A 72,089-nucleotide genomic window follows, 5' to 3' on the forward strand; every position below is an offset into this window, starting at 1 on the left:
TATTTGGTTGAGTTGGATTGTCGAATGGTATCAAAGCTAAGTGAGGTGGTCTCTGAAAAATAACACAAGGCTAGAAATCTCTGGACCGAAGAAGGTGGGATTGTAGTAAAGTTAGATTTTGTGTACCTCGATGGGTCTAGGAATCCTTGACTGGTGAATGGCAATATATACGGTAAAGACTATAGGTGTGTGCCCTCGCTTAGGCCTAGGAATCCTCAACCGTTGAATGGCGGGATATACAGTAAATCCTGAAGGGTGGAGTCCCGATTAGACCTAGGAATCCTTGACCGGTGAATGGAGGGATATACAATAAATCTTGGACATTGGAGTCTCGATTAGGCCTAGGAATCCTCAACCAATTAATGGCGGGATACATGGTAAAACCTAGAGACTAGGAGGCATCCAAATTCCTCACGATGTAGGTGGAGAGATCTGAAGGCATCCTTGCTTGTTTAAAGCCTAGTGATACAGTGGTTATTGTGGTAAAGCCTAGTTGTATTAATGAGCGTTTGGGCCTAATGATCTAGTGGGGATTGTAGTAAAGCCTGAGGAGCACTGGTTGGTTTGGTTGTGAGTGTTGGTTTTGTTGTGAGTCTTGCATTCATGCTTGGAATATGGCACAAGGGTGATTGGATGAAAGAAATATTTGGTTCAACCCAATCTATGGTTGGGTAGTACGTGGAAGTCCCTTACCTGGTTTCATTTTGCATATGTTAATAAGAGCTCTTTTCCTCTTTTGTTCTATGTGTAAATGTACTTGTTATTATGCAGCTTTAATAGTTTTTATATCGTTGATATATCTCTAGTTATTTGCTGGTTATAAGCATGTTTTATGACAGTGATGATGTATGGCTCTCATCATGTTTTTATTAGTAAATGAATGAATGATGAATGTATGACCTAATAGATGATAATGCAGTTATTGTGAGAAGACATCAATTTGTCTTGACGAATTTAAGATAAGTATCAGACCCCCATGTTCAGATGTGTATCTATGACCTGTAGATTTCATGTTCATGATATGTTTGACGAAATTTTTGTCATGGTAGGCCTTGTTAGGCCAAGTTCTTGTCTAAGACTTGTATGCAAGGTTTTTTCCTTATGTCATTCATTGTTCTGGAAAGTTTCATTAAGTTCTAGGTAGAGGTTTGGATCCTAGCCTGAAAAAGTGGCTTAAATATCGCGGTCCCAGGCACAAAACTAGGTGAAAAATATTGCAGTAATTCCCTTATAGGAATCACGCATGTGACTGGAGGGTTTTAGTCAAAATCAAGCAGTGTTGTGGCAATGTCTGGGAGATCAAGGCATTGAAAAAAGAGGTTTAATTTTGGGTTTGGGCACCTGGAAGGGCAGTTTAGCCCTTGGGGGTCCTATAACACCTAACTGGGAATTCATTAAGAGTTTTGGTTTGTCAATTCCACTTCCTTAAGGTGATCTAGGAGGTTGAATCATATCATAGTAACTCTTCATCACATGTTTACCCTAGTAGCCCAGTAACTTGGATAAATGTGGGAGGAGGGTGTTACAAAGTGGTATCAGAGCATGGTTCAACACTTGGACTGGATGGGCGGAATGTGTTTTTCATGCATAAATGTAAGTTGCATATGTGTTATTTATGTTTGTGGACTATGTGCTTGTTGCATATGTATGGTGGTGGTCATTGTTGGTGTTGTGTCACCATGTGGAAGTTGATGATGTTGTTGTTGGGATGCATTTGTCATGTATACATGTCAGTGTCTATATGTTGTTATGCATGCATTGGCATGGTTATAGTTGTCATGCATGAGGTCATTGTAGGAATTTTAGGTCATCATGATGTTGTTGGTATGTTATGATGCTGATGTATTGGTTGAGATAGAGCAAGAGATGTAGATCATCAAAGTGAAGTTACAACACTAGACTTCGGGGTGAGAGTAGATCGTCATATAGGTTTGTATGTTTTTCATGCAGGTATGTGGTTAATTGTTGCTATAAGAAATATGGTTACTTATATGCTTGTCATTCTATTGTTATTGTGGTTACATGTAAGATAAATGCTAGTTGATTAGTGTAGTCATATGCACATGTGTCAGATAGTCATGAAGGATAATAACTTGTTGTTATATGCATTGTGGTCATATGCACGATGGTTGTGGTCATTGCTTCGAAGGTCTTGATGTTATTATGTCTTGTGCTAATTTGGATTGACCTATGTAGATGATTATGGTTATGACATTCAAGTATGAGTTAATATATTGTGATAATATGTCATACTAATCTAGACTGATTGTGCATATGTGATTGTTATGCATGAATGACAATTGTTTATGAGCTTATGATGTGAAAATGTTAGTTAGTTACTGTTATGGATATCATGACTTTATTTAAGTTTGAGTTGATATGTTGTGAAGTTATATCGTGCTAATCTAGATTGATTGTGTAGACAAGATAGCCTCCTCTGAGATATATTTAGGTATGAGTTTGCTTATGTCGTATACTTGGTGCTTCAATGCTTGGTTATGTCATCTATTTGGTGTTTGAGTGTTTGGTGTCTATTATGTCGTCTATTTGTTGTTTGACTGTTTGATTAATTGTATTATATGAGTATGTGTCTATAATATTTCATGAAGAAATTATTTTCTTTTAAGATGGTTGTACTAACACATATGTGTTGAGGCAATTGATATGTACTTGAGTGTAAGTAGGTGATAGTTGTAGCATTATGTATTATGACTGATGAATGTGAGTTTATTGTTGATTATGACATGGTTCTTAGACTTGCTAAAGGGTGATTTAAAATTTATAGATATGTTGTCTTGATCTTTGGAACATGTGGCTGACATGTGTCTTTAATTACAAGGAAGTGTGTTTGGCACAACGAGGTAAGATAACTAGTATATTGTTATATTTATTTATGCGTTGATAGTTATGTGTTTATGGCAGTATGATGCAAGGGATTGCATGGCAAGAGAACGCCATGAAATACTTAAGAAGGCTCGGGTTGAGCTTTCCTTTGGAAGCACTAAGAACCATGGGGATCAATTCATGGTGTTTGATGCCAGTCATGCGGTTTTGGTCTTTTGTGATTTGTTCTGCTTGATTTGTGGTGTTGTCGATTCTAGAGACAGCCTCTTGATTGTTGAGAGACCAGTGCCTAGAACATCTAGATCTGGTGGGTATCTGATAGTTCTTCAAAGAATAGAGACATCACTTATAACATTTCTTACCAAGAGAATTTAGTTGGTTCAATCATCAAAGAAAGACATAATCCGTGATTTCTTTGTACATTCATAAATGCAAGAAACATAGTGGCATAAATGATAAATCAAAGGATGCCAAACCACTCAAGGAATTAGAGATCAATTACTTTAGTATGAATGTGAAAGCATAAAAAAGAGAAGAAGTAACCCATCTTGTAGAGCTTGAAATATAGAGAATTCCAGACTCTCTACATTCAGAAAGACACGATGAATATGAAAAAGGAATGGATGCAAATATTCATGGAGCGCAATTAAAGATTTAGTTTCCAAAAGACTTATACACACACTTTTATCAACATCTTAACTCAAATGTATCTGTAAGAAAGCAGGAAACATATCTGGCAACTACATAATGTGGAATCTGAGAGGAACATGAACATTATGAAATTACAACAGAAAGAAGACATATTGTAATCCTTGAATGAAGGAATCACCATTGATTTTCATTAATAATCTGAGTAATACATTCATCAAAGAAGCAAAAACATTCCCAGAAATAACATAGAGTTTTTCTTTCCAAAATTCTGAACCTTTCTTCATTCCTAGAGATCATATATATATAGGCCCTTTTAAACATAGGCCGTTAAAGAAATATTCTTTCTTGATCTCACACATCATCACAAAACATGCTTCACACTTTTATTGTGTGCACGGGCACAACTATCCAAACTGATACATAATGTCATTAACAAAATATACTAAAAGCATAAAGTAAAAACAATTTGAAAGTAGAATAAAATGTCATTGCTGGCATGATCTGAGTGGTCCTCAAGAACTACAAGATGATGAAGATGCTTGATGGGAAGCCCTTGGAACATGAGAATGAACCATCTGAAGTAGTGGGGGGTTGGAAAATTGTTCGTATCGCTTCCAAATGACTAGAGGAGGAGAAGGAATAGAGTTGAATTGTCAATAGTTGAGTCGGAGATGGATCACCCCTGAATAGTTAAATTTGCGGTGAAAGGTACTTTTAACCAGCTCAAGAAGGTGAAACTCTTTCTTAAGGAAATTCATTATAGTTATTCATTTGAGAATCAACGTCTTCTCGGGTGCTTCTCCAATCTTACTTTTGATCTCAATCATTTTATGGATATATAGCTCTAGTGACAACAACTCTCCATTTGGAGCCCACAAATTAGGTAACCCAACTTCAAGAAGCTTGTTGAACTCCTCATCGAAAGATTCCACATCTTTTTGTAGCCTCGTAAGACTCAATTATGCTCTAGCTCTAGCTTCTTCCTTTGAAATTACTTTAGAAATATCTACCACTGCACCCATTCTATTAGTTATATCCAGTGGCATTAGCTCATCATTTGACCTCTCAGTTAGAAAATGAATGTATTTCTTAGCATACTGAGAGTTGGTAATGCTTGCTTGTTTTCCATTGAGGAGAGAAGGATCACATTCTGCACTGTGATTCTTTTGGTCTTGTATCAAGGCTATCTATTCCCATCTAAATTTGATCTCGTAAATGATCTTATCCCATATCAACTGCCTAGTCTCAATGGGAGCCGTGTTTCCTTTGAGATGAGCCCTTAGTTCTTTGTTTTCTTGAGTGGCACTCTTTAGATCTCTAGTGAACTTGTCTGCATTGGCAATCGGAACTTGGAGCAGCTTCTCTTTCTAAGCTACTTGAGCTATGGAAGCATCTAAGTCACTCTGAGCCTTCATTAACTCCCTTTCATATAGTAGTAGCTCATTCAAGGCTTGAGTGAGGCGATCGGTGGGGTTTCGAGGGTTTTCAGGCACTACTATCATGCAGTCATGAGAAGCTATTCTATTTTGTAAATCAGTCACTGTCTTCTCCAAGGCAGTAACTCTATTCTTGTTCTTCGTCAGCTCCTGCATTAGGGCCTTGACGTCTTGCCTTTTTATGAACATGTCCCCCTTGCATGTTAGATGTCCCTGATGTGTCAACAATCCTCTTTTGTGTTTTCTAAGTGCTGACTACAGATTCGGTCTCCATTTCTGTATTAAGAGGCCAGCAATCAAAGTTAGCTTTCCATTCAACCTCGGGCTTAGGATCATGTATATAAGTTGAGGTTTTCATCTTTTCCCTTCTTCGAGCAAGGATGCCTCGGGGATCGTAATTCCAAATTTGTCCCTTTTCAAACTCCATGGTGTTACAGATCCATTTGGGCACATCAAATCCCAACATCCAGATCATTATTTTAGGGCTCATCAAACCCTAAATTCAGTTGTTTCATGCCCTAAAAAATTCAACCCTTTGAATGTCTCCTTCCTAGACAGTTTTGTGACTTGAAGACATCCAGAAATTGCCTCTAAAGGGACTAGCGCAGGTAAGCCCTTATGAAGGTGCGTTGCAGAGTAGTTAGGTCCACTACCAGGGTGCTCTACAGAGCACTTAGGCTTCCTTTCATTTGTGCTGGGCGAGAATGAGAAAAATTCACATAGGGTTTGGGGAATATTCTTATCTTTTGGAGTCATCTAGAAGTTTCCCTGTCTTATCAACTCCTATGAGATTGAAAATGGATGAGGAATGAGTTAAGGAGCATCCTATCCTCTCATCCCTTCCTCCATGGAACTAATTCTAGGTATGGAAGGCCATTCAATGTCACCATTAATGACAAAATCCCCTTAATCTTCCTATAAATTGACCACTCTTCTAAGTGATTAGTGGCTGGATTATGTTGAATTGTCAGGAGATAATGCTGCTATGAGACTTGAATTTGGAGAAGATGATGTGATGCCACAAGTTTGTCTTGCTTTTAATGTGATTTGGATGGGATCCAAGCTGGAGGAATGACTTTGAATCAGACACTGATGGTTGTAATTCCTTCTTCTCTCAAATACAGTGTTTGAACCTTTTTCCATATGTTGTGTTCTTTCATTATGCTTATATGTATGAACTGATTTTGATTCATTTCATCTATATTCAATGGATTATATGCTTTGATCGGTTTTTTGTCTTCTGTTGTGTTTACAAGGTACTTCTCAAGCAGATTAAGTATGGGAAGGAGCGACGGAATCTATACAAGGGAGACGAGAGGAAAGCGTAACTACAGGCAGGCCTTCTATCTTCTCATCTTATCTATTGTTTATAGGAAAAGTCTAAAACACTTTAAAATGTTGTTCTAGGCACAACTACTTGTCTAGTGAATTAGTGTTTATCTGTAGATGCTAAATACTCCAAAACAAACTAGCGACCATACTGGGGAATAATCCTCTTTCCTAGTAGCTTATCCACCTCCTAAGGCATCCTTGTAGACTTTATTTGTGTTCATTGATTTTAATTCAGCTGTTTACGTTGAAAAATTGGTCAAAACTATGTCAAATTGCCTCTTGAAATGGCTTACTGTCACCAACACAGGCTTGTGAGGGACACAGTGCCCTGCAGAGCATTCATGGCTTAGGGACAATGCTCTAAAGTGCACTGACTCCCACTCTGGGTTGTGCTAATCCTCCTAGGATCAATTTCCCACCTTTGGAAAGAGTTTTTTGCCAAATTTTCTCTGTTTGACTGTTTTTTGATTGATCAATGAATGTTATGTCTCATAAAAGAGTTTTTATCTCCTGGTCTAGCCCAACTTTGATAGGATTGATTAATGTTTCTTCATTTTTTGTTTGTCATTATTGATCAATAGTCAAATTTAGGATATAATTGATTAATCTTCATTCGAAAGAAAGTGTCGTAAAGTCTTCTCTTCCTTCGAATTTGAACTATCGTAAAAGTCTTCATTCATATGAAAGATTGATTGATTGTATGTGCATATTTCCTTTTTGTTCATATTCACATGAAGGGAATCGAAAATAAATACATGTATGTTGCATTGAAAAAGTTTGAGTGTGCTAATAGGAATAGTGTAGGGAAATTTCATTTAGTTTGTGCTCTTTGCTCTTTGATAAAAAGAAATCTGATTGCTCTATCCCTAAGTAGCTAGGATTTTCATCGCTAAATTGAATGGAAAGAATGCTTATCATGATAGTTGCATTCCTAGGAATTTTAGAATACATCACGTGGTGAACTTCAAAGGCAAATTCCTAAACAAGATCAACTTAAAATTAACATCAATTTACCTAATGGAGCATTGTCATTAACGAGAACATTTAGTGGTTCTAGGCTAGAGACGTGTTCCAGCGTCATAAGACAAAGCAGCTACCGCTAACTTGTTTGCAATACATCCCGAGTGTGATACCTCATTCCACGTACGTGAGTATATCGTAGCTCGTCCACGTTCCTTCAGGTATATATGGCAGTGTTACAGTACGTAAAGTATATGGGAATGCTCTCATTGTGTGGTTTTGCATTAGACATCGCTTATACGGACTGGGTCTCCATGTACCTTCGTGTATATATGGGAGGAAAACTCTAGGTTGCTATCCATCCTTAAGTAACTGAGTCAGCTGCCTTGTAAACTGTGATACACCGAACACAACATTCAGGGAGATTACCTGCTCGTACTTCTTGGTTCACTAGGAGGTATTCTGCAGTTCACAGTTGCTTGGTAAACCTTTTGCCTAGTATACCCCTTTTTGTTTATTTCTTTTTTGATAATAAAATTAATCAGCAATCATGGAGGAACATCAACCCTTAACCTGTCGTTCGCGGAGAACAGCGAGCGAACCGCCTTTGTCTCCCGAAGTGACACCAATTCGGACAAAGTGGTCTCGCTTAATTGAGTCTAGTACATCAAGAACTCCTAGTTCTTCATCTAAATTATCTGAATCATCTATTTTGGTAAGTACTGAGACTCTAATTACTCCAACTATTTCTGGCCCATTGGTTTTTGAAGAAGAAGTTTCACAATTACCTGAGGACATTAGCACTGATCCTAGTGAAACAGTAACCAACGTTGTTCAACAACAAGTTGATCCTCAACTTGAAGTTGCTCAACAAGAAAGTACTTTTATACTTGAGTTAATTCAACCATAAGTTAATCCAGAATATATGCCAATTCAAATAGAAGTTACATCTGAACCTGAAGTTGTTTAGGAACCTCTTTCTGAGACTATTGTTCATTTACCCGAACATCTGGACTTTGAATTTGAACATTCAAAAGTTCTTACTTTACCAGAAGATGATCAACTAGTTAGCCCTCAGACATTAGTAACTATTGAAACTTCAACTTTAACAACACCAGAAATTTTTTACGGACTTGATGGTGAAGTTATTCCACCAGGTTTAATTGCTATAGAGGAGGAATTGGAAGAAGATTCCACACCTAGAACCCTGTTTCACTTTGGAATTGGGCTTTATCTTTACCCTCATACTCCTGATTTTCCGCTCCATTTGATCCTGCTTCTTTTCAAGTACCCTTCGATTCTTTAGGACAACTTTTGGGTCAGTTAACTATGGTTGAACAACCGTCAACATCTCAGACTGTATCATCTGATGCAACTACAGTAGAATATTCTGTTGCAACCTCTTCGATGTTTTCTACCACACCTGAGTCGAACCTGTATGATGAATTGTCTGTCCCGGTTGGTTACCAATCATTGTCTGGAACCCACTCCGGGGTTGCTTCTACAGCATGGTCATCACCCATGTCCTCAACCGAAATTTTACCTGGTTCTTCTCTAATGGGAACTCAATAGTTTGATCCTGCATATCAGTATCAAGCTGGGCAATCAGGTCAACAAAGACCTATGTATCCATTAAATACTGGATTTCCACCATATGGAGAGCAATATGCTTATTCACCGTATCCTCCTTATTCTGGAGGACTACCATATGGTAATATCCCGCAGTATTCAGGTCAACTTGGAATTAGAGTTTGTCAATGGAAACCAACAATGCTAGTTCAACTGAGGCTTGTGTATCCAACACAACCAATGCAAACTGTGTCAGCTATTCCTACTACGCTTGTTGTTACTACTGTACCACAGTCATAAACTGTTGTATCTCAACTAGTACAAACTGATCCTTCTACCTTGCAACCACAAGTTTCAAGTCAAGAAGTTCAAGTTCTTCAGGTTGTTGTACAACAACCACTTGTTTTCGGGGTTTAGAAACAACCTCAAGTTAGTATACCCTTATCTGGACTGACCCAGGCTTACACTGGTATAGTTTATTCACAACTTAGCCAACCTTTCATTGGTGGACAACAACAATCATTAAATCAACAAAAGTTGTACCAACAAAAACAACAGTTGATTTAACAACCGTGGCAGCCTCAATTTCAACAACCCCAACTCCAGCAATTCCAACCCCAGTTTGGACTTGTTCCACAGGCTCAACTTGGTTTTGGTCAATTTGAAGCTTACCAAGGTCCTGGTCAACAAGGCTTTGTAGGTTATGGACAACCACACATTTAACCTGGTTATCAACAACCACCTTATGTTGGTTTTGTTCAACAACAACCATACCAAGGTTACCAAATGCAGATGCCCTATGTCGGTATGCAAAGACCTATTGCTCGGGTAATTCCATGATATTCTTGGTATGCTCAACCTAACTTCAATCGACAGTTGCCGTTTGTAGCAACTTTAGAATTACCAGATTTAAATTGGATCACTAATGATCCAATCTTATATGCACCTTGGTGGTCGATAATTCCACATAAGTTACCATCTGACATTTCGAAATTTAACGGAAATCATGGAGAAGACCCATCAAATCATGTCATGACCTTTCATTTGTGGTGTTCATCAAACTCCTTAAATGATGATTCGGTTAGACTTCGTCTTTTCCAAAGAACACTTACTCGTCCAACTACTAAATGGTACATTGAGTTACCAAGAGATTCTTTCGATAATTTCACCACTTTAGCCACTACATTTTTGACCCACTTCCAGTTACCCATCAGATACGAGATTGGAATGGAACTCCTAACCAAATTTAAACAGACTACTGCTACCCATATATCAGATCATATTCATGAGTGGCAGCGTTGTTGTCGAATGGTTAAGACATATGTTCCTGATCAGCTTTTAGCTGAGTGGTTCATAAAATCCTTGCTGCCATCAATCACCGAGGATGTGGAAAAAGGTGGAGTTGTCACAGAAGAGCAAGTTATTGCTCGTGCCTAATACTTGGATTTGATTTACACACAATCTAGCACTCTTTATGATAAAATTCCAAATGCACCTCGACCATCTTTCACTGTTCCCCCACCTCCACAATCGAGTAAGGACTCTCATGCCGATGATGGTGTGATCGATTCTTAGAGCACACAAATAGCAGGAAGGCCATCTGGTCAAACTCTTGCTCTTTCCAATAAAACTACCAATGCATCAGAAAATACTCTTACCTCCGAGATTAATGACGTGTCATCTGAAAAAGGCAAAAATCCAAAGCAACCAGGGAGCAAGAAAAACAGGAAAAACAAAAAGAAACAAGATAATTCCCCTCTAGAGAAATCATCTGATTCCTCTACTTCGGCAAGGAAACCTCGTTATCCATGTCTGATTTGTAATGATGAGCATTTTACAAGAGATTGTCCACACCACTCTGAGGTCTCTAAACTTTTAAAGACTTCAAACACATCGGCAGTGTTGACTGATCCATTTCCAACCTTGGCTTCCACATCCCAAGTACTCATGTTATCCATCACAAAGCCACAAAATGAAGTTTTGGTGTCAACAAGAAACAAAGATTATAAAAATCCATCATCATCGTTGAATAATTAGGCCATTGATCAACCTAATCCTTCAACTTCAACTTCATTGGAAAATGTTCCACCCATTGTACCTGAATTGACAATAAAACCACCAAAGGGAGTTGTGCACAAATCGACATTTAACCCTCAAGCTCGAGAAACTCAAAATTATGACATAGTGGAAGATCTTGCTCAATCACCTTCTGCTATGTCGACATTCGAGGTGTTGCAAAATTGTCCCTCCTAGAAGCAGGCTTTATTATCAGCAATAGGTGGAATAGATCCTACCGATTCAAATCTTGTGGTTTTTAACCATGCGGGATTGTTAAATTGGCAACTAGGGCCAAACTCCATGTGGGTAGGCTTATTTATGGTAGCTGATATTTTTATTGGATCCCTCTCGTCGAGAGGTGTAGGATTGATCCAAAGATCATCCGATTCCGATAAGTATTTATGGAGATATGAATTTATTTTGTTTATGTAATTATAGTCAAGCCGACCAGCTCTTATGTAGGCTCTAGAAGCCCAGCCGACGTGTCTATTCATCATCCTCGTTGTGGTATAAATAGATGAGGATTTGATATCATTTACACACATCCTCTTCATGTGTGGTCTCCTCCTCACCACGTCTTGGGTTTTTGGTGAAGGAGAGACACACAAGAAGATACGTTGGATGATGCCCTAGCTTATACGTGGATGATGCCCTAGCTTATACGTGGATGATGCCCTAGCTTATACGCAGATGCTCTAGCTTATACGCTGTAATGGAGACACCTAGCTGATCCAGGTGGATATTGGTGGCCACCTGCCAAGTCCACTTGGACCCCCACCATTGTCTTTCTCAGCATTTTCAGTTTCCTTAATTGTAGCACAACTTACTATTTTTAGCAGTTTTTCGGGTCTTGAACTTCCGGAACCGTTTTGAGGCCCTAAACGACGTTTTTTGGGGAATCTAGGGGCAACATGGGTCCATGGAATGGACCGATGTTTCCTGTTCCAACAATGATAGTGCTCGGATAGATCTTTCTAATGAGCTATTGTACGCGTCAAACGGAGATCATATGCCAAAGTTACGACCCCGGGAAGTTGATGTACCAACTTACCCCCAAACGGGGCCCATAGTTTGGCGTTTCATCTCCTAGGGTTAGGTTTTGGAATGTTAAGGGTTTTCCATTGTTTCTCAACAATAAATAGGCCTTCGAGCCTCATTGTAACAGAGTTCAGAGGCATGTAGCCACCACATCTCTTCTCAGAGATAAGCTACCATCGCCCTAGCTGGTTTATTTCCATTTCTGGTTGTAAGCATATTTCAGTATTTTCCATTAATGAAATGAAGTATTATTTCCGCTGCATCTTTGTGTATATGGTTATCTCTGTAATTTGTTGCGTTCCTGTTTAAATCCGGATCAGTGGTATCAGAGCGGTCTGCTTTTTCTCTGTTTTTCTTTGCATGTCCCCAACAAGGTCGGGATATAAGGAGTTAGGGCTTGAACTGGTTGAACCTTTGCAAGACCAGCCTCGCAAATCCCGACGGCCTCCCATGGCGGACGAGAAGAAAGACGAGGGGGCAGGAGATCCCATCAAAATCTTGCTCGAAGAAGCCCTCGAGCGACAATGGAACGCGATGATGGACAGCTTTGCCTAGATCCTTCAACGGCTACCCAGAAGCAATGCATCGGCTTCCAGCAGCTACTCTGGAAACGCCACACCCTTTAAGGTACAAGTTAATTTTGAAATCCCCATATTCGAGGGTCAGATAGACGCAAATGCCGTAGATAAATGGTTAAATCTGCTAGAGGGTTATTTTTCTGTTCATGAATTTTCGAGTCGGGAAAAGATTGTTTTTGCTCTTCTCAAAGCAGCCCCCCACGTCAAGGACTGGTGGGAAACCTACTGCGAGCAGAAGGATGAAAGTACTGGCTCACTATTTTCAGCCGCACCCACCTGGGATTCGTTCCGGGATGCCATCAAGGAGCAGTACTACCCTGTCGGAAGCTATGAGGATGAATACATAAAGTGGACCACGCTGCGGCAGGGAAGGGACCAAGACGTGCCGGAGTTCACCAATCTTTTCCATACCCTTCGCACAAAGTTGGGTATCAAGGATTCTGAGCAACATTTGATACTCAAATACCGTGGCTGCCTGCACAAGTACATCCAGGAAGAAATGCAATTCCTAAACATCCCCTCGCTCGGCACAGCATACCGATATGCCGTCAAGGTCGAGCAGAAGTTTAAACAAAAGAAGCGAGACTTTGGATCTGCGAATCCAAAGCAGGGGAAAGGTGCCCCTAAACCACAGAACAAAGGACAAAGCCAAGGCGGGACAGCCCAAGACAACCAGCCGAAGCCGCAAGCAAAGAACGGCGCCGCGAAGCCGAGAAAGGACACTGGAAAATGGTGCGAGTTCCATAAGAGCTCCACTCACAACACAAGTGAGTGTCGGGCCAAGCAGTCACTGGTGGCTGAGCTAAAGGTTTCAGAATCAGATGCATGTTCCGACTCTGAGTCAGAACCCGATAAGGGGTATGAAAAAGGGAAGCAGATCATTGACGCGGATCCCAGCGCCACTGTTGCTACCGCAAAGATCCAGAAAAATGAACCCGAAGATCCAGAGGAGGAGGAGCGTCTCTTCCACTCCCAGATGTGGGTAAAGGGCTCCCCGATACAGTTCATTGTTGATAGCGGGAGTCAAAAGAACCTCATTTTGGCAGAGGTCGTGAAGCGGTTGGGCTTACCGACCACAGCACATCCACAACCATACACCATTGGGTGGCTTCACCAAGGACGAGATCTTCGCGTAAGCCAGCAGTGTCGCCTTCCATACAACATCAAGCCCTTCACGGATGAGGTATTGTGTGACATTGCTCCCCTTGAAGTTTGTAATGTATTATTAGGACAACCATACTTGTGGAAGCGACATGCTGTGTATGAATCAAGACCCCGTGCTGTTATTATTACATTGGGAAATAAGTTGTTCAGGATACCAGAGGTAGCACCACCTGCCGCCATCTCTTTGATTACTGCAAAACAATGCAGTAAGATCATTTCCAAAACCAGGAAATTTGTTTTCTTGATGATACGCCCTCAAGGAAAGAAGAAGACAGTGGCCGCGGCCTCGAAACGGGGACCCTCTGCACGACAACTACAGATGGACAAGGTTGTGGAGGAGTACGAGGACATCTTCACCTCCCTGGCAGGGGTTCCTCTGCACTGTCAAGTCAAGCACTCCATCGATCTGACCCCAGGTGCGCCGCTACCCAATGGACCAATTTATCGGCGCTCCGTTCTGGAGAACGATGAAATCAAGAGGCAGATTCAGGAGCTCCTGCAGAAAGGTCACATCCGTCCGATTTCATCGCCCTGTGGGAGCCCGATCGTGTTGGTACAGAAGAAGGATGGGACGTGGAGACTCTGTATTGACTATCGGGCGCTGAACAAGATCACTGTCCGTAATAGGTACCCGATCCCGCGGATTGATGACCTCCTAGACCAACTAAAGGGGGCGAAATATTTCAGCAAGATCGATCTAAAGTCAGGATATCACCAGGTACCAATCGAACCCTCCGATGTGTGGAAGACTGCCTTCAAATCCAAGGAGGGCCTCTTCGAATGGTTGGTCATGCCTTTCGGGTTGACGAATGCTCCTGCAACCTTTATGAGGCTAATGGATGACATCTTGCGGCCATTCACCAACTCCTTTGTAGTAGTATACTTGGATGATATTCTGATCTTCAGCCAGAGTTGGGAAGAGCACCTCCACCACATCCGACAGGTTCTCCAAACACTGCGGCAACACAAGCTATGTGCCAATTTGGAGAAATGCACTTTTGGCATGACCCAGGTTCAGTATCTGGGATACATCATTGATGAACATGGGGTACATGTCGATCCGGCCAAGATCCAAGTCATTCGGGATTGGCCCTCTCCAACCACTCTAACAGAGCTCTGCAGCTTTCTAGGTCTTGCCAACTTCTACCGCAGGTTTGTGTTGGGGTTTTCTCATATTTCTTGGCCCTTGAGTCAAGTCACCAAGGGCCGGGCGAAAGCAAAATTCTTTTGGTCTGAATCTCAACAGAAGGCATTCAGGGAATTGAAGGATCGCCTCTGCACAGCACCAGTTCTCGCGTTACCAGATTTACAACAACCATTTGAGGTCGAGACAGATGCCTCTAACTATGCTATTGGGGCAGTCCTTACTCAACATGGACATCCAGTGGCATATCACAGTGAAACACTTTCAGACACAGTCCGGAAGTACCCCACTTATGATAAAGAGATGTATTCCATTGTACAGGCCTGCCGACAATGGAAGCATTACATTTTGGGGAAGGAAACGGTCATCCACACAGACCACCGACCTCTGCAGTTCATACAGACCCAAGGGAAATTGCAGAATGATCGCCATCAGAAGTGGTCTACATACCTGCAACAGTTTCACTTGAATATCAAGTATAAAAAGGGCAGCACCAATAATGTTGCAGATTGCCTCAGTCGGCCACCGATCATGGTGCTAACCACCATGCTCAACTCTTGTGGGCACGAGACTGCTGATTGGCCACTTCTCTACAAAAGCGACCCAGAATTCGGCCACACATACCAGACACTCTTGGAGGGTCGGCATGTTGCAGATTTTCACCTCCAGGACGCCCTATTATGCCACCTCGGGCACCTTTGTGTTCCTTCAAGCGAGCGTGCCAAGATGATTTGGGAAGCACACTACAGTCGGGCTGCTGGGCATTTCGGGGTCGAGAAAACAGTGGCAGTACTGCAAAATTATTTCTATTGTCCGAATCTTCGACAGGATGTTGGGAAGTACATCCAATCATGTACTGCCTGTGCCATTGCCAAACCGACCATTAAGAAGCACGGCCTCTATACCCCGTTGCCTACCCCTAGTCGACCTTGGGAATCCATCTCCATGGATTACATGTCAGGCCTTCCTTCCACTAAGCATGGAAATGACTGTGTTTTTGTGGTCGTCGACAGGTTCTCGAAGATGGCCATTATGATGGCCTGCAAGAAGAATATCACAGCAGAAGCCACTGCTAAACTCTTCTTTGAACGAGTGTGGGTACACTTTGGGATCCCACAGTCTATCATCTCAGATTGGGACAGTCGGTTTCTCAGCACATTTTGGTCCAGTCTCTGGTCAATGCTGGACACCAAACTCACGAAGTCCACAGCCTTCCATCCTCAAACTGATGGCCAGACAGAGGTTGTCAACAGGATGATTGTGCACATTCTGCGCATGTATAACTCAAAGCATCCACGCACATGGGACGAGAGCATCCCCTATGTTCAGCATAGCTACAACCGAGCTCTTCACAGCTCCACTGGCCATAGCCCTTTTCAGGTGGGTTTGGGATTCCAGCCACTATGCCCCATTGATGTGGCCATGCCCCTTGCAGCTACTCACATGAATTCAGCTCATGTCCAGTCCGAAACAGATAAGGCCACCAGCTTCATTGAGCGCATCCAACATATTCGCCAGCAGGTCCATGACATTCTTGAGAAATCAAATGCCAAGTACAAGCAGCGACATGATCAACACCGGGTGCCACACAAGTTTCAGGTGGGCGACAAAGTCTGGTTGCATTTGCAAAAGGAACGCCTTACTGGAGCCTATCAGAAATTGAGACCACTCCGATATGGTCCTTACACCATTACTAAGGCTATGGGAGACAATGCATTTGAGCTCAGCATTCCCCCATTCCTTGGCCTGCACCCAGTGTTCAATGTGGACCGCCTTCGGCCATACTTTCCACCATTGCTAGACACATCCGACATTGCAGAACAGCTCAAACCCACAGAATTAAATCCAGAGTGCATGGAACAAGCTGCAACTGATCGGATCATGGACACACAGATCAAGAACACTCGCCAATAGAATATCCAACTGTATCGAGTTGTCAAAGCAGGCCAACTCCTTCAGCAGGGAAAGTGGCTCACCAGGGAACAAGTTCAGCAGAAGTTTCCTCATCTCATGGAGGAGCTCAACGCAATGGGGACCATTGCTTCCTAAGGGGGGAGGAATGATCTAGGTGGATATTGGTGGCCACCTGCCAAGTCCACTTGGACCCCCACCATTGTCTTTCTCAGCATTTTCAGTTTCCTTAATTGTAGCACAACTTACTATTTTTAGCAGTTTTTCGGGTCCTGAACTTCCGGAGCCGTTTTGAGGCCCTAAACGACGTTTTTTGGGGAATCCAGGGGCAACATGGGTCCATGGAATGGACCGATGTTGCCCATTCCAACAATGATAGTGCTCGGATAGATCTTTCTAATGAGCTATTGTACGCGTCAAACGGAGATCATATGCCAAAGTTACGACCCCGGGAAGTTGATGTACCAACTTACCCCTAAACGGGACCCATAGTTTGGCGTTTCATCTCCTAGGGTTAGGTTTTGGAATGTTAAGGGTTTTCCATTGTTTCTCAACAATAAATAGGCCTTCGAGCCTCATTGTAACAGAGTTCAGAGACATGTAGCCACCACATCTCTTCTCAGAGATAAGCTACCATCGCCCTAGCTGGTTTATTTCCATTTCTGGTTGTAAGCATATTTCAGTATTTTCCATTAATGAAATGAAGTATTATTTCCGCTGCATCTTTGTGTATATGGTTATCTCTGTAATTTGTTGCGTTCCTGTTTAAATCCGGATCACTAGCCGCAGTAAGAGAAGGAATTCATACGATGTAATGGGATACGCTGAAATCATATGCAGCAATATATATACGCACAACACCTCACTCGTTGTCATGAAAACACTTTCCACGCAGTCATGAAGATGCAGTCTATACGCAATCAATAGAGACTCTCACTCACTATCATGACGACTCTTATACGCACCAGCTGCAGGTATAACGAGGAACCACTGACAAGACATATAGCCGCAGGAGAACGCAGTCATGAAAAGGAGCCGTAGTCATCTTTGCATGGTAAAGGGTTTGACTGCACTGCTCAGGTGCTTGAGGAACAACAGCCTCAGCATATAAAGATGTAACTTGGTGCTCTCATTCCATACGCAGTCACAGTGAGGAGAACTCAAATTAATGAACTACTGAAAGTCTCGGTATACTGAAAGGGAGTAGTGATGGATCTACTCTCTCGGATCAACGAAGGTCATGTTGAATGTTATCTCTATTTCATATATATTACTGTCTCAGCATAACCAGATTAATGAAGTATGTTTCGGTGATGACATTGATTCTCGACATCCCTGAAAAAGGATATATACCATATAAATAGTCTCCATTGTATTCGGATCTAGTGATCTCAACATGAATATGATCTCAGAAGCAGTCACAATGACAAGGATCACAAGAAGTAGTAACATGATTATTACAGTGAAAGAAGCAGTACAGTGAAGTGTTGTCGTGGTCTTTATGGTGCAGAGATCCTAAGGGCAACCATAGCGTAACAATGATACACTAAATGATATTGCGACAACAATGAAGTTCTTGGTGATGCCATGATGTTAGAGGAGCAGCAAGATGGTGATCTCAGCAGTGCTCAAGAAAGAGACTCATAATCCGCAGCTTCAGAAGGCCTGAATCCGCAGTCTGTTGACCCTATACGCAGCAAGAAAGAGACTCATAATCCGCAGCATCAGAAGGCCTGAATCCACAATCTGTTGACCCTATACGCATTCAGAGTATAAGGAGGTTTGGAAGGACAGTGTTTCGGTTGCTATAGATAAAAGAAGCATGGTGACAGCACATTGATAAGGGTTGTTCCTTAGGACTGTTTCAAGGTTGATAAGTCACTGTCATCAGATCACCATATGTTATTAGTTGCTGACTGTTTGAGGATCATAGGCCTATCTTGCTGCTGGGCTAGGCCGCAGGCCATAACGAGCAGCATAGGTTGTTCTATCAGTCTTGGACTGCGTGGCCTACTACAGACTTGAAGGCCTTCACTATTGATGAGAAGGATAACTGCTGAAGCAGTGTCAGTTAGTACAGCAAGAAGATCACAGTGTTCTGGAAATTATATTGAGTCAAGGTTTGACTTTGTTCGACTCAGTTTGATGAGCTTCCTATTGATGCCACCTGGATGGAAGATTCTGTCTAGTTTGACCAGCATTAGCTTCTCTGGTCAAGGGTTTTCTACTGCTGTCATAAATATCAGATTTATGTATTTGTACTATCTCTCTCTCTGCTGAACTTTGAAGATAAAAGAAGATTTGATCAAGGGGTTTCCCCACACATTGTGGGGTTTGTCCCTGGCTTGCGCCATATCTTGTGTCCTCTTGTCTTGGCTTGTCTTCTGCATATTATATTTATGTTCTATCTGCAGTTTATCGTAATGCTAATGTGATTGCTAACTGTGAAAATTTAAATAAATTGCTCTAGCATGATACGCTGAAACCATACGCAACAATATATATATGCATAGCACCTCACTCGCTGTCATGAAAACACTTTCCATGCAGTCATGAAGACGCAGTCTATACGCAGTCAATAGAGACTCTCACTCACTGTCATGACGACTCTTATACGCACCAGCTGTAGGTATAACGAGGAACCACTGACAAGACATATAGCCGCAGGAGAACGCAGTCATGAAAAGGAGCCATAGTCATCTCCGCATGGTAAAGGGTTTGACTGCACAGCTCAGGTGCTTGAGGAACAACAGCCTCAACATATAAAGATGTAACTCGGTGCTCTCATTCCATACGCAGTCACAGTGAGGAGAACTCGAATTAATGAATTACTGAAAGTCTCGGTATACTGAAAGGGAGCAGTGATGGATCTACTCTCTCGGATCAACGAAGGTCATGTTGAATGTTATCTCTATTTCATATATATTACTGTCTGAGCATAACCAGATTAATGAAGTATGTTTCGGTGATGACATTGATTCTCGGCATCCCTGAAAAAGGATATATACCATATAAATAGTCTCCATCGTATTCGGATCTAGTGATCTCGACATGAATATGATCTCAGAAGCAGCCACAATGAAAAGGATCACAAGAAGTAGTAACATGATTATTACAGTGAAAGAAGCAGTACAGTGAAGTGTTGTCATGGTCTTTATGGTGCAGAGATCCTAAGGGCAACCATAGCGTAACAATGATACACTAAATGATATTGTGACAACAATGAAGTTCTTGGTGATGCCATGATGTTAGAGGAGCAGCAAGATGGTGATCTCAGCAGTTCTCAAGAAAGAGACTCATAATCCGCAGCTTCAGAAGGCCTGAATCCACAGTCTGTTGACCCTATACGCAGCAAGAAAGAGACTCATAATCCGCAGCTTCAGAAGGCCTGAATCCGCAGTCTGTGGACCCTATACTCATTCACAGTATAAGGAGGTCTGGAAGGACAATGTTTCGGTTGCTATAGATAAAAGAAGCATGGTGACAGCACATTGATAAGGGCTGTTCCTTAGGACTGTTTCAAGGTTGATAAGTCACTGTCATCAGATCACCATATGTTATTAGTTGCTGACTATTTGAGGATCATAGGCCTATCTTGCTGCTGGGCTAGGCCGCAGACCATAGTGAGCAGCATAGGTTGTTCTATCAGTCTTGGACTGCGTGGCCTACTACAGACTTGAAGGCCTTCATTATTGATGAGAAGGATAACTGCTGAAGCAGTGTCAGTTAGTACAACAAGAAGATCACAGTGTTCTGGAAATTATATTGATTCAAGGTTTGACTATGTTCGACTCAGTTTGATGAGCTTCCTATTGATGCCACCTGGATGGAAGATTCTGTCTAGTTTTACCAGCATTAGCTTCTCTGGTCAAGGGTTTTCTACTGCTGTCATAAATATCAGATTTATGTATTTGTACTATCTCTCTCTCTACTGAACTTTGAAGATAAAAGAAGATTTGATCAAGGGGTTTCCCCACACATTGTGGGGTTTGTCCCTGGCTTGCGCCATATCTTGTGTCCTCTTGTCTTGGCTTGTCTTCTGCATATTATATTTATGTTCTATCTGCAGTTTATCGTAATGCTAATGTGATTGCTAACTGTGAAAATTTAAATAAATTGCTCTAGCATAGAACATACCTAAACTTAACAGGGATATACACCACAGATACCAGCGCAGTTAGCTTTTCTAATCCAAGTGAAATCTCTCAATAAGAATGTTCATAGAACTATTATTGATGAGGGGGCATCTACTTACATTATGTCCATGAGCTGCTGGAAAACACTTGGTTCACCGCCGTTTTCATGATCACCAACTACGTTGAAAGCTTTTGATGGACGAACATATACTCCATGTGGGATTTTGAGTAACCTGCAAATTGAACTAGGGGGCAAAACAGTTACTGTTGAAGTTGAGGTAGTTGACGGATCCCTCGATTACAACATTTTAATGGGAAGGCCTTGGGTATATGCTATGTCTGCTGTGGTTTCCACATACTTTTGTCCTATTGCATTCTCTTTTAAGGGTGGAATCACAGTCATTGATCAACTAGCCTTCTTTGCCAATAGTTCACAGGCTATGGGAAGCATTCTATTGGTACACGGACCCTTGCTGTCACTTCAAAGTGTTGGAGTAGGTCTCTTTAAAGATCCTTCCCTAATGGGTACTTTTACCCTACCGTCACCATCTGATTTAATGGAAGTGGCAAGAGTAGAGACTTGCAACATGATTTCCTCCACCTCATTTGATTTAAGGAGGATTACCAACAAAGTTGAAGTTGATAGTAATATTGAGGTTATGCCATTAAGCCCCATTGAATCATCAGAGCAAACTTTTATCTCTTTTTCGAGCTCTGTTAAAAATGAAAAAGGAACCCCCTTGGAGTCCTCTTTAAGCTCTTTTTAGACTCTAAATATGAAAAGATTGTCGAGCGCTTGTCCTTTCCAACTCATTAATGGATCGGAAACGATATTTCTCTTGTATTATTTTACACTTTTTTGGGCTTGAGAGATTAACTTACGAAAAATAAATTGTGGAGTTTTCTTTTTGTACCTTTTCAAACTCTCTAAACATGAAAAGGACCAAGTTATCTTTGTCGTTAAACTTGTTAAAAACATCAAATAGTGACAAACTTGTCCATCTAGACAAGATCGAGTTTCACCTTCGCTAGACTCGTTAAAACATCAAATAGCGATGGATTTGCCTAAAGGGTGAAGTTATACAACAAGAATATGTTATCCTCCTCAAGCCTGATAAAAATAAGGAGGTACTGGTCAACAATGACTGGGGAAAATGGAAAAAGGGGAAAACCACTTTATGGTAGCAGGTCGCTCTTGAAAATGACACTTTCACTCCATCACCATGACTATTTGGGTTGGGTTATTAGCTTGATGGTTATCACACCGTTGGTCTATCATACCATCCATCGCTTTATTTTGGGTCAATGCTACCAATTCACTTTAGTGTCACCAACATGTTCAAGAGAAGTGATCCAGTCAAAATCCATCTTTTGCAATACCATAAACCTTCATTTTCATGACTGCCATTCTTGAACTTTGTGACGTCAGTCAAATTCCATCTCTAAAATCACTACACTTGTTTCGTGTCATTGATGTGGGATACATCAAGGCCCTCCTGTGATGAGTCTCTTCTTGTCGACATCAACTCAATATCTAAGAAGTTGACTTAGAAACACCCATTCAGTACCTTGAGGCTTGCATGCATCAATGGCAGGTTTCTCGCTTTCGGCTATAGGCATACATCAATGGCCTTTGACCAAAAGAATTTGTATGGTGTTCGACATAAAATCATCCATTCACACCATGCAGAATGTACTACAGTACCTTGAGGATCATTATCATTATCGGTGATTTCTCTCGCATCTGTTAACAGCTTACATCATTGGCTGGTAATCAGATGGTGTCTTCCCATGTTCGACTTCAGATCACATATTCACATGGTTAGACTCGTACTTGAGTGAATGGTTGAATGAGATTGAAGACCTTGGATCTAGTTTCATCCATCCGGGCTGCGATATCAGGAGTACTAAATCATATGTACAATGGCTTTACATTGATAGTCATTCCAATCATGGGTCTATATCTGTAGATGACTGTTTATGTACATGTAATGAAAGTTTATAAGCTGAGCATGGGTATGCCTTCCCTCAGCAATTCATGTAAAATCAAATATCATGATATATGTATTGTAATTGATGCAAGTCACCTTCCACTTCGATACCTCCTCATCACATCGTAAATCATTTCATTCGACATTAGCATTTTTCCGACTTCATGCTTTAGGGGGCAGTTGTTACAGATTCATTTGGGCACATCAAATCCCAACATCTATATCAGTGTTTTAGGCTTCATCAAACCCTGAATCCAATTGTTTCATGCCCTAAACAAGTCAACCCTTTGAATGCCTCCTTCCCAGATAGTTTCATGACTTGAAGACATCCAGAAATTGCCTCTAGAGGGAGCAGCACAGGTAAGCCCTTATGAAGGTGCATTGCATAGCAATTAAGTCCACTGCTAGGGTGCTCTGCAGAGCACTTAGGCTTCCTTTCACCTGTGTTAGGTGAGAATGAGCAAAATTCACATAGGGTTTGGGGAATATTCTTATCTTTTGGAGTCATCTAGAAGTTTCCCTATCTTATCAACTCCTGTGAGCTCGAAAATGGATGAGGAATGAGTTAAGGAGCATCCTATCCTCTCATGCCTTCCTCCATGGGACTAATTCTAAGTATGGAAGGCCATTCAATGTCACCATTAATGACAAAAACTCCTTCATCTTCCTATAAATTGACCACTCATCTAAGTGATGAGGGGCTAGATTATGTTGAATTGTAAGGAGATAATGCTGCTATGAGACTTGACATTGGAGCAAATGATGTAATTCCACAAGCTTGTCTTGCTTTTGATGTGATGTTGATGGGATCCAAGCTGGAGGAATGAATTTGAGTTAGACACTAATGGTTGTAATTCCTTCTTCTATCTAATAAAGTGTTTGAACCTTTTTCCATATGTTGTGTTCTTTCATAATGCTTATATGTATGAACTGCTTCTGATTCCTTTCATTTACATTCAATAGATCGTATGATTTGATCGGTTTTTTGTCTTCTATTGTGTTTAAAAGGTACTTCTCAAGCGGATTAAGTATGGGAAGGAGTGACGGAATCGATACAAGGGAGACGAGAGGAAAGAGGAACTACAGGTAGGCCTTCTATCTTCTCATCTTATCTATTATTTATAGGAAAAGTCTAAAACCCTTTAAACTATTGTTCTAGGCACAACTACTTGTCTAGTGAATTAGTGTTTATCTCTAGATGCTAAATTATCCAAAACACATGGCTTCGAGTAGGGCCTCAACTATTTTGAAGGCGTGTTTGGTACTTATCACAAAAGGGCCTACTGACTATCCCATTTTTAAAATGTATCCTTTCTTTACCGGTACAAAGTGGAGTAGGTCTACACCGAGGACTTGTCTAATGAACTTGAGGGTGAAGATCCTCATAGGCAAAAATATTGGTAGATGATATGGAGGGAGTTCATATCCATAAACCTGAATTTTTGTGTGATCTTCATAGAGGTACCAGTCTCCAATGGAAGCTTCCTCGTTGAGTTGGAGGAGCTCGTTTTGCTCTGGGAAGATTCTGGAGGTGTCACCCCATGGATGATTTGGTAAGCAGTGGCCATGAAAGACGAAATGAAATGAGAGTACCCACCTAAACTATGTCTCTTTCTCACTTAGATATTCTAGTCGAAGACTGAATTTCGCTCTTTATTAGGGGCAAACACATCCAGGTGAAGGCATTGAAACTCTTTGATGTGAGCGTATAGGAAAAAGCAGAACAACAATGAGTTGTAGTGGAAATAAGAGGAGACCTTGAAACAGCTGAGTTGGAAGAAAATGGTCATTGAAAGATATCCTGGGATATTGAGTTAACACCCAGGTTGCTTCATTTTATGTAAACATTCCAAAGTGGCCCTGTTTATTTTCAGGGCAATCTATTCACCCATTAGAAAAGCAATTATGGCTAAAACAGGTTGGATCGATGCTCGAAAGAGAGTAAATCGGATTCAAATATTTGAGGGCAGGTTTTTGACCTCTAGAGCGAGGATTTCCCCATGAATGATTGCTGCTCTCCGGCTGGGAGCTTTGCTAAATGGCTAGCGAGGGCAGCATCTGTGAAGGTGTGCATAGTGAAGTACTTAGGGAAATTCAAAGCTCCTTGGATTAAGAGGGGAGTTATCTCGAGGATTAAAACTCCTTAAGTAGAAACAAAGTGTTTCTTACCCTTTTTATAGGAGTTGGATAACCAAGTTACAAACTCAGGGAGGTGGTCAACTAGAGGAGGAATTTGGTAATACAGTCCAGAGTTAACAACCCTAAAAGGGTCCTCATTCCTTACATGGTCAGAAAACATCTCATAGCGGAGATCTGCGGGCGAGAAGGGATAGACATGGTCAGCTATTTGGATTTTGGTGTTCGTAAAGGCCCAACACCATTGATTTTGACCTCATGGGTGTTGGGAGTTACACGTGTCATGTACTTCATTCTTTTGGGTGAAACAAAAGTAAAAAACAAGGAGGTCGATGTGTCGGGTTACTTGGATCCCACGAGGAGGATTGAAAATGACTTTGGAATGTGTCCTTAACCTTTGGGAGTGTGCAGAGAGGTGAATCCTAGAATGTGGTCCAAGCAGAATGTTCTTTGACTAGGACTGAAAGATCGTTGTCGGGCAATAATTTTAGGGTTTTAGTGATTTATGCAACGTACAGGGATAATTTCCCAGGTGGCAGAGGACAGGCTCAGGCGGAGGGAGACACGTGACGATCGGGGATTGGTCTAGTGTGACGGAGGAAGGGCTTAGGGGATGTGGATGGACTATCCATAACCTTTACTACCTACCTTTTACCTGATACCTTCAGCATTGCCAAGCCAATGAGAGAAGGCTGCTTAGCGGGTGGTCCCCACCTCGTTAGGGCGGGCTACACTGTGGATCAGACACACTCTTTGTTAGGCGCCGGAATGGATCACTGTCATTGGATGGGCATTGAAATTTCAACACCGGGGGTCTGCTCCTTGGTTAACCTTATTGCATGTATGCCACCAGAGTCGATGTTATCAATCACCATATTCATATGGAGGGTGACTTGAGCTCTGAGCTAAACACTTTATAATCATGAATTGAACCTTTAAAACATTAGCTTGAATACTTTAAAATATTTTAATTTCATTGGAAAGCCTCCTTTCCTTTGGACCCGATATATGGTATCTTGAGATATAAGCATTGGGGAACAGGTTTCTTTCACCGCCTTATAGATCTTGCATATCAGCTCCATCCTCAGAAGGAACTTTTGCGTGAGATGGAGATAACATTGGCTCCAACTAGGGATAGTGCATTGGATTTCAATGCGTTGAGAACCCGCAATCTGGTAATTTCTTTTTGGGTATGGAGCCTTTTTTAAAAAAAAATTATGAAAGAGAATATTCAAAAACTTGAAACATCAAAAAGTATTTACATGTACACACCGGTATTTACAATGTGTCTAGAGGAGTACCTTTAATTTTGGAAATAGAGTTTAAGGAACTAACCATTTACTGGTAGTTCCAGTGATTCTCCTTCCAAGTTTTTGAGAAGATAGGTGTTATTTCCTTTTACTTCAGAGTTTTTGAAAGGACTGAGCCACAACTAATCAAATTTCATGTGATTGCCTTTATCCTCTCTTCTAACATCCCATCGTAGGACCAAATCACTTGACTGTAAAGGTCTGTATTTGACATTCTTGTTGAACAAAGACTTCATTTTCAGATGATAATTGGCCAATCTTGCCCCTACCTATTCTCTGCTCTCATTGAGTTCAACCAAATGATTTATCCTTCGAGTCATAGCATTTGGTTCCTCTTCTGCTTCCTGCGATAACTTTGTGATTGGCATTTCCAACTGGATTGGGAATATTGTTGACTTTCCATATACCAGCTCGAAGGGTGATTTTCTAGTGGAACGTTTAGGAGTTACTCTGTTAGCCCAGAGAGCGAATTTCAGCTGAGTATCCTAGTTTCTTTGATTTTTTGTAATGGTTTTCTTCAACACTCTTACCACTTTTTTATTAGAGGACTCAGCTAACCCATTCCCTTAAGGGTAGTAGGTAGTGGAATGCCCAATTATGATATTAAACTTAAGAAAAAAATTGATAAATTTAGTGGACTTAAAAACCTGGGCATTCTCTGTTATGATCTTTGTATGGTAACCAAAATGAGACAAGATGTTCTCCTCCAAAAACTTAATCACCACAAAATCAGTAGCATTTCGAGCTGGGATGGTCTCCACCCACTTTGTGAAATAGTCAGTGGCGGTTAATATCCATTTATGTTGACCACTGGAGGGCGGGTTTATCTCTCCTATGAAATCCAGCCCCCATTGTCTAAAAGGCTCTTCCACATGTACTGGGATCAAAGGGAGAGGAGCTAGATTTTTCTTTTTAGCGAAAACTTGGCATTTTTGACATGCCCAGTGATCCAGGTGGATATTGGCGACCACCTACCAATTCCACTTGGACCCCCACCATTGCTTCTTTCAGCTTTTCAGTTTCCTTAATTGTAGCACAATTTACTATTTTTAGTAGTTTTTTGGGTCCTAAACTTTTGGAGCCGTTTTGAGGCCCTAAACGATGTTTTTTTGGAAATCTACCACCAGCGGTTTGTTATGTAAAATAATATTTTCTGTAGTAGTTCTCAGAGAGATCTTTCCAACGGGTTATCATGCGCGTCAAACAGAGATAATTTTACCAAGTCACGACCCCGGGAAGTTGGTTGTCCAATTCACCCCAACGGGGCCCATAAACTCTTGGTGTTACATCTCCTCAGGTTAGGGTTTTGGTTGTTTAGGGTTTGCTCTTATTGTTCAATAATAAAAGGCCCTTGAGCCTCATTGTAAGGTAGTTTGGAGGCATGTAGCCACCACATCTCTTCTTAGAGATAAGCTACCATCGCCCTAGCTGGTTTACTTCCATTTCTGTTTGTTAGCATATTTTAGTATTTTACATTAATGAAATGAAGTATTATTTCTGCTGCATCTCTGTGTTTATGGTTATCTCTATAATTTGTTGTGTTCCTGTTTAAATGCAGATCAATGGTATTAGAGCGGTCTGCTTTTTTTCTCTGTTTTTCTTTGCATTTCCCCAACGAGGTCGAGATATAAGGAGTTAGGGCTTGAACTAGTCGAACCTTTGCAAGACCAGCCTTGCAAATCTTGATGACCTCCCATGGTGGATGAAAAGAAATATCAGGGGGCAGGAAATCCTATCAAAATCTCACGCGAAGAAGCCCTCGAGTGACAAAGGAATGCGATGATGGAGAACTTTTCTCAGATCCTTTAGCGGCTACCCAGGGGTGACGCATTGGATTCCAACAGCCACTCTGGAAATGCGACACTGTTTAAGGTACAAGTTAATTTTGAAATCCCCATATTTGAGGTTCAGATAGACGTAGATGCCCTTGATAAGTGGTTAAATCTGCTAGAGGGTTATTTTTATATTCATGATTTTGCGAGTTGGGAAAAGATTTTTTTCGCTCTTCTCAAAGCAGCCCCCCACGTTAAGGACTAGTGGGAAACCTACTGCGAGCAATACTACCCTGTTGGAAGCTATGAGGATCAATACATAAAGTGGACCACGCTACAACAGGGAAGGGACCAAGACGTGCCAGAGTTTACCAATATTTTCCATACCCTTCGCACAAAGTTGGGTATCAAGGATTCAGAGTAGCATTTGGTACTCAAATATCGTGGCTACCTGCACAAGTACATCTAGGAAGAAATAGAATTCCTGAACATCTCCTCACTCGACATGGCATACCAATATGCTGTCAAGGTCGAGCAAAAGTTTAAACAGAAGAAGTGAGACTTTGGATCTGCGAATCTGAAGCAAGGGAAAGTTGCCCCCAAATCGCAGAACAAAGGACAAAGCCAAGGCAGGGCAGCCCAAGATAGCCCACCAAAGTTGCAAGCAAAGAATAGCACCGTGAAATCAAAAAAGGACATGGGAAAGTGGTGTGAGTTCCATAAGAGCTCCACTCACAACACAAGTGAGTGTTGGGCCAAGTAGTCACTAGTGGCTGAGCTAAAGGTTTCAGAATTAGATGCATGTTCCGACTCTGAGTTAGAACCCGACAAGGGGAATGACAAAGGGAAGCAGATTATCGATGTGGAGCCCAACGCCACCGCTGCCACCACGAAGATCCAGAAGGAGGAACCCGAATATCTAGAGGAGGAGGAGCATCTCTTCCACTTCTAGATGTGGGTAAAGGGCTCCCTGCAATAGTTCATTGTCGATAGTGGGAGCCAAAAGAACCTCAATTTGGCAGAGGTTGTGAAGCGGCTGGGCTTACCAACCATAGCACATCCACAACCATACACCATCGGGTGGCTTCACCAAGGACAGGATCTTCGCGTGAGCCAGCAGTGTCACCTTCCATACAACATCAAGCCCTTCACGGATGAGGTATTGTGTGACATTACTCCCCTTGAAGTTTGTGATGTATTATTAGGACAACCATACTTGTGGAAGAGACATGTTGTGTATGAATCAAGGCCCCGTGTTGTTATTGTTACTTTGGGAAATAAGTTGTACAGGATACCGGAGGTAGCACCGCCTACCGCCATCTCTTTGGTTACTGTAAAACAATGTAGTAAGCTCATTTCCAACACCGGGAATTTTTTTTTCCTGATGATACACCCTAAAGGAAAGAAGAAGATGGTGGCCACGGCCTCCAGACAGGGCCCCTCCACACGAAAACTACAGATGGACAAGGTCATGGAGGAGTATGAGGACATCTTCACCTCCCCCAAAAGGATTCCTTTGGACTGTCAGGTCAAGCACTCCATCGATCTGACCGCAGGTGCGCTGCTGCCCAATGGACTAATCTATCGGTGCTCCGTTCTGGAGAATGATGAAATCAATAGGTAGATTCAGGTGCTGCTGCAGAAAGGTCACATCTGTCCGAGTTCATCGCCTTGTGGGAGCCTGATCATGTTGGTACAGAAGAAGGATGGGACTTGGAGACTCTGTATTGACTATCAAGTGCTGAACAAGATCACTGTCCATAATAGGTACCTGATCCTGTGGATTAATGACCTCCTAGACAACTGAAGGGGGGAAAATATTTCAACAAGATCGATTTGAAGTCAGGATATCACCAGGTACCAATCAAACCCTCTGATGTGTGGAAGACTGCCTTCAAAGCCAAGGAGGGCCTTTTCAAATGGTTGGTTATGACTTTCGGATTGACGAATGATCCTGCAACCTTCATGAGGATAATGGATGACATCTTATGACCATTCACCAACTCATTTGTAGTGGTATACTTGGATGACATCCTGATCTTCTGCCAGAGTTGGGAAGAGCACCTCCACCACATCCAACAGGTCTCCAAACACCGCGGCAACACAAGTTATGTGCCAATTTGGAGAAATGCACTTTTGGCATGACCCAAGTTCAGTATCTAGGTATTGATGAACAGGGGGTGCATGTGGATCCAACCAAGATCCAAGTCATTCCAGATTGGCCATCTCCAACCAATTTGACAAAGCTCCGCAGCTTTCTAGGCCTTGCCAACTTCTACCGCAGGTTCGTGTTGGGAGTTTCACATATCACTTGGCCCTTAAGTCAAGTCACCAAGGGAGGAGTGAAAGGAAAATTCTTTTGGTCTGAATCTCAATAAAAGGCATTCACAGAGTTGAAATATTGCCTCTGCTCGGCACCAATGCTCGTATTACCAAATTTGCAACAACCATTTGAGGTCGAGATAAATGCCTTTGACTATGCTATCAGGGAAATCCTTACCCAACATAGGCATCCAGTGGCATATCATAGTGAGACACTTTTAGACACAGTACGGAAGTATCCCACTTATGAAAAAGAGATGTATTCCATTGTGTAGGCCTGCTGACAATGGAAGCATTACATTTTGGGGAAGGAAACGATCATCCACATAGACCACCAACCCCTGCAATACATACATACCCAAGGGAAATTGCAGAATGATTGCCATCAAAAGTGGTCCACATACCTACAACTGTTCCATTTGAATATCAAGTATAAGAAGGGCAGCACCAATAATGTTTCAGATTGCCCCAGTCGACCACCGATCATGGCGTTAACCACTGTGCTCAACTCTTATGGTCATGAGACTTCTGATTGGCCACTTCTCTACAAAAGCGACCCAAAATTCGGCCACACATACCAGACACTCTTGGAGGGTTAGCATGTTCCAGATTTTCACCTCTAGGATGCCCTGTTATGCCACGTAGGTCACCTTTGTGTTCCTTCAAGAGAGAGTGCCAAGATGATTTGGGAAGCACACTACAGTCGAGCTACTGGGAATTTCGGGGTCGAGAAAATGGTGGTAGTACTACATAAGTATTTCTATTGGCCAAATCTTTGACAGGATGTCGGGAAGTACATTAGATCATGTACTACTTGCGCCATTGCCAAACCAACCATCAAGAAGCAAGGCCTCTATACCCCGATGCCTACCCCTAATCAACCTTGGGAATCCATATCCATGGATTACATGCTAGGCCTTCCTTCCACTAAGCATGGAAACGACTATGTTTTTGTGGTCGTCGACAGGTTCTCGAAGATGGCCATTATGGCGGCCTACAAGAAGAATATCACAGTCGAAGCCACTGCTAAACTCTTCTTTGAACGAGTCTGGGTACACTTTGGGATACCATAGTATATCATCTCAGATCGGGACAATAGGTTCCTCAGTACATTTTGGTCCAGTCTCTGGTCGATGCTGGACACCAAACTCTAAGTCCACAACCTTCCATCCTCAAACTGATGGCTAGACAAAGGTTGTCAACAAGATGATCGTACACATTCTGCGCATGTACAACTCAAAGCATCCACACACATGGGACGAGAGCCTCCCTTATGTTCAACACAGCTACAACCGGGCTCTCCACAGCTCGACTGGCCACAACCCTTTTCAGGTGGGCTTGGGATTCCAGCCACTATGTCCCATTGATGTGTCCATGCCATTTGCAACTACTCACACAGATTCAACTCATGTCCAGTCCAAAATAGATAAGGCAAACAACTTCATTGAGCACATCCAACATATTTGCCAGCAAATCCATAACATTATAGAGATATCAAATGCCAAGTACAAGCAGCAACATGAACAACATCGGGTGCCACACAAGTTTCAGTTGGGCGACAAAATCTGGTTGCACTTGCAAAAGGAACGCCTTACCAGAGCCTATCGGAAACTCAGACCACTCCGATATGGTCATTACACCATTACCAAGGCTGTGGGATACAATGCATTTGAGCTCAGCATTTCCCCATTCCTTGGCTTGCACCCAGTGTTCAATGTGGACTACCTTCAGCCATACTTTCCACCTTTACTAGACACATCTGACATTGCAGAACAACTCACACCCACAGAGTTAAATCCAAATTGCATGGAACAAGTTGCAACTAATCGGATCATGGAAACACAGATCAAGCACACTCACCAGCAGAATATCCAACTATATTGAGTTGTCAAAGCAGGCCAACTCCTTCACCAGGGCAAGTGGCTCACTAGGGACCAAGTTCAGTAGAAGTTTCCTCATCTCATGGAGGAACTCAATGCAATGGGGACCATTGCTTCCTAAGGGGGGAGGAATGATCTAGGTGGAAATTTTTGGCCACCCGCCAACTCCACTTGGACCCCCACCATTGCTTCTTTTATCTTTTCAGTTTCCTTAATTGTAGCACAGTTTACTATTTTTAGTAGTTTTTCAGGTCCTAAACTTCCAGAGCCGTTTTGAGGCCCTAAACGACATTTTTTTGGAAATCTACTGTCGGCGTTTTGGTGTGTAAAATTATCTTTTTAGTTGTAGTCCTCAGAGAGATCTTTCCAATGGGTTATCATGCACGTCAAATGGAGATAATATGACCAAGTCATGACCCCGGGAAGTTGGCTGTCCAACTCACCCCAACGGGGCCCATAAACTCTTGGTGTTACATCTCCTCGGGTTAGGGTTTTGGTTGTTTAGGGTTTGCTCTTATTGTTCAATAATAGAAAGGCCCTTGAGCCTCATTGTAAGGTATTTCTGAGGCATGTAGCCACCACATCTCTTCTCAGAGATAAGCTACCATCGCCCTAGCTGGTTTACTTCCATTTTTGTTTGTAAGCATATTTTAGTATTTTACATTAATGAAATGAAGTATTATTTCCGCTGCATCTCTATGTTTATGGTTATCTATGTAATTTGTTGTGTTCCTGTTTAAATTCGGATCACCCAGACCTAAGAATGAACTTCCCAAAGAGTGTGGGCTAGTAGAATCTGGCATTCAGGATCTTGTGAGTAGCGTTTTTCCAATTGAAATGACCTCCACAAACACCTCCATGGAACTCTTCAATTACTTTGTGAGTTTCTCCTTCCACTAAGCATAGCAACAGGATCCTAACAGGGTCTTTCCAATAGAGCTGGCCATTAGATATGATGAAATTTTGACCTTGCAGCATCAATGATTGATATTTGGACTTATCCATTCCCACTGGACACCTCAGAAATAAAAGATAATGGATGATGTTTTTATACCAAGTCGACATTTCCTATTTAGCATAATTTTTTTGTTCTGAGGTCTTGTTGAAGCCCCAAAAATTGGGTCTACAACAAGGGGGATACCCACCCGGTCTAGACCTTGGTTAGCAGCTCCTTTTCCGTTTGGTATACTGGGTCCGACTGGGGATATGGGACCAGTTTCCCAATTTATGTGTGTATGTGTGTGAAGAATTGATATTTCCTTTCTAAAAGTTCCTAAGTGAGATGCTCTAATTCTAACTCTAATCTAATAACATGCAAATTGTATTCTAATAAGCAGAAATATCTAAGTCTACACTAACCTGGGGTGTAATCCTTCTGTTATGCGATCTAAAATGATTTCAGATAACAATCGATAATAAAGATCATTCAATTGTTATGAGAAAAGAATTCAATACAGATAAACCACTTCGTATAAAAAGTTAGACGAAACAATTGTGAAAGGCATATCGCATAATAAGCTACTCATACATTAAGCATAAATAAATAGCTATCACCGTACAAAAGTGCCAAATGATAACTCAGACATTCACGCATCAATATATAAACAGCTGAACATGAATATCACTTTTAACACAAAGGCAGAAATAGTTAAGAGATAGAAGTACCATTTATAACTAGTTCTACTCATGAGCTTCAAGTGATAATGATTTATCTCATATTAATCCAGCATTCGCTAAGAGTACAGAAGTGCAACATCAGTAGTAGATATTAAATACAGATATCAATAAATCCTGTTCCATTCATTCATCAAAACCTCCTCGGAGGGTGAAAAAGTGCATGTTTTGAGGACAAGTTTTTGATAAATTTCAGGACCCTTCTCTAAATGCATGAGAAGGGTTTAAATACTAATAACTAAATCTAAAAATAACTTATTACAAAAATGTAGGATACAGTTTAAATGACTGTCCTTTTTAGGCAACAATAAAGCAAAATTAATACTAATATTGAATCTAAAACTAACAACTAACTATTTCTGTATCTGATCCATGAAATCACAAGCATTTAGCATTTGCTTGAGAAGAGTCAGCCGACCGACTTCCGACTTTAACTGTCCTGTGAAAACGACATCGGCAAGAGCTGGCGCCATCTTCCCAGCAGAATTGATGATGCATTTGAGAGTCATACATTAGCTGTGTGGTTTTACCAAATATGCCCAGTAAGAATCCCAATTCAACTTAGTTAATCTTTTGATTGATTCTGCCTTTTCTTGAGCTTTCTATCTCCAGCCTATCTGCAGTTGCTGTGCATATATACATACCATTTTGAAGATATTTTTGACAAATACCACTGGTTTTAGGATTCAAGTTTTACTTTTTTACCTTTAGCATTGATTTCTTATAAATTCTGGGCTTACAGGTGACTGAGCAATCATAGGCTTTCCCTTTCAAGAGGTTTTGCTCAGCCTAGCGCGATCGCGCATCGGAAATTGCCTCCGTTTCTTGATCCAGGCTTCCTTGGTGCGATTTTTTGCCTCTTGCGCGCTTTTTGTTAGCACATATAAAGCTTAAATTTTGTGAAAATAATGATTCAGTAAGTTGCTGACACTGAGTCTTAAATTGTCTGTTTGTGATGTCAGTGCTGTCCAGTACCCATTTAACCATGTTCGTGTATCGAAGAATTTTGGGCCTCACTGCTATCCGGTGTAAGAATGAGCAAGCTAGCTTTGTAATAGATGCCTCAGAAGACCTGTGTGAGCCTGCAGTAGCTGTAACCTCCATTATTTTGGGATTCTCTTCCTCAAGTAGACTATACATGCCTTCCAAAGTAGTAATACCAGCATCTCTGTTACAGGCGGTGTCTATATACAAGGGCGTCATTTCTTGATCTTCAGAACTCGGAGCTTTTCCTTTCTTTCCCATAGTATCCTGAATACTGCTTTGTATCATTCTCTGTTCTTTGTTTTTGCAGTTTACAAATGAGGTGAGAGTCATGATAAGGAGAAGGTGACGGGAAAGCTTTAAATGCCAAAGACATATAAAATATACCACCTTACGTGAAATGGCTCTTCGATAAGCATGAAACCCTATTTTATTAATGACTGGCAACTAACTCATTAATTAGCATTAACGTGCATAACTAGGTATTGGTTTATGGAAACAGTTTTCTCGAATAATGAGCCCTAAAGATTTGCGACGAAGCGATTTTGCAATTTGCTTCGCAATATCACAGATCGATGTGTCGCAATAGCGCAATATTGTTCTATCGCTTTGACGCTCCATCGCAAAATCGCAATATCGTAGGAGCATGGCATATGAAAATTTTCTGTTAAAGTTTTTATGTGAAATGCGATTTTGCGATATATGCCATCGCGTATCGGTGATTTAAGATTTTTCAGCGTAAGCGGTCTTTGATGCATGCGATGTGATATATGTTTTTTTTTTTTTTTTTTAATATGTAGTCTCGCATCGCAATCTCGCAATCTTAGAATTCGGCTTGCAAGGAGGTATCTTGTTATCGTTTTTGCGATGCGATTTTTCTTAAGGAAAGATTTTGTCTTACCTTATCATGAAACTTAAACTTTTTAGATTTTTCAATGGTATTTTCCTAAGTTTATGATGGTAAGTTTTATTAAAAAAGAAATACAAGCACTAATTAATTTTTAAATTTTTTACTAAGGGTCCCCACTTATTTAGTATTAGTAATAACACCAAATAAGAAGGGGGGTTGTTGTTGGCCACAACAATTGGTGATTCACTTGGAAGGACTAGTTATCTATGCTTTTCTTTTAGATTTCCTAAACTTCCAAAACAGAAATTTTTCGAGAAATTAAACTTTATTATAGAAAGAAAAAGTACATTATGCTTTTACCTATCAATGATATTTTGTTTCTTCTATTTCAACTTTGATTATTTACTCCCTCAAGCTAGTCCTTGTATCTACATCAGTCATTACTTGGTTTATAAAGATAAAAACAAAGCCTTCTCTGTAAATCAGTTTTGAATATGCTCATTTGTCGTAGGTAGAGCCTCTGCTGCCAGCAGGCGTTTATAGCCTCGACAGGGTTACCTGTTACCCAGCAATGATCCTGTATCCTACTTAGAGAAATTTACAACTTTCAAAGAGAAATCCATATCCACACTTATTGCTTTCATTTTCTTTTTTACCCTTAAAGAATAATGTCTTCGTTTGATAGCCAATTTATGACACAGTCATTCACTTGATTTATTGAACAAGCTGGCTCGTGATGAGACCCCTTGTCTTTTGATTGCAACAATCTTGAGTCATTACCCTGTTGTGGTATGCAGTATTGGCAAAGTCAGCAAGCTATAATATCTATGATCATGATAAGCCGGCTCGTGATGAGACCTCTTACTCTTTAAGTTAAAGTGTATCATTGGATTATTCTCTGAACGTTGAAGTTTCCTAGGTGGGGAGGAAGTCATTGTTTCCTTAAGACAACTCTGGACGACAATGGTAGAGTTTTTTGGAAAGAGATTTTCTACAGAGAATCTTCACTTTTGTTATTGATACCTTCATTCGACTGATATAAAACAATTTCCCACTAAAGGTCATTTTTTGTCAAAATTTACAAAGTTGAAACTAGTATCATTTCTAGGCCTAGAGTATTTAACTGTATCTTTCAATAATAATGATCAATTTTCTAAAAGAATTATATTTATACAAGTGAAAAAACAAAATCTAAAAGAGAATTTGTGTCTTTTTCATAAATCTCAAATGTAACCATTTACAACTAGTTTTATTATGGCAATAAAAACTAATCTACAAAATAGAAGGATGATCTCCTATGGAAAATATTTTTTGAGGATTTGTTCGTTAACAGGTAAAGAATCTCTTTTTCCTGTTAAATCCTGTAACATAAAAGTGGACGGACCTATGACTTCTATGATTTGGAAAGGGCCAAGCCAGATTCTTTGAAATTTTGTATGTTTCCCTTTTTCCTCATGAGTCTTGTCCCATTTTAAAATTAGATCTCCCATCTGAAAGTCTTTTATGGATATCATGTTTGAATCAAAAGAGGCTTTTACTAATGCTTGATGATGAGCTTGAGTTATTTTGGCCTGTTCTCATTGTTCTTCTAACTTAATTATTTCCAGCTGCCTTAGTTGTAAGGAAGAAGTTGGTGCTTCATCAATATATTGAACCAAGGCTAAAGAGGGAATTGCCAAATGAGTTGGAAGAACCACTTCTTTCCCATAAACTAAATTGAAGGGGGAAGTGCCGATGGAGGCTTTTTGCGTTATTCGATCTGCCCATAAAGCATATATTAAAGATTTGTGCCAATTTTTATGATTTTGGTCAATGGTTCACTTAATAATTCTGATTAAGTTTTTATTTGTAGATTTAGCTAATCCATTCCCCTGTGGATAGTAATTGGCGGAGTATTTAGGCTTGAAACCCTTTTTGAGTGCAAATTCAGTCATTGCATTACCAGAAAAATATGATGCATTATCAAACATTAAAATAGAAGGCAACCCAAACCTGGTGATTATGAACTGATCTATAAACTCAATGATATGTTCAGCATTAGCCGTCTTGAGTGGAACTGATTCTACCCATTTAGTAAAGTAATCTGTTGTTGTAATGATATATCTATGCTGTTTAGAAGAGTGAGGAACGATCTCACCTATTATGTCCAATCCCCACTGATCGAAAGGCTGCTCAACGTTAACTAGTTGTAGTGGCAAGGATGGTTTCTTTTGTCTCCCAGCAGCGGTTTGACAAACTTGAAATTTTCTCACGTAGTTATGTGAGTCTTTGAATGATGTGGGCCAGTAATAGCCTGCGCGTAAGATTTTATGAGCAGTAATGTCTCCAGCATAGTTTCCGCCTGCTGGCCCATCGTGGAGTTCCTGCAAGACTTTTTCAGCTTCAGATTTCTCAAGACATCTAAGAAGAACAGAATCATAATTTATTCTAAAAAGAATATCGTTCATGAGCTGATATTGTTTGGCTTTCAACCTTAGAGCTCTTTTCTTGGTATGATCAAGGTTTGAAGGAGTGTATCCATTATTTAGATAATAAATGATATCAACGTATAATGACTCAACATCGTTTAGGCTTACCTCGTACATTTGTATCTCTGCAAATGGAATTTCGGACATAAGCGATGCTCCGGCCAGCATTTTGCAAAAGCCTTGACCTTTTACAATACTTTCTAGCTTTATTTCTACGTCATATTCTTGTAAGGCAGTAACCCAATTGGCTCTTTTCTCACCCACATCCTTCTGTACTAGAAGATTTCTTACCGCTGGAAACGGTACTATGATTTTTGTATGTCTTTTGAGTAAAAAGGTCTGAAATATTTAATTGCTTTGAAAACAGCATAAGCTTGTTTCTCCACATCTGAATAATTTAACTCAGCCCCTTGTAAATTGGAACTGAAAAAAACAATTGGGGCTTCTGCCTTTTCTTGATTTGATTTAGTGAGTATCGCAGCATATGATCTATCAGAGGCAAATGTATATAAAATAAAAGGATCGGAAAAATTTGGATTTGCTAAAGATGGAGCATTAACAATTGCTTGTTTGATCAGATTGAATGCCTCATATTCATCTTGGCCCCATTTAAAGTTTGAGTTCTTTTTAATCATTGCTTGTAAAGGAGACACGATTCTTGAAAAATCTGGAACAAATCTCTTTACAAAGTTAATTTGGCCAAGAAAAGATTGCATGGCTTTCTTGTTGTGAGGTAGGGGTATTGCGGAAATCTCCTTGATTCTGTCAGGATCAATGTGAATTCCAGATTTTGACACTATGAATCCGAGAAGTTTTCCTTCACTTAATGCGAAAAAGGATTTTTCCGGGTTAAGTGAAATTCCATACCTTTGACAACGTTGGAATATTTGTTTTAAATCTCTAAGATGATTGTTTCATTTCTTGGAATATACAGTTATATCATCCAAATAGATTACCATTGATTTATTAACTAACATGTTGAATGTGATGTCCATGGCTCTTTGAAATGTGGTACCAGCATTAATCAGACCAAATGGCATTATTTTATATGTGTATGTGCCCCATTTAGTTCTGAATGTGGTTTTTAATTGATCATCAGGATGTACCAACACTTGATTGTATCGTGAGAATCCATCCAAGAATGACATTAATTCTGACCCGCGACTTCCTGCAGTATTTGTTCCATGGGAGGCAAAGGAAAATTATCCTTTTGGCAGGCTTTGTTAAGATTTCAAAAGTCAATGCAGATTCTAATGTCTCCGTTTTTCTTTCTAACAGGGACCATATTGGAAACCCATTTGGAATGTCGAACGGGAAAAATTATTTTGGCTTTCAATAACTTATTGAGTTCAGATTTGATCTGGTTTTCTAGATTGGGATGGATCTTTCTTAACTTTTGTTGGACATGTTTTTCATCGTCTGTCATTGGAATAGTATGTTGGATGATGGAGGTGTCGTACGTTTTGAGTTCATCATAATTCCAAGCAAAGACACTTTTGTATTGTCTCAAGAGATGAATATACGCTAATTTTTCTTCAGGAGCTAGACCATGGCCTAGATTGATATTCTGTGGTTTGGTATTAGTTCCTAGATTTACTAATTCATAGTTCAAAGTTGAACTTTGGAGTTTTGAATTGGTAGATCTTTTAAACCGATCTTTCAAATCATAAAGGTCTTCTAACTTGACTACTGGCTTAGGTATGGCATTGTTATTGATATATTGTTGCAATTGTCAGTCATGTTGGTCTTCGTCAATTATTTGATTGGTGTAGGATCCTTGAGATGTGAGGAAACTCACGATATCAGGATCGTTGTTGAAAATCCTCCAATTGGTAATGTTATCAGGAATAGATGGTCTAAAAATTAATTCAATTGAAAATCGATCAGGGCTAAAACCTTATGAAGGAATGAGCTTGGAAGCTACGCTAGCTAAGAGGTCTGCACTAGCATTTTGGAGTCTGGGAATTGATGAAATATTAAATGCTATAAAGTGTTCAGTCAGATCTTGAACTAAAGATTGGTAATGTTTTAAATGACCTGATAAAAAATGTATAGTATTACGTACTTGTCTGATTATAATTTCAGAATCTCCGAAAACTTGAAGATATTTGACGTCTAATCCGATTGCTTTGTATAACCCTTGGAATAAAGCCTTGTATTCTGTAGTATTGTTGGTGCAATCAAATTCGAGTCTGCAAGTTAGCATAGTTTTATCTCCCTTTGGACTTATTAACACACATCCTACTCCTGCTCCTTCGTTAGACTTAGAACCATCAAAAAATAATTTCCAAAATAAAGATTTATTTACAGGACTATCTATAAAATTAATACATTTAGAACTATTTGTTTGAGAGAAATTTTCTACTTGAGATAAAATAGAATGTTCTAAGTAAGGTGAAGTATGAGCATTAAAATTTCCTAGGAAAGAATCTACTGAGTAGGTGCCAATGATGTTATTGTTGTATGAACCTTCTCCCTCCAGTTCTGTTACTATGTATTTCTGATGTCTTTCCCACTCAACTTTTATTTGATTTGGTTTACCATTGTAAGGGAGCCACATGTGCGACCAGTCAGTTGCAAAGTATCCATGAAGTTTTTTTGACCAATCTCTGCTAAGAATTAAGCCATAAAATTCCAGAATATCAGCAACTAAAATGTCAATAACTTGACATACCTTTGGGTTGGATGACAGCCTTATGGTAACCTGATTTAATTCGCCAATCACTTCAACTTGCGATCGATCTAATTGAACTATGCGCACAACGGATTTTTGTGGTTGAACGTTCAATTTTGCACATATTGACTTTGGTAAAATATTCGATGAAGCTCCAGAATCCACTAAGAGATTATGTAAATTTTTATTGAAAATTTCATAAGTAAGAAGAAATGGGGGAGTATGAGATCTTGCTATTCCTCGAATTAAGGCGATATCGTTTGGATCAACTTTATTAATCGCATTAGTTGGAGGTCTTCCCATGTCATGGGAAGCTTGAGAGATTACAGCGGCGGGCAAAGGTGCAACTGGTACAACATGTAATTCTTTCAAAAGTATCTTTTGCTGGTGTTTTAACTTGCTCAATTCGTAAAAAGTGATATTGGCCCTAGTCTTTTTCATGTCTTCTATGATATTATACTCCATTTCATCCGAAACGATCAGTGTTTTAGATGGAGTTGATGGGTCTGTTTGGACTGGGCTGGTTTGAGTTGCTTTAGGTGTCGTTTTCTTGGCTGCGACTTTATCCTTAGTCATCGAGCTTGCGCTCTTTGGCTTAGGTGTAGGTTGAGGAGGATCAAGTTGATTTCTACTGCGAGTACTAATCGGGGATGCCTCTTGATCCTCTTCATCTGGGAGGATGAAATCCCACATACCTTGTAACTCTACAACTTCTTCTTCATCGGTATGTTCTTCAGTAGCGATTTCCTCTTCTTCTTCTTTGGATTCAACACTTGTAATAGCGTTAGGGGGTTTGGAATCAGTTGAAGGGTTTCTTTTAAAAGGTATATATGGCTTTTTAGAAGAAGTTTTTGCCACTTGTTTCTTAATGTCGATCATCTTGTTAGACATGGTCTTCAAAAAATTTTGTAATCCTTCTAAATCGAATGGATCTTTCGATTGTTTTTTCTTGGGATCTTCCTTGAAAGAAACCTTCTTGGATTTTCATTCTTCTATCGCGTTTTTCTTTTCTAGGGATATAATACGTTTCTCTACTGCTATTGCTTCTTTCATATTTTCGGCTAAATTTGTTTTGTTAGCCCTATCAACAAAGATTGCTATGTTTGATGGTAAAGCAATGATGTACCATTCACTTCGCACTTCTTCGCTAGGCTTGGAAGTAGTAGGAATTTTGTTTAAGAGTTTATTGAAACGTGAATTGAAATCTTTGATAGGTTCTTTTGACTCAGCCCTAAGGTTAGACAGGTCATTGATCAATGTCGTCGTAGACCTATCATCACCAAACTTAATAAGGAATTGTTCTTGGAAGATATCCCAACTAGTGATAGATCCAGATGGTAATGAAAAATACCATGATCTGGTTGCTCCTTGCAGAGTATAAGGAAAAAGTTGAACAACAGCGTCTTCGTTGGTAACTCCATTGAGATTTATGGATAGCATAAAGTTATTTATATGTTCTTCCGCTAGCATGCCTGCCTCAGGATTAAACTTAGGCAGCCATTTTTCAGGATGGGCCGGTAGTTGACTGAAGGGTGTAGGCATTAAGACTGCCCTTGGGTTATTCCATGGAGATTGGGCCATCGCTGATCTATTAACAGAGGAAAGTGCAGAAGATGATCCCTGCGGTTGAGAAGATGAGGATATTACAACTCCAGCTAATTGAAAAGGAGATGTGGGAGTACCGGTGGACTTATGGACAATTATCTGAAGTGGAGGAGTGAATGGTTGACTTCGCGGTGGAGAGGTTGAGATGGATGATGATGATGAAAGAGTCTCGCTATCGGACCCTTTAGGATATTTCCTTGCTCTCTTCCTTGTGGGTAGAGGTAACTTGGTTGGCTAAACGCTAATTTTTTCACTCTTTAATCTAGTAAGAGGATGAGTAGGGTTATATTGCGAAGTCACGCTACCTTGAGATTTGTCAGATCTTTGAGGTGATATAGAAAATCGCTGAAGTTTATGGATCAAAGATTCAACTTCAGGAAGTTCAATAGTATATTGTTTTGAAATGTCAGGGTTTGTAGAAGTGGCTGTTGTTCTTTCGACTTCTAGCTCTAGATTTAAAGATTCTAATTGCAATGGAGAAGTCGGGGGAGATGGTGAGGGTGATTTACTCTCAGAATGATATTTAGATTTAGACTTTCTTTCCATTCACAGTTCGAGGCCCTCCTTCTAGCGCCAAATATGTTGAAGCCCCAAAAATCGGGTCTACAACAAGGGGGATACCCACCCGGTCCGGACCTTGGTTAGCAGCTCCTTTTCCATTTGGTATAGTGGGTCCGACTAGGGATATGGGACCAGTTTCCCAATTTATGTGTGTGTGTGTGTGAAGAATTGATATTTCCTTTCTAAAAGTTCCTAAGTGAGATGCTCTAATTCTAACTCTAATCTAATAACATGCAAATTGTATTCTAATAAGCAGAAATATCTAAGTCTACACTAACCCGGGGTGTAATCCTTCTGTTATGCGATCTAAAATGATTTCAGATAATAATCGATAATAAAGATCATTCAACTGTTATGAGAAAAGAATTCAATACAGATAAACCACTTCGTATAAAAAGTTAGACGAAACAATTGTGAAAGGCATATCGCATAATAAACTACTCATACATTAAGCATAAATAAATAGCTATCATCGTACAAAAGTGCCAAATGATAACTCAGACATTCACGCATCAATATATAAACAACTGAACATGAATATCACTTTTAACACAAAGGCAGAAATAGTTAAGAGATAGAAGTACCATTTATAACTAGTTCTACTCATGAGCTTCAAGCAATAATGATTTATCTCTTCTTAATCCAACATCTGCTAAGAGTACAGAAGTGCAACATCAGTAGCAGATATTAAATACAGATATCAATAAATCTTGTTCCATTCATTTATCAAAACCTCCTCGGAGGTTGCAAAAGTGCATGTTCTGAGGACAAGTTTTTGATAAATTTCAAGACCCTTCTCTAAATGCATGAGAAGGGTTTAAATACTAGTAACTAAATCTAAAAATAACTTATTACAAAAATGTAGGATACGGTTTAAATGACCGTCCTTTTTCAGGCAAAAATAAAGCAAAATTAATACTAATATTGAATCTAAAACTAACAACTAACTATTTCTGTATCTGATCCTTGAAATTGCAAGCATTCAACATTTGCTTGAGAAGAGTCGGCTGACCGACTTTCGACTTTAACTATCCTGTGAAAACGACATCGACAAGAGCTGGCGCCATCTTCTCGGCATAATTGATGATGCATTTGAGAGTCATACATTGGCTGTGTGGCTTTACCAAATACGCCCAGTAAGAATCCCAATTCAACTTAGTTAATCTTTTGATCGATTCTGCCTTTTCTTGAGCTTTCTGTCTCCAGCCTATCTACAGTTGCTGTGCATATATACATACCATTTTGAAGATATTTCTGACAAATACCACTAGTTTTAGGATTCAAGTTTTACTTTTTTACCTCTAGCGTTTCTTTTTTACAAATTTTTGGGCTTACAGGTGACTGAGCAATTAGAGGATTTCCCTTTCAAGAGGTTTTGCTCAGTGATGCGCAATTAGCACTAATCGCGCATCGGAAACTACCTCCATTTCTTGATCCGGGCTTCCCTGGTGCGATTTTTTGCCTCTTGCGCGCTTTTTGTTAGTAGATATAAAGCTTAAATTTTGTGAAAATAATGATTCCGTAAGTTGCTGACACTGAGTCTTAAATTGTCTGTTTGTGATGTCAACGCTGTCCAGTACCCATTTAACCATGTCTGTGTATGGAAGAATTTTGGGCCTCGCTGCTATCCGGTGTAAGAATGAGCAAGCTAGCTCTGTAATGGACACCTCAGAAGACCCGTGTGAGCCTGCAGTAGTTGTAACCTCCATTATTTTGGGATTCTCTTCCTCAAGCAGAATAAACATGCCTTCCCAAGTAGTAATACCAACATCTCTGTTACAGGTGGTGTCTGTATAAAAGGGCGTCATTTCTTGATCTTCAGAACTCGGAGCTTTCCCTTTCTTTCCCATAGTATCCTGAATACTGCTTTGTATCGTTCTCTGTTCTTTGTTCTTGCAATTTACAAATGAGGTGAGAATCATGATAAGGAAAAGGTGACAGGAAAGCTTTAAATGCCGAAGACATATAAAATATACCACCTTACATGAAATGGCTCTTCGATAAGCACAGAACCCTATTTCATTAATGATTGGCATCTAACACATTAATTAGCATTAACGCGCATAACCAGGTCTAGGTTTATGGAAACAGTTTTCTCGAATAATGAGCCCTAAAGATTTGCGATGAAGCGATTTTGCAACTTGCTTCGCAATATCGCATATTGCTGTGTCGCAATATCGCAATATCATTCTATCACTTTACCAGTAATATCACTTTTCCACTCTATCGCAAATCTCAATATCGCAATATCGCAGGAGCGTGGCATATGACAATTTTTTGTTAAAGTGTTTTTTGCGAAATGTGATTTTGCGATATATGCCATCGCGTATCGGTGATTTAAGATTTTTCAGCGTAAGTGGTCTTTGATGCATGCGATGCGATATATGTTTTTTTTTTTAATATGTAGTCTTGCATCGCAATCTCGCAATCTTAGAATTCAGCTTGCAAGGAGGTATCCTGTTATCCTTTTTGCGATTCAATTTTTCTTAAGGAAAGATTTTGTCTTACCTTATCATGAAACTTAAACTTTTTAGATTTTTCAAGCGTATTTTCCTAAGCTTATGATGGTAAGTTTTATTAAAAAGGAAATACAAGCACTAATTAATTTTTAAATTTTTGACTAAGGGTCCCCACTTATTTACTATTAATAATAACACAAAATAAGAAGGGGGGTTGTTGCTGGCCACAATAGGTCTTGATGTCATTATGATGTACTTTTGTTTCATCTACACCTGCTATTAGATTTATCCCCAAATCTTGGCAATTGGATTCTAACAGGATCTTGGCCAATCCATGGCCCTTTATGAGCTTTGTAGGTTTCATGTCTAATTCATATTCTTGAATCTTAGCGATCCACCTTCCCCTTTTTCCCTCACTGTCTCCTTGCACTAGAATATCTTTGATTGTTGTTGTTGGAACATATGCTGTGATGTCTGACTGCAATACATATACTCTGGATGCCTTCAATGCTTTTACTAGAGCATAGGCCTATTTCTCCAAAATGTTGTACTTCGATTTGACATCTCTCAATTCTTGGCTAAAAAAGGCAATTGGCTACTCATAACCATCCTTATTTTTCTGTAACAACACTGTAGCAATAGTATGAGGAGAAGAAAAAGAAAAGATACATAAAGGTGATGAATAGTCAGGGCTGACTAGCATTAGTACTTCGACAAATACTGATTTGATTCTAGCGAAGGATTCCCGAGAAACAAGGCTCAATTTGACCTCGTTCTCCTTTTTTAGCATGTCTGTAATACCCTTCTCTATTTCGACATAGTTAGCTATGAATCTTCTTGGAAAATTTATTCTTCCCAAAAAAACTTGAATCTCTTTCTTGTTTCTAGGCAAGGGGATGTGACTGATAGCCTCCACTCACTTAGGATTGATTTTCACCCCCTCCCGTGCCATTATGTGTCCTTATAGTTTTCCGTCGCTTGGAGAAAATTGAGATTTCTTTAGATTCATAGATAACCCATACCTCCTGCATTTTTCAAAGGTGGGTTTCAGGTGCATGATATGCTTTTCATTAGTCTTGGAGAAGACTGTGATGTCATGTAAATATACCACTACAAACTTGTCTTGTTCCCCCACATATGTTATATCCATAGTTCTTTGAAACGCAACTCCTACATTTATGAGACCAAAGGGCATGCAAGCATGAGAGTTCCCCAAGGGGTAGTGAATGATGTTTTGTTTTGGTCATCTAGGTGTACTGCCACCTTATTGTAACCTGAGAAACCATCCATCATGGACATCCTGGCCGAGCCAACCACTTTATGTATAGTATAGTCCATATTAGGCCGTGGGTAGTTGTATTTCAATGATGCTCCATTATGGTTCCAAAAATCTACACACAACCTTATTTCCCCATTATTTTTCTATATTGGGACTAAGTTTGCTAACCACTTTGAATATCTTAGAGGCACTATGATTTTATCTTGCATACTTCCTTATTTCTTAATAGCGGGGAGTAGGAGAGGATTGATCTGCCTGAGCTTTTTCTTACAAGGTTTCATTCCACTTTTTAGAGTGATATTATGTTGGATAATGTTAGTATCAAACGTCTTCAAATAATCACAAGACCAAGAAAAAACATCTTTATAGAATTTGAAGAGATTTAAATACCTTTGTTTATATTGCAGGGAGATCTCCTTTGATAATTTGACCATCTGGGGTTCATTCTTTGAGATAATATTGCAGTCCTCCACCTGTTCATCCATTCCTTGGGCTATATGTTTTGACGCTACATCTATCTTGTTAAACAATCTCTCAAGTGGGACTAGGCCACGAGGAATAGTATTTCCCTTTAGTTCCAGGACTCTGTGTCTAGAAATTGTATCTTCCCATGTAGTTGTCCTTTCTTCTGCCACTTTCTCTTCTTCTTGGTCAATAACTGAGTTTGAAAATTCCCCAACCAATTCTATAAATCATTTTATCTTCTCATGGTCCTCGAATATCTGCCAATACTTCACATTATCGAGTATAGAGGGTCCGTGTCTAACTTCGACCTCATACCCGAGAAGTGGGTTTTGAGGAGGCTTAATGTTGCACGCAGCTATAACAAGGGAATACCCATTATGTTTCATTCCCTAGGCAGGAATTGAATATTGAATGCCAAAAAGAAGTTATCTATCCAATCCCATATCTCATTTCTGTAAGTCCTCAGTCTGGGATGTTTAACCTGACACTGATTTTTAATTTGCTTCACCACTAACTCGGAATCCCCATATATTTTCAAGCACTCAATATTCATATTTCTTGTTATTTGCAGCCCAAGGAGTGATGCCTCATATTCTACCACGTTATTGGTGGCTTCAAACTCCAGCTTAAATGAAAGTGAGATCAAGCTTCCCTCAGCGGATACCAACAACACCCATGCTCCATTTCCTTCTTTGAAATTAGCACCATCAAAGTATAATTTCCATACTCTTACTTTGTCTTTGTGTTGATCATCTAACTGGATTGCTAGATGTACTTGCATTTCTTCTGAAATGATATCATCTTCTTCTGGTAGCAGACAAGAAAAATCGCTCTCTTTCCCATACACAGGAGAATTCCTCGAGCCCTCAACTTTGGTCAATATTTTCACAAACCTTGACTCTCTGTACAATCTTCTTTCTTCACCCCCAAAGGTGAGAATGGTGGCATAAGTCAGATCTAACTTGATGGAACCTCTGACTTTGGAACCCCAGGACCTGGATAAAATCATGTCGAATCTTGCAGGGATATCAACTACCACTATATCCATTATTACACTCTTAAAATGAATCCGAGCCAGGTTCACTACTAGGTCCTTTATCATTCCCAAGAATTTTACTCTCTTAGAATCGAAGGAGTAAAGGTCCTTGTAAGGTTTAGTGATTTGTAAACCAAGTTTCTACATTACAGTTAAGGGCGTGAGATTATGTGAGGCTCCTTAATCCATCATGCAGTTATGAAGTAAGAGATCATGTATTACAAGGGTGACATAGAAAGGTGGAGTAGAAGGATCTTGTTCTTCGACATGAGGTCCAAAATCAACCATAGGTCTTTCTTCTTGAAGGTTTAAGCACTCATGGGGTGGTGTGGAGGTGGATGGAAGCATGAACTGGGAGACTTGGGCTTTATAAGTGGGTTGTTTTAGGAGTTCAATTAAAGAAATGTGGGTTTTGACCTTTTCGAGTTCCTTTTGAAGGTTGAAGACAACTTGTCCCTTCTCCATGCCACCAAATTCTATTTGTTCTTTTTATTTTTCACAGGTTTGTTTCAAAGGGACTGGTGGCTTCTCCTTTGTTCATTCTTCGGGTTTACCACCCTCCTGATTTTGAGAGTCTTTTATTTTGCACATGTTTGGATCCAATGTCCCTTTTCCTTTATCAGGAGCTGTGGGAGTATCTTGGGGAGAAACAACCTTCTATTGGTCTTTTCCCTTGACCTTTTTCTTGAGGATCTGAGATCATACTTCCTATGAAGTTGTGCCTGCATGAAATCTGCAAACTGTTTGCAATAGTCACATATTTCCTCCTCATTTACTGTTGCATCCATATCCTGACTTTCTTCGTGATGAGTTCTGATTTCTTGTTCTCCTCCAGAGAAAGAAGAGTACAAGTTACCCTACATATCATGGGTGTCATGTGGCTATTCATCTGGATCATCCTCTATGTATAGTGGGGGGGGAATTTGATTGAGCTTATTTTTTATTTCCCTTTGTAGTATTTGTAAGGGTTGTCTTCGGTATTGTGGATTAAAGCCTAGATTCGGGCCTTGGGCATTCTGTTTGGGGATATTTTTGTTTTCCAGTTCAAGATTTACTAATTCATGCGATAATATTTTTATCATCTTATCCATTTCTTCTAAGTTTAGTTCCTGTGATTCTCTCACTTGACTGGAGGAAGATATTTCCTCTTTTCCCTTTTTCTTTTCCATAAGGTCAAACTTACCTCTTGATTTCCCTGCAGATGTGAAATTTGCCTCCACCTCGAGGGCGTCAATATAGAGTTAGTCCAACGTGCGAGACTTTCGTTACTTTAGAGTAAAACCAAACTTTGAATCAAAATGCCAGACAAATACTACCTAGGCAGCGGCTCGGGGAGGTTTTATCTCAATGGGAAAGTTGTTATACTGGTTATTAAACCTCTTTATAAATTTTGAGATATCTTCATTTGGTTTCTTCGTAATAGAATTAAACTCAGTGAGGACATATTCATGGTCTCTCTTCCCCCCCCCCCACTTGTGTGTAAAGGATTTTTCCAGCTCTTCCCAAGTGGAAATGGAAGCATCTGGTAAATATTTAAATCACTTTCTGGCTTCACCATCAAGGGAATGAACAAAAAGCCTCAGTACCACGTCTAAGTGTTCCACAATTAGATTTTCTGCAAATGCACAGAAAATTTCGATATATCTTTGTGTATTGGTCTCATCCTCTCCATTGAACCTAGGTAAAATCTTGAGGTAGTCCTTAGGCATGGCACTTAGAGGTTGAGGCAGGTCTAGGGGAGTATATTTGTTCAATAAGAAGCCTGGGACCACCATCTGTACTAATGAAGGTGGAGCTAGATTAACCAGGGATATATGCGCTAAGACAACAACAGTTAGAGTATATGGGATGGGAACTGTAGAATTGCTTATGTGATGAATATGACTGCCAGTAAGGATGGATTTTCCCTTTCCAATCTCAAGGGGAAGGCGAAATGAGAAATAAGGAGTATTAACTAAGAATACTTCTTCCTTAACTTCAGATGGAAGAATATGGTGCATTAGATAGTTTTCAGAAGGATAGACTAGGACCTTAGGAGTAAAATTCGAGCAATGAATGATGGTTTGCCGGGAGATGGATGAGGAGGCTTCAAAAAATGATGAGACAATGGCGTCAGTAGTAGGGGTTTTCTCTTTCTAAACTCTTCTAAAAATCAACTTTTCTGGGTCAGATACAGATGGAGTTCTCTATTGGGAGGTATATGAACGAGTGTGGGGTTTTCTAAAATCTAGGATGATATTTTTGAAAATAATATTTGTGAAGTCACTAAGGTGATGAATCTGCAATCTGGACGTCTTTTCTCACCTTAAAAAAGAGTGCCTGAATGTCGTATCCTAGGGGGAAATCCTCTAATTCGATCCCTGGAAACAACACTAAAAGATGTTGTCGATTCTAGAGACAACCTCTTTATTTCTAAGAGACCAGTGCCTAGAACATCTAGATCTGGTGGGTCTCCGATAATTCTTCAAAGAATAGAGACATCACTTATAACATTTCTTACCAAGATAATTTAGTGGCTTCAATCATCAAAGAAAGACATAATCCATGATTTCTTTATACATTCATATATGCAGGATACACAGTGGCATAAATGATAAATCAAAGGAGGTCAAACCTCTCAAGGAATTACATATCAATTACTTTAGTATAAATATGAAAGAAGAAAAAAGAGAGGGAGTAACCCATAATGTAGAGCTCGAAATATTGAGAATTCCACACTTCTCAAGATTAGAAAATACACGATGAGTATGCAAAAGGAATGGATGCAAAGATTCACGGAGTGCAATTAAAGAGTTTCCAAAAGACTTATACAGACATTTTTATCAACATCTTAACTCAAATGAACCTATAAGAAAGAAAGAAACATATCTGGAAGCTACATAACGTGGAATTTGAGAGGAACATGAACATTATGAAATTACATCAAAGAGAATACATATTGTAATCCTGGAACGGAGGAATCACCATTGGTTTTCCTTAATAATCTGAGTAATACATTCATCGAAGAAGCAAAAATGTTCCCGAAAATAACATAGAGTTTTTCTTTCCAAAATTCAGAACCTTTCTTCATTCCTGGAGATCATATATATACATTCCCTTTTAAACATAGGTCATTAAAAAAATATTCTATCTTGATCTCACACGTCATCACAAAACATGCTTCACATATTTAGCGTGTGCGCGGGCACAACAGTCCTAGCCGATACATAATGTATTTTAACAAAATATAGTAAAAGCATAAATTAAAAACAATCTGAAAGTAAATTAAAATTCCATTGCCGGCATGATCTGAGTGGTCCTCGGGACCTACGAGATGACGAAGATGCTTGACGGGAAGCTATTGGAACACGAGGATGAACCATATAAAGTAGTGGGGGGTTGGAAAATTATTCGCATCGCTGCCACATGGTTGGAGGAATAGATTTGAACTGTTTATAGTTGAGCTGAAGATGGATAACGCTGACTAATTCAATTTTCGGTGAAAGGTGCTTTTAACCAGCTCAAGAAGGTGAAACTCTTTCTCGAGGAAATTCATTATAGTTATTCCCTTGAGAATTGGCATCTTCTTGGGGGCTTCTTTAGTCTTACTTTTGATCTCAATCATTTTCTGGTTATATATCTATCATGTCAACAACTCTCCATTTGGCCCCCACAAATTAGGTAACCCAACTTCAAGAAGCTTGTTGAACTCCTTATCAAAATTTTCCATCTCTTTTTGTAGCCTCGTAAGACTCTGTTTTGCTATAACTTTGGCTTCTTCCTTTGAAATTACTTTGGAAATATCTTCCACCACACCCATTCTATCAACTATATCCAGTGGCCTTAACTTGATCTGTTCTTGAATGTTAGTTTTGTTGTGCTAATTTCAACTTCAGAATTAAAAAGAAATGCTTGTCAATTGCTTCATGTGCATAGGATCCCTTATGGTGTTTATGAATGAAAATAGGTAAATTTTATAAAGTTTTATGTTAAGATCATGAGAAAAATAACATGAAAAACAAGTGCTGAACAACAACAAGTAAATGTACAAAAAATCATCAAATAGAACACTTAACACAATGTTTTGATGAAGGAGTTCACCCCTCCTAGGCTACATCTCCTTGATCCAGCTTCCATGGCTTGGGCCTCTATATTAGCTCAATAATGGAAAAAGTGTTGTTTACAATGCTCTACTGCTCCTGAAACTTGCTTCAATGTGCTCAGAATGCTCAAATCAGTGAGGAACACCTTTTCCTGATCTCAAATTGGTCGAATGTTTCCAAAGTTATGGTCAAAACAGTTTCTCCTAGTAAACCTCCTCTAAAACTGGAGGAACTCGAGTTAGTTCCGCTAAAAATGGAGTAATCTCCACAATTGGAGCACTGCCGAATTCTCCATGAAGTTAATCCACAATTAACTGTGCATGTAATTAAATATTAAACATGTTTAATTAAGCACTAATCGTGCTTAACGCAAATTCCGCACAGTTCTATAACCGTTGACTGAGCATTTTAATGATAGTGGTTACATGTTGCAATAAATGTCATGGTTAGGCACATGAATTCACGTGGTTTTACTGACCGTTAGAATTAATTGCAATGGTGTTCACATATGGTGGTGGTAATATGGTTGCAGTTACAGTTTAGTTGGTGTGGTTTTATGGATAACTGTTAACCGTAGTCGTTACCGCCGGATGGAGTGTCCACATGGGAGGGGGCTGGCTCCCTCCTAGCCCCCAGCCACAAAACGACTAAACTTTAACTAGCACCCCTGACCATTGAATGTTAATAAATATTAATGTGATGCAACGGTATGTCATGGCCATTGTATAGCGTAGGTCTCGGGTTCGACCCCCAGCCTGCGATAAAATTTTACTGCACGCCAATAACACCGCTCCTTTGGGGAGGGACACGTGGTGACCTTCGGGCTTACCACATGTCCCCTCCTCATTGGTCCATTCTAAACCAATAAAATTGCTCCAAAGCACCAACTTGCAAACCAAACACTGTATGCCACTTGGCAAGTCTTGATAGGCTGTTGACCAAACTGTTGACCCTACCATGTCAGCAGTACGGACTACTGACTGTGTAGTGACTGTATTTTTTGTTGCAAAATTCCACTATTTGGCAAAGTGTACAGAACGTGATATCTTCCTCATACAAACTCGATTTTCAGTGGAACTAGTTGCGTTGGGATTGTTTCACCGAGACAGACACGGTCGTTCAGGTTTCGATAAATTCTGAGAACGTTGATTTTTAGCTAAATACTGAGCACCTGATCATTCCTCCCCACTAGAAGCCTTTTGGACCCCAAAAGATACTATCAATTGTTCAGCAGGTGAGGGTACAACTCCCTCACCTTCTCGATCTGCAACCATTTGGCTTTAGAAGGATTTTGTCCCTTGAGTCCCACTCTAAGGTATTCGACATTCCCTCTCTTTGAAGTTCTGGTTCTTTTATCAAGTATGAGATCTTGCTGAAGTTCATCAAGATATTCTGGCAAGAAATCATCTATTGATGGCAGCTAAACATGCTCTCCTTGATCATCAATCAATGGAGGCTCAAACAATATCAAATTCTCAACATTAACAATATAGTATATTTGCATATAAGGAGGTAGATCTAGCTTAAATGCATTGTTACCAATATTTTCCAAAATTTTAAAAGGACCATAAAGGATTGTCTTAAGCTTTTTACCTTCCCCTTGAAGTCTCTCTTTGATAATATATAACCAAACTTCGTCTCCAACTTGAAATTTATGATCGACACAGTGTTTGTCATGCCTTGCCTTGTAGCTGCTTTGACTTCTTTCAAGTTGTTCCTGCACTATGTGATGTATCAAATTAATTTGCTCAATGAAATTCCTTGCCTTATTGATGTCGATGTGACCATCAATGGCGACATCTTTCTCAAAGATGAAGTCCAATGGCGATCTTGGCAAGTACCAAAAACATGCCTCAAATGGCAATGTGTTTTTGAAGAATGCTTTGCCCTGTTGTATGCATGTTGTATGTAATGCAACTGTTCATCCCATAGCTTGGGATGTTCGCCGCAATATCCTCTAAGAAGATGAATGACTGTCCTATTGACCACCTCGGTTTGTCCATCTGTTTGCGGATGAAAGGTTGTACTCTTCTTCAACTTAGTGTCCATCATGTCCCACAAATTTGACCAAAAATTCCCAACAAATCGAGAATCTCGATCACTTACAATGGAAGTAGGAAGACCAAAATGAACCCAAATATTTTGAAAGAAAATATGAGTTGTTTGTTCAGCTATAATTTTCTTTTTACATGGTGTTAGTATACCCATCTCGCTAAACTTGTCTACAACTATATACAAGTAATCATGACATTTCCTTGACAATGGAAGACCTCCTACAAAATCCATTGAGATACTCTCCCATGGACGTGAAGGTACCAGAAGTGGAGTGTACAATCCTAGTTTCCTATTTCTAGGCTTACTTGTTGCACACAAAGAACATCCTCTAATGAAATTAGATACATTATCAAACATGCGTGGTCAATAACAATACCTTTGGAGATTCGCTAATGTCTTGCCTACACCAAAGTGTCCAACAATCAATGAAGTGTACGCCTCCCTTATGATATTGTTTCTTTCTCCCTATGGAATACATAACTTGCCCAAGTGATACAAAAAACAATTATGTACATGGTAATCTAACTCTTCAATTTGGTTTCCTTGCCTCAAGCTTGCATACACATCTCAAAAGTCATTATCATATGCATATTTCTCAATGTAACTTTCATGTAAAACAGAATTGTGCTTGAGTATAATAGATGAATTTACAATAGGCCTAGAAAGCATATCAACTACCTTATTGTAGATTCCCTTTTTGTATTTGATAACCAAATGAAATTGTTGTAGAAAACCCATCCATCTGAAGTGTTGTGATTGCTGCAACTTTGACTGTGACTGTAAGTATTGCAATGGTTGATGGTCGGTATGGATAATGGTCTCCTTCCCCATCAAGTAGTGTTTCCATTTTTTGACACTTTGTACCAATGCGTAAAGTTCTTTGTCATAAGTGGGATAGTTAGTCACAGCTCCATTAAAAATTTCATAATGAAATGAAATGGTCTTACCATGCTGCATAAAAACTACTCCCATGGCATAATCACTAGCATCATTTGAATCTCAAATGGTTATCTAAGATCCAGAAGAGCCAATACCATCATTGAATTGATCTTTTGTTTTAAAGCATCAAATTCTTTCTGTTGTACATCTCCCCAGTGGAAGAGTTTCTTGACACTAGTCAATGCATGTAATGGAGCTGCAATGGAAGAAAAATTAGCAATAAATTTCCTCCAATATTGTGTTTCCCCTAGAAATCTTCTTACCTCGGTAACTGTATTGGGCTTGTGCCAATTCATAATGACCTCAATGTTAGAGGGGTTTATCTTCAACTAACCTCCTCCAAAAATGTGTCCCAAATACACTAAAGAAGTATTTCCTAATTCACACTTTGACATCTTTAAAAACAATTGTTCTTTTCTCAAGACATCAAGTACTTTGTTCACATGCATGACATGTTCATCTCTGGATTTGCTGAATATGAGAATATCATCTAAGTAAACAATGACAAAGTCATCTAGAAATGGTCTCAATACATCATTCATAACTCTCATGAAAGTATTTGGAGCATTTGTAAGACCGAAAGGCATAACAAGCCACTCAAACAATCCTTGTTTAGTTTTAAATGCAGTTTTCCAAATGTCCTCTTCAACTATTCTAACTTGATGATAACCACTTCGTAAGTCTAACTTAGTGAAATACTTTTCATACCTCAATTGATCAAGAAAATCATCAATTCTTGGGAGTGGATAATGATTCTTTACTGTGATTTTGTTCAATGCATGGAAATCCACACACATGTGCCAAGTCCCATCCTTCTTTGGCACCAAGACAATGGGTGAACCACATGGTGAAGTAGATGGGCATATGATACCTTTGTTTAGAAATTCTTGAATTTGCTTCTTGATTTCCATGCTCTCCATAATCGACATGTGATACATGCCAATGTTTGGAAGTGGAACATCTTGTTGCAGTTGTATCTCATGCTAAATTCCCCTCTTGGGAGGTAACCCCTTTGGTTCCGAAAACATCTCGCCATGTTTTCTTACCATATTAAACAAATCAGATTTTAATTTTTCATCACAACCTTAAAACTATTCATAATAAATATCATTATTTTTCTTGAACATGAGAAGCACATAATTTTTACTTGCATTTACTAGTCTCTTCATTTGCCCTGGATTAACGAAAGAAATGTTTAACTTTTTGTGATGGGCTCTCACAATATACTCCACTCCATCCTGGAGTAGTAAGTATTTGTTCTCATGGCGATAAAATACTGCTTTCCTATCATACAAATAAGGACTTCCCAAAATGATTCCTGAGATGCCAAATGGAACTACATCTAACTCAACTTCATCAATGAATTTCTCAGTAAAGGCAAACTTGAATAAGAATTTCCTTGTAACCTGTAAATTTTCATTATTGACTATCCAACCCAAAGGATATGGCTTATGATGAGTTACAGTTTCAAGGTTAAACTTTTTGACCAAGTCTTCTAATAATGCATCAATCTTTGTATGATTTGAAATTACCCTTACATGGAACAACTCTATTCTTGATTCTTCAGTTGGAGTGTTGTTGTGACTATGTGAGGAACTAGTGCTTGCAATAACTTCTTTTCCTTTTGTAACCATGGCTTAAATCTTGGTCTCATCACCATAATCTGATCCAAGATCATGTTGTGTGTTAGCGGTCATCTTTTGTTTTCCCTTATTGTTTGGTTTCTTAGGCCTTAGTTCGGGATGTAATTTACAACAATGGGTTTCATCATGCCCATCTTTGGAACAACATTGCATATAGTTTTCTCCTGTTCTTTCTTCACACTTGCATTCTTCTTTCCTTTCCATTTTCCTCCCTTCTCTTTCTCCTTACCCTTGAATGGCTTCTTCTTACTACCCTATTCCTGAATGTTTTTCCCCTTGCTTCAAGGTGCGTGGCTTGCACACATAACTCATCCAAATTGCTTGGATTAAACATAAGGATAGTATGTTTTAAGTAGGAATGTAAACCGCCAATATATTTCAACAATGTATCTTAGGAATTCAAGTTTACTCCTAACAACAAAGCCCTCTTTCTAAACTCCTAGGTATAGTCTTAAACTGTTTGACCCTTGAGTTGCCTAAAATTTTTCCAACTCATAATGGATTTTTTCATATAGGCTAAAGGATAAAATTGTCTTTTAATTGCAGAAACAAATTCAACCCAAGAAATGGATATCTTACCATGAATTCACATTTCCTCTTGAGTCTTTGCTTCCCACCAAACTAGTGCTGCTCCTTCTAGCCTTAATGAAGCCAATTGGATCTTTATGTCATCTTCTTGAAGGTTATGAATTCTGCAATAAACCTCCAATTGTCTAACTTTTCTGCATTCACCTCACCATTATACATGGGAAGTTCAAACTTAATGTCCAATTTGAGTAAGGGAGTTTTTTCCTTTTGGGTTTTTGAATGAGTATGAGCAATTTTTGTGGTGGAAGTGGAAGATGATGAGGAAGATGATGAAGATGGTGGATATGGAGGAGGCTTTCCTCCATTACCCTTTGAATCCTTCTTTTCATCTTTCTTATCTCCTGAGCTTCCCTCTCCATGTGGAGGCTTAGAACTCTCTCCAACCATTCTAGTATTCCTCTCTTCATAGAGGACTCTAACCATGTCAGTTAAGTCATAGAAATATTTCTTGAATGCTTCCTCTTATGAAAGACCTTCAGTCTCTCTTGCTCCAGACATGATGGCTTTGGATTCAAGCTCAACTTCTCATACTACTTGTGCCTCCTCAATCTCAATTGAAAGTAAAACTTGAGCTGCTTCAAGTGCAGCTGGGATTGGAACTTTTGGTGGAGATTTTGGCCTTGTGGCTCTCCTTCTTCTAGGCATTACCTCAGGAGTTGCAACCAATAGTTTCCCTTCTCCTCTCTACAATTTTAACCTTGTAAGCATCACAAATTTGCAACCATTAAAACCCTACTTGCACAAAACTCAAGCAATCAAGAAAATAGCCTTTGCTCTGATACTAACTTGATCTGTTGTTGAATGTTAGTTTTGTTGTGCTAATTTCAACTTTAGAATTAAAAACAAATGCTTGTCAATTGCTTCATGTGCATAGGATCCCTTATGGTGTTTGTGAATGAAAACAGGTAAATTTTATTAAGTTTTATATTAAGTTCATGAGAAAAATAACATGAAAAACAAGTGCTGAACAAAAGCAAGTAAATGTATAGAAAACTATCAAATAGAACACTTAACACAGTGTTTTGATGAAGGAATTCACCCCTTCTGGGCTACATCTCCTTGGTCCAGCTTCCATGGCTTAGGCCTCTGTATTAGCTCAATAATGGAAAAAATGTTGTTTACAATGCTCTAATGCTCCTCAAACCTGCTTTAATGTGCTTAGAATGCTCAAATCAGCTAGGAACACCTTTTCCTAATCTTAATTTGGTTGAATTTTTCCAAAGTTATGGTCAAAACAGTTTCCCCTAGTAAACCTCCTCTAAAACAGGAGGAACTCCAGTTAGTTCCGCTAAAAATGAAGTAATCTCTAGAATTGGAGGACCACTGAATTCTCCGCCAAGTTAATCTGCAGTTAACTGTGTGTTTAGTTAAATATTAAACATGTTTAATTAAGCACTAATCGTGCTTAACACAAATCCCACGCGGTTCTATAACTGTTGACATGGCAGTTTAATGATAGTGATTACATGTTGCAATAAATGTCATGGTTAGGCACATTAATTTACACAATTTCATTGACCATTAGCATTAATTGCAATGGTGTTCACATATGGTGGTGGTAATATGGTTGCGATTATAGTTTAGTTGGTGCAGTTTTATGGATAACCATTAGCCATAGCCGTTACCACCAGATGGAGTGTTCACATGCGAGGGGGTTGGCCCGCGGGCTGGCGTCGTCCTAACCCCCAACCACAAAACTGTTAAACTTTAACTAGCAACCCTGACCATTGAATGTTAAGAAACATTAACGCAGTGTAACGGTATCTCGTGGGCATTGTATAACGCAAGTCCCAAGTTTGACTCCATGGCTTGCATTAAAATTTTACTGCGTGCCAATAACATTGGTCCTTTGGGGAGGGATAGGTGATGGCCTCTGGGTTTGCCACATGTCCCCTCCTCATTGGCCCTAACTCAACCAATCAAATCGCTTCAAAACACCAACCTGCAAACCAACCATTGTATGCCACTTGGCGAGTTGTGATAGGTCGTTGAACAACCTATTGACCCTGCCCAGTCCCCTACCACGTTAGAAGTATGGACTGATGACTATGCAGCAACTGTATTTTTTTTTGGCAAAATTCCACTATTTGGAAAAGCAGATAGAACATGATATCTTCCTAATACGAACTCGTTTTTCAGTGAAATGAGTTGCGTTGGGATTGTTTCACTGAGATGGACGCAGTCGTTCAAGTTTCGAGTGATTCTGAGAACTTTGATTTTTGAGCTAAATATTGAGCACCTGATCATCTCGGGGGCTACTCCACTCTTGATTTTGATCTCAATCATGTTTTGGTTATATATCGCTCATGTGAACAAATCTCCATTTGGCCCCCACAAATTAGGTAACCCATCTTCAAGAAGCTTGTTGAAATCCTCATCGAAAGTTGCCATATCTTTTTGTATCTGTGTAAGATTCTGTTCTGCTCTAGCTCTAGCTTCTTCCTTTGAAATTATGCTAGAAATATCTTCCACCACACCCATTCTATTAGCTATATCCAATGGCCTTATCTCACCGATTGACCTCTCACTTAGGAAATGAATGTATTTCTTAGCATACTGAGAGTTGGTAATGCTTTCATGTTTGCCATTGAGGAGAGAAGGAGCACATTCTGCACTGAGATTCTTTTGGTCCTATATCAAGCCTATTTGTTCCCAACTAAGGTTGATATCATAAATGATCTTATCCCATATCAATTACCTAGTCTCAAGGAGAGACATGTTTCGTTTGAGCTGGGCCCTTAGTTCTTTGTTTTCTTGAGTGGCACTCTGTAGATCTCTAGTGATCTTGTCTACATTGGAAATCAAAGCTTGGAGCAGCTTCTCTTTGTGAGCTACTTGAGCTCTGGTAGCATATAAGTCACTTTGACCCTTCATTAACTCCCCTGCATATAGTTGTAGCTTGGTCAATGCCCGAGTGAGGCAAACGGTGGGGTTTTGAGGGTTTTCAAGCACTACTATCATGCAGACATGAGAAGTGATTCTATTTTGTAAATCAGTCACTGTCTGCTCCAAGCCAGTAACTCAATTCTTTCTCTCGTTCAACTCATGCATTAGGGCCTTGACTTCTTTCTTTTTTATGAACATGTCCCTTTTCCATGTCAGTTGTCCCAGATGTGTCAGCAGTCCTATTTTTTGTTTTTTCGATGCTAACTGGGGATTCAGTCTCCATCTCTGTATTAAGAGGCTAGGAATCAAAGTTAGCTTTCCATTCAACCTTGAGCTTAGGATCATGTATATAATTTGAGGCTATAATATTTTCCCTTCTTCGAGCAAGGATGCCTCGGGGATCGTAAGGCCAAATTTGTCCCTTTTCAAACTCCATGGATTCAAGTAGGGCCTCAACTATTTTGAAGGCATGTTTGGTACTTATAACAAAAGTGCCTACTAGCTGTCCCATTTTAAAAATGTAGCCTTTCTTTTCCAGTACAAAGTGGAGTAGTTCTACACTGAGGACTTCTCTGATGAACTCGAGGGCGAAGATTCTCATAGGTATAAATATTGGTAGATGATATGGAGGGAGTTCACATCTGTAAACATGAATTTCTGTGTGATCCTCATAGAGGCACCAGTCTCCAATGGAAGCTTACTTGTTGAGTTGGAGGAGCTCCTTTTTCTCTGGGAAGATTCTAGCAGGTGGTACCCCATGGATGATTTGGTAAGTAATGGCCATGAAAGATGAAATGAAATGAGAGTACCCACCCAAACCAGGTCTCTTTCTCACTGAGATATTCCAGTCGAAGACTGAATTTCACTCTTTGTTAGGGTCAAACACATCCAGGTGAAGGCATTGAAACTCTTCGATGTAAGTGTATAGGAACAAGTAGAACAACAATGAGTAGTAGCGGAAATAAGAGGAGACTCTGAAATAGTCGAGTTGGAAGCAAATGGTCGCTGAAAGATATCTTGGGATATTGAGTTGACACCCAAGTTTCTTCATTTTATGTAAACATCCCAAAGCGACCCTGTTGATTTTCAGGGCAGTGTCTTTGCCCAATAGACAAGCAATTGTGGCTAAAATTGGTTGGATCGATGCCCGAAAGAGATTCAATGGGAATTAGATATTTGAGGGCAGGGTTTTGACCTCTTGAGCAAGGATTTTCCCCATGAATCATTGCTTCTCTCAAGCTGGGATGCTATGAAATGGACGGCTAGGGTAGCATCTGTGAAGGTTTGGATAGTGGAGGACTCACGAAAATTCAAATCTCTTTGGATTAAGAGGGGAGTTATCTAGAGGATTACAACTCCTGAAGTAGAAATGAAGCGGTTCTTATCCTTTTGATAGGAGTTGGCTAGCCAACTTACAAACTCATGGAGGTGGTGAACTGGAGGAGAAATTTGGTAATACAGTCCAGAGTTAACAACCCTAAAAGGGTCCTCATTCCTTGGATGGTCGAAAAACATCTCATAGCAGAGATCTGCGCGTGGGAAGGGATAGATAGGGTCAGCTATTTGGATTTTGGTGTCCGTTAAAGGCCTGACTCCAGTTCTTTTGACCTCATGGGTGTTGGGAGTTGCAGGTGCTGCGTGCTTCATTCTTCTGAGTAAAAAAAGTAAAAAACAAGGAGGTCGGGGTGTCAGGTTACCTGGAGCCCATAGGGATGTTTGAAAATGACTTTGGAATGTGTCCTTGACCTTTAGGAGTGTGTAGAGAGGTGAATCCTACACTGTGGTCCAGGCATAATGTTGTTTTATTGGGACTGAAAGATCATTTTTGGGCGGTAATTTTAGGGTTTCAGGGATTTATGCGAAGGACAAGGATAATTTCCCAGGTGACGGAGGATGGCCTCAGGCAGATGAAGACACGTGACGATTGGGAATTGGTCTGGTGTGATGCAGGATGGGCTCTAGGGAAGCGGATGGGCTATCCATAACCTGTACCATTTACCTTTTACCTAATACCTTCAACATCCGTGATCCAATGAGAGAAGACTGCCTGGTAGGTGGTCCCCACCCCATTACTGTGGGCTACACTGTGGATTATATGCACTCTATGTTAGGCACCAGAATGGATCACTATAGTTGGATGGGCGTTGAACTTTCAACGCTAAGGGTCTACCTTGGTTAACATTTTTGCATGTATGTGTTTGGAGTCGATGTTATCAATAACCAGATTCGGATGGAGGGTGACCCGAGCTCTGAGTTGTGTGATTTATAAGCATGAATTGGACATTTAAAACATTAGCCCAAGTACTTTAAAATATTTTAATTTCATTGGAAAGCCTCCTTTCCTCTGGACCCGATATATGGTATCCTGATATATAAGCATTGGGGAACATGTTTCTTTCACCACCTTATAGATCTTACATATCATCTCCATCCTCAGAAGGAACTTTTGGGCAAGATGGAGATAACATGTGGCTTTGTTTATGTTTGGTGCAAGGCCTTGCCACTTTGTTTGTGGTGTCATATTGCTGTAGGTTTTCATGGTTTTCTTCTAATTTGTTTTTTGGTCTTTCCTTTTATGTTTTTATGGTCTTGGGAATTGGTTGGGAAGGAGGAAAGTTAATGGAGCTCGGGGAGAGTTGAATGAAACCTGACAAGTGATGCAAGTGTTACAAAATATTTTGTCACACTTCCCGTCCCGTATCCTAAAGCGTCAAAATGACAAAAGTTGTCAATGTATTCACCATGAAACATATATAGAAGCTTACTTGAAGAATAAAAGAAAATTTTCCCTGAAAGAGTTCTTGAGAAAACTTGTCAAAAACCTAGTTTTCAGGATCAACGCGTTTTACACCACTGGAAACCCATGCTGGTAACTTTTTGCACTCTTCTGACCTAGCACTGGTAGCGCGAATTTTTATAGGAAAACCCACGCTGAACCTCTTCAGGCAGTTTTTCCTAAAGTGGAGGAGAATATTAGGTTTACTAGAAGCCTCGAGAATGACAATTTGGTTACAAGTGAGTAAGTATTAGAGTGAGATCTCCCATTCTTGGTCCTTGATCCTACTCTCATGGATCTTCCCCTTGAATTGTGGAACCTCTACCTCCTTTTATGGATCCTTAACTCCCTCTCCTTCCCTGTAAATGAGATCCTTACTATCTACAACTGGTTGGTGATTGCTTGGTTGCATTCCTATGTTGAAACTATGCCTAAATGCTGCCCATTTTGATAAGGAGGAGTGCTTGAAGGTCTTGTCTAGGACTTGGAAACTTATCCAAAGGAGGCTTCCAACATCAAGGCTTGAGTGGTTGTATGCTTCGCTCATTTTCTATTAATAAATACATCATGTGTTTACTTTCCATAAGTGTGTAGATCATTACTCATTTAGTATGATATTCCTTGATCTATATATAGTTTATGTTAGAATGAATTATGCTATGTATGCCTTTGTCGTTTTTGTTTGATCTTCCTTGCAGGTACTCATTCACAACGACGTAAAGAGGATTGAACTTGGAAGCGAGAAGAGCGAGGACGACATCAATGGGCATTTAACATTAGAGTGTGGTAGGTCATCTATCTTACTTTGTATTTTCTGATATAAACTAGGAACATTTGCACATGTTTGTCTAGTTTGTTGCTAGATCCTCTTATAGGATTGGAGAGATCGCTTTTGTATGTAGAAGGGATTGCCTGCACAACATCAAGACTCAGATGAAGCTTGGTGCATGAGTAAGGGCAATTGAAGTCAAGAGTATGATAGTGAATTGGATTGGTTGAGTTCATTGGTGTAAATGGATGGTGGCAGGACAATCATGAGATAGGTAACATGAAAGGCAAAGTAAATGGATCTGAGATAACAAATTCCTTAGCTCAGTTGGGAATTGTTGTTCTCAATGTTGTGCATGTTGTACACAGATAAAGGGAGTTCTCTTAACCTTAAACCTTATCATATCTGGTAAGTGTGTTGTGACTATGATTATGTTTAAGTTTATATATGCATATATGTATGTATGTATGTATGTATGTCGTCGACTGACAGGTTCATTAGGGTTGTTTTGTGCTAGTGATCACATGTATGTATATATGTATGTATGTAGTTGTTTGACAAGGTCATCAGGGACCATGATTATTTTTAATTATATATGTATGTATGTATGTATGTATGTATGTATGTATGTATGTATGTATGTTGTTTTTTGATAGGGTAGTCAGGGATTATTCTCGTGGAGGAATGATTGCTTATGGAGGTGAATGTCATGAAGAGGTTCCTGGCTTATGAGGAATCAAGTGAGAAGAGTAACCCTGATAGATCTACAAGGTCAATATCATGTGGATATGAATTGATATTATGTGCATGTATTATGCCTATGTTTATGTTATCTATAGGTAATGTTGAGGGGTACATCAGCGAAATGAAAGAAATGTAATCTGCGACATGCTGGGACAAGTATGGATGGCAGAAAGACACTAGAGGAAAGGTTGCCTAGTAGAAATAATGTGGTCTCTGGATGTGTGGTAATACTTTTGTATATATGTTGTACATATTGCACCTATGATTTTGTGTACATATGGTGTTATGCGCATGTTGATATGTGGTGAATCCTGGGAAGGAGGTGAATCCTTGTACTACTTTTGAGGGTGGAGGTGTGAGTCTTTGGATTCCCTTGTTGCAGATGCAAGTATCATATCCTTTTATTTGTTGGTTAGAGAAAATGTTTATTATTGTAAACACTACACCGAGCTGGATTTAAAAAGCTCCATAAACAATATGATTATTTTCTAGTTGAAGAAAATGTGCAGAAGTATATGTGGTGGTTATTGTAAATAGCGTAATGAGTTGTGTTATAAAGCTCTAGTAAACGATATGATTGTCATGTTTTCAACAAGTTGTTCATTGTAATTACTACAACGAGCTGGGTTATAAAGCTCCATGGGAAGTATGTTTTGGTTTTTAGTGATTTTGCTAGTTATAGGTGTCATTGAACACTGAGGACGATGTTCCCCCAAGGGGAAGGGTTCTATAACATCCCTAGTAAAAAATTCATTTAAAAAAAATAATGCCAAGGTCATGGGACACGTATTCCAAGATGAATGTTGGGAAAAACATCCTAGTGTGGGTGTATATTTGGTTTATTATGGCTAAGGAATTGGCAAAGGAAAAGAAAAAGGCATGGGAAAGGAAAAAAGGCATTTATTGGCAAATATTTATGAAGATAATGGAAATTATGAGAAAAGGAAGGTGAAAGGTCACAGGTTCCATGTGAGGAGGAAAATGAAGGAAAATAATGGAAAATGAAGAAAATAGAGGCCTCATTAATAAAAAGGATTATGATTATCAATTGGTAGTTTTTGACAGTTCTATGGTGGAGCTCTCTCTCTCTCTCACTCTTGGACACTTAGAGTTTTCTTGGAGCACTTGAGCATTGGATTGAGAAAAGAAAAGTGTTGGACACCTAATCCGCTAAGGGTTATGGTGAGGAAGTTGAACAGTCAAAGGAAGTCCAAGAGACCTTGGAAGATGAATCCAAGAGTCACTCCAATGTATTAAAAATGTATACTATGTGAATAATATATGGCATTTAATGCTTATCCTTCATATTTTCGTCTGTGCCATGGTTGTGTTTAACATGGTATCAAAGCGAATGAATTCCTACCCTACTCCAATTTGATCCACTTGTGGCCTTTCTCTACATGTCTTTCTAACCTATCATTCGAGAATTATATGTCCTCCTGCTATGAATAATTTGTGTGGTTTTCTGTCAACGTTGCAGACTTTTGGCATTAACTAAATCATAGTCTGATTACTACATTCCTCTTAAAATTATGTGCACCATTCAAATTTCTCTATGCCTTTCTGGAACACCCACAATCTTGAAACCATGAGGCATTACCTTCCTCCAACAATGAATCATCGTTGAAGTGTGGTCTGCTCTGGTGGTCGGTTTTTTGAATATTGTATTGGAGCTGGTATGTGCATTAAACTCATCTCCTCAAAATCATATGGTTTGATTATCCCACGAGTTGAGTGTTGCTTAAAAGTCTGTTGGTTTCCCATCTACAATAGAATTTCCTTTTAGTTTTTTGGCTAGAATTGCTCTCTTTATGTGATAGACTCTGACATATCAGAATCTACATTAATGTGTTGTGGTCAAATGATAAAATTTGTGTAATGCGTTGTGGCCAACTCAGCTAAATACATGCTTCTAGAAACAAATACTCCTTGCCCTCACCGATATATGTGCCAGTTTCAGTTGCCACCATCTCTCTGCCATCCATTCAACCTATCTGATTTATTATTCTGGCTCAAGAATTTTTTTACCTTAATGCTCTTTGTAACTACCTTTCCCGTTGCTCTGCGCTCATCATTCTGGTTTCAAAAGTGGGATCTTGTTTCTCGAAGGAGTGCCAATGGGTTGGCCTTTGGATAACACAATGACCAATGAAACGATAGACTCCAGAAATTGTACTATTACTGAAATAATAAAAGGAATAGTTGCATGAAGTAATTTCTCTCTCTCATAACTAACACTACCTTCAAGGAGAAGAATATATTTGTAGAAAGGAACCATAACACAAAGGGAATAGTTCTACTACAAAGAGGTTGAGTATCATTGCTAAGGAAGTAATTGAGTTACCCATTTTTGTTGGCCATATCACTATCCAATAATCTATGAGTGTCAAGTTCTTTGTTTTCTTGGAACTGCATGTGGCCAAGGGAAGCGTTGGGAAGAGGGTTGAGTTCTGTCTTGAAATAGCAGGCCGAGTTGCCATCTGTTGTGAAGAGGTTGTGTGGTAATCTGTTGGTTGAGTGGATTGTCAAAGTGAAAACTGTTTATTGGGCTTGAGTTTTCTATTTGTGGGCTGAAGCTTCCATCCAAGGAGGCTAAACATGATTGTTAAGTGTGACTGTTGATTTATCCCCTTGTCCAAAAAGTCGATTGGTTGTAAAAGGGGTACCCAGATCACAAGTGGAGAGGCTGGTTACATTATTAACTATCATTTCCTTTGTTGGAGCCGTGGGAAAGTCATGGTAATTTTGTGGGTGATGTTTTTGAGGATTCTACTGTGGGAAACTCTCAAGGAGTGACTATCATCTTGAAGATTGCATTGTTAGATTATATATTAGACATTAGAGGTGAAATTGAAGGCTCGAATATCTTATAATATGTGAATCTACACAATGTGAGGTGTTATTCGAGGTGAATATTGTGTTATGTTGTTGAACTCAATTTGTTAATTTGCCTTAGATGGATTGTTACCACATGAGGAATCGACTTCTAGAGTATACAACTTGCAATAGTCAAATCAAAATGCTTTTGATGCCATAAACATCTTGGTAGATTGAACTTACCTCTATCTTAAAGACTTTAGATATAATGTGGCGGTGTTTAATCTAAAAAGAAAGACACACTCGATAACTTTGTTATAATTTTCAGTTATGAATGAACCAAGATTATATTATTATGGTAAAAGGCGAAACTATTTTTCACCCATATAAAAACTCTTCGTTTGGCAAATGAGTCCCTATCTTTATGCCGATGTCTCTGTGCCATTCTTCAAGTGTTGGTAAAGATCTTTCAAATCCTATTGTTTTGGGGATGATCGAATTTGTTTTTTTTCATATATAACATTAGACATGGTCAAGAGTCCAACTGAAGGTGAAGGAAGTGCAATATTCCGGGAACTTATTTTTCATAGTTTTGTTGGTAGCTTTCTAGTCGTCTTATAGTTGCAACTATTTAGCAATGGGAGTTATTTATCATTTTATCTATACATTTTTAGTTGAATCGAACACCATTTTTTTTGCTTCAATTGTTGTCAAATGGATCGAATAGATAATATATTAGAATTATTGAATACTTTAATACATGGCAATGTTGATGGGATGATAAAAATTAGTAAGAACTCTCTTTGTGATATTAAAACTTGTCTGCAGTATACACAGGAGAAGGTAGATTTTTTGGAGCTTGAATTCAGCTTCAACGAGTAGAATTACAACAATCGAGTCATCATTCTGAACCTATTTTTATTTGAACAATTGAGACATACTCCCATCAGCTACCATAAAGTAATCATGTCAGTGAAATTAAGATTGATTCAGATGCAGTACCCATCTCAAGAGTAGAGTTGTATGTAGAAGCAGAAATTCATCATATGGTTCCCAAGCCCGTTATCATACCTTGGGAAGATCTTGTCCAAACAAGCACAAATCTGGTCTTGGATATGACAAGGATGTGTCCTTTCATATTATAGATCACTCAAATCCCATCTAGTTTCAGAGTGTTGGATTTCTTTATGACAATTCATCTTCAGTTTTTCCAAATTCTGGCCCTCTTCCACAACAACCACAACAGATTGTTAAATGCCAACATTGTGACCGAGTTGGCCATATCAAAGATCATTGTTTTGATCTTCATCTATGTGAGAACTATCATAAGACCACTCATATTTCAAAACGATGCTTCAAAAACAAGCCTCCTGCAAGAACACATATTCACCTTGGATGAATCACTTCTTAGTAATGGGCTTCAAAAACCAAGAAGATATTTCAGTCATATCTAAGAATTTGTTCTAAAGTATTGAAAAGTCTTGCAGTTGAGTTTTATCCATCATCTCACCTTGTATCTAACAGGGGGGAAGTGATAGTCATGTACAAGATTAAAAGCCACATCAAGCGAGCCTGAACCACAACCTGAACTTGTTGTCTAATTCAAAGTTGTATCCAGAGACACAAAAGTTCAAGCAAGCCTGAGCCACAACTTGAACCTATTGCCTAATTCATAATTGTAGAGTGATGGTTATCTACAAGATTCAAAGCCACATCAAGTGAGCTTGAGCCACAACTTAAACCTGTTGCCTAATTTAGAGTTGTAACCAGAGAAATAGAAGTTCAAGCAAGACTGAGCCACAAAATTCCATACCAGATTCAAAGTTGTAGCCAAAGACAAAGATGCCTCTCGACATGCCTTTGGTTGGTGGTCAGCCTTAACCATCTATGCAGGGAAGGGACCTCTCTTTTCAAGTTGATCTTCTCCCTCTTTAAAAAACTGGGGACACTTCCTCTAGCAGAAGACTTCAAATTCTTGTCAGTTCTGGAAGAGTTCCATGAATTGCATTAAGCATTGCAGAGTTGGTGGTCATCCTTAAACCACCGCAGGTTGTAGACCTCCATTTTCAAGGTTGAAGGTCTCCCTCTCCAAAGCATTAGGAACACTTCCTCTAGCATAAGATTTCAACTTCTTGCTATATTTGGAAGAGTTTCGGAAAATGCACTAAGTGTTCCAGTGTTGGTGGTCATCCTTAAACCATGACCTTATGCTAACATTCCAGAGAGCACATTCAACCTAGTGCTACCATGCATTTTTGCACATTTTGTATTACAAATCTATTCCTGTAATCGTATATACTCCTTTGGATTAAGGGGGAAAATGTTGGACACCTAATCCGTTAAGGGTTATGGTGAGGAAGTTGAACAGTCAAAGGAAGTCCAAGGGACCTTAGGAGATCAATCCAAGAGTCACTCCAATGTATTATAAATGTATATCATGTGAATAATATATGAAATTCAATGCTTATCCTTCATATTTTCGTCTTTGCCATGCTTGCGTTTAACAAAAAGGAAGGACAAAGAAGGCAAAGGGAAGAAAATATCAAGCAAGGAAGAGAAGGATCAAGCAGCTACAACGAGATTACTTGTAGGTATCAATTTTCATGTGTGATTTCCTTGTTAGATTTGGCATGCATGTCTGTATTTGGTTCTCTTCTTATCATTGGCATGAGTTTTTTCAGTTGTGACACTAATATTCAAACTTGCCTTGCTATTTCCAAATAGCCATGGTGTAATGGTGGTTTCTCTTATTTGGTTGAGATGGATTGCCAGATGGTATCGAAGTTGAGTGAGGTGGTCTCTGAAAAAGAACACAAGGTCTAGGAATCCCTAGACTGGAGAAGGTGGGATTTTGGTAAAGGTAAATTTTGTGTACCTCAGTGGGCTTAGGAATCCTTTATTGTTGAATGGTGGGATATACGATAAATCCTAGAGGTGTGTGCCATCGATCAGACCTAAGAATCCTCAACTGGTGAATGGCAGGATATACGGTAAAGCTTGGAGTGTGGAATTTCGATCAGGCCTAGTAACCCTCAACCTGTGAATGGCAAGATATATGGTAAAGCTTGGAGGCTAGAGTCTTGATTAGGCCTAGGAATCCTTGACTGATGAATGATGGGATACACGGTAAAGCCTAGAGACTAGGAGGCATCCAAATTCTTCATGGTGTAGGTGGAGAGATCTGGAGGCATCCATGCTTGTTTAGGGCCTAGTGTCTAAGTTAAAAAATATATTTTTGTTACTTTTTAATATTTAATATTTTAATTTTATGTTACACTAAGAATTATATATTTCTTTTTATATTTTGTAACACACTATTGAAATTACACATCTCTTTTATATTATGTAATATATCATTTAAATGTTTTAACTACCATGTATTTTGAGAAATTAAATTTTAAAAGTGTAAATATTTACTCAAATTTTGATCTTTCTTCTTTATATTGCACAATACATCATTTAAATGTTTTAACCATTCTGCATTTTGAGCACCCAAATACCTAAAAGTATAAACATTTTCTCAAATTTTAATCTTTTTCATCACATGATAAATCCATAATTAAGTTGGACTTATATAGTTTTTTCATATGCCATATGTCAACTCCATATTGATCATCCAAGAAATTAGGCATCATTGTCATAATAAGAACCACACCCTTCAATTGTTTTAAGCATAATATTTTTTTACTGATATATATATATATATATATATATATATATATATATATATATATATATATATATATATATATATATATATATATATATATATATATATATATATGGATAAAGTTGATATAGAAATATCTTAACATATATCGATATATTTTATATATGTTTTATATTGAAATATTTTTTTTGTTTATTATTTTTTAAATGTCACATGTCAACTCTATATTAAGAATTGAAAAATTACACATAGCTCTCATAAAATTAAGTTGAAAAATTTCTCTCAATCTCTCTCTCATATTATTTAAGGTATAAATTAAAATACTTTATTTGTGACCAACATTAAAATATTTGTGTGTTCTTAATATATTTTTTAGATATTATGTGTCAACTTTATGTTGAACACTAAAGAAAGTGCACATCTCTTTCATATTTGCACAACAAAAAAATTCTAAGTAGTCTTTAGTACTAAAACTAATTAATGTTTAATAGAAAGTTGATAAAACTTGTATGACATGGGACCATCATTGTTCTAATGTACAATGGAAAGTTGGAAAAATTTGTATGACATGGGACCATCATTGTTTGATGCAAAAGTGATGTGGAAGTGTCTTGACTTTTAAAAATAGAATGGGTGTGGTAAGGCATCTTAGTGCTCTTAATGATGTGGTGTTGGAAACTAGATCACTACTGATGGGGGGGTGAATCAATAGTGTGACACTTTTAAACTTTTTCTACAATTACTTAATCTTCACACCATGCAAAAATTGAAACACAAAACCATAGATTAGAGAACCAAAAAAAATATGCAACCATAAAAAGAAATCACACAAA

Source organism: Pinus tabuliformis, chromosome 2_2, assembly GCF_031772625.1.
Source record: "Pinus tabuliformis cultivar Carrire ecotype Pingquan chromosome 2_2, CPIR1, whole genome shotgun sequence".
In the NCBI taxonomy this organism is placed as follows: domain Eukaryota; kingdom Viridiplantae; phylum Streptophyta; class Pinopsida; order Pinales; family Pinaceae; genus Pinus; species Pinus tabuliformis.